The following is a 60,948-nucleotide window of genomic DNA, read 5'->3' as shown; positions in this document are numbered from 1 at the left end:
CCCATGCAAGTGCTTCTAAGAAGCCTGGGAAGCTGTTTATAGGAAGGATCATCCCCATTTTACAGAGGGGAAAAGTGAGTCTGGTAAACCTGAGAGTTTCCCATGGATGCTTCTCTCCATCCCTTTGTTTTCTCCTATAGAAGGTCTTTGGGGGGGCAGCCTGGTGGCTCAGTGGCCATGGACAGGAGGTCCTGGGTTCCAATCTGGCCTCAGACCCTTCCTAGCTGGGTGACCCTGGACAAGTCACTTGACCCCATTGCCTAGCCCTGACCACTCCTCTGCCCTGGAGTCAGCACATGGTGGAAGTTCAGGCAGTTTAATCAATGAAGGATGCTCCGCACACTGCTGCACCACCGACAGCTTCCAGGGGGTGGGGGGCAGGGGATCCCGGGGGCACAGCACCAGGGTTCCAGGAGCTGAACGGCACAGGCTCTGCTTCCCTTCCCGCAGAAGTGGGTCCGGCACCACCTGGAAGGCAGAATTCACCCAGGGATAATCTGAGCGACGGACCCCGATCACACGGGCTCTCAGGTACCCACGTAAGCTCCGGAGCCCAGGAATATCGGGAGAGCCCGTGAGATTAGCCCTCTGCCTCTGGCCTCTCAGAGGCTGCCAGGATGACTTCTCTCCCGTGGGCCCCCACAGCCTTGGGCGGCTGCCCGCTGCCCACGCGGCACCCCACGTCTTTCCTGGCCTCACGGCGCGTCTCCCTCACACACAGCGCTCCGGATGCCCCCCAAGTCTCTGGGCCTGTTAAAGCTCCTTCCTCTTCTCCGCTGCGTCCGATGCCTACTTCTTCCATGCAGTCCCGACACCCCGAGAGGGGATTCCTTCTCCCTGGGCCGGCCCGCCTTACGGCTCTCCTGCCTTCTTGCCCCGTGCTGCGCGGAAGTCTCCTGGCACCCGGCGGAGGACCCTCCCGGCGGCCAGGGACAAACAGGTTTTAGTTTGTCCAGCTTCGCCTCTGGAGAAGCGCCTTCCTCAGTTCAGCTGCACGAATCTGCCGGCAGTTCCGGGGACCCGAGGAGCGGCCGGCTGAGCTGTTGGTGGCAGACCAGGACGGAGGGCTCTCCAGCTTGGACCTAGGTGGCAGTAGAGGAAGCCTTTTTTTCTTGGGATGTTTTTCCAAGTCACAACCAACCATGATGAATAGAGAGGAAGGACCGTTTCCTCTTCAGGAGGAAAGGCCTCTGGGGCTGAGGCTGGGCTTCTCCGAGAAGGCAGCCTCCGCTTCTGGCACACAATCAAGTTCTGGGAGGCCTGGGATAGCTTGCCTGGTCTCCAAGCCTTGACCGCACTCAATGGATCCTTTGAGGCTCACTGACATCTCCAGGAGGTGGACGGTCCGTTTCCAGGAGGCCGTACTAAGCACACGGCCTGGCTACCCCTCGATGGCTGTCATCTCGGACAAATCACTTTAACCCCACTGGACCCATTTCCTTGCGGGTAAAATGGGGGGTTTTCAGTAATGCCTCTGGACCCACCAGTCTGTTAACGGAAGCTTGATCAGTTGAGATGAGGCAGGTGATGGAGCCAGGCCACAACCCGGGCCGGCCTTCCCCTTCACCCATCCTGATTTTCGGTCCTGGATGCAGAGTTTGGGGCTCAGCTGCCACTCTCTCCCTGGAAGGGCGAAGGCCAGAGCCTCAGGCCCAGAGCCTAGGCCCCCTTCTTCCCAGCCCCAGGAGGCGGAGGCGGGTAGAAGGCGGCAGGTAGCCCAGCTTCGTCCCCATTCTGAGGAGAAAGCGGGCCCTCTCAGAAGAGGGAACGCATCTGCCCGTGTTCCCCAAACACGGACGCTGGCAGATTTCAAACCCAACAACCGAGTGTGGTCGGGGTAGGGGGCATCGCAGTACTCGTCAGGCCGGGGCCAACTGAGGGCAGACGGTTTGCCATCAGGCGAGGCCGCCAAGAACCCCAACTGGAAAGAATGACGCCAGACACCGATTTAACGCGTTTATTTTCAAAACCAGGAGAGCACTATGGATAGATTTGGGAAAACTTCACTACCAGAAGCCAAGCATCCAAGACCGGAAAGTTCTGACCGAGGCAAGAGTGTAATCAAAGTTAAAATCAAACAAGTAACTTCTGTAACTGAATAATGGAAAACTGTCCTGTGCTACTTCCACCCCACGCCAGGCCGCCCAGAGGGCCACAGGAAGGGCGTGGGGGCCCGCGGGGCAGTGCCGTGACGTCCACTTCGTGACAGAGGGTTACTGACAACCAGGGACGAGGTTCACGGGCCTTCTGGCCACAGTAACGTGGGACTGCGAGGCAAGGACCTCTTGGCAGTGCCCAGTCAAACAGGGCGACCTTTCCTAACTGGTCTGGGAACACAGGATCCACAAGACCCAAGCATCTCCCCCCAGAATGAGAACAGTACAAATGAACCCCTGAGGACATCAGACACCCCCAGAACGAGGGAAGCCTAGGGTCCCCAACTCCAGAGGGAGGCAGCCCAGGGATCTTGCTGGGGGCACGGAAAGGGAGAAGGGCAGGGAAAGGATGCGGAGGCAGGACTGGCTGCCTCTATTTCTTCCTCCCGCCTCTTTCCTTGAGTGCCAGGTGGATCACAGCACCATTCGCCATGTTGTAATATGCCAGGGAGTTGGAGTCTTTGATGAAGATGCCCTGAAAGACACACAGCCCGTCTGAGCTCCTCACTGGAAGCTGGACACGCCTGGCCCTGACTTGGCTCCCCCTCCCCCAAGGCTCCACATGCTCGTACCCCCCAGGAAAGCCTCCCCTGCCCCCCACCTTTGCTCAGCCTGCCCTCAGCCCTTGGGGCCTGGGGAGAGGGGCAGGAGGCACCGGCTCACCTCATACTGCAGCTTTTGTTTGCCAGCAGGCATGCCGGTGGCCTCGTGGATCTTAACCTTGATGACGGAGACCTAGAGGACAGAGGGGGGCAGAGGTGACCCAGTGACCAGAGCCCCGAGGGGTCCCTCCCTCCCTGCAGTGGAGCAGGCCCCCAGCAGGCACGCACCTGGTCTGGCAGCGGGAGGGTGAAGACCAGCACCTGCCCGTTCAGTTTCCATTCAGTCTTGTCCTGCATGTTCGGGACCTGGACCTTGATGGTGACTGGACCCTGGGACCAACAGAACTGCCAGTTACTCCCTGAGAGGTAAACAAAAGCGGGGGGCCTCCAATCCCGGCTATTCCCATCACCTTCTTTCTCCATGTCTGCAGCATGGGAAGGTTTGCAAAGCACTTTTTTGGCTATTGTGCTGTTTTTCATTTGTGTCTGACTCTCCATTTGGGTTTTCTTGGCAGATACTGGACTGGTTTGCCATTTCCTTCTCCAGACCATTTTACAGATGAGGAAACCAAGGCAGAAAGGGAGGGGCCTTGCCGAGCGTCACACAGCCAGGAAGGGTCTGAGGCCAGACCTGAACACTGAACCTCCCAACTCCAGGCCCGGTGCTCCAGCCACGGCAGCACCCAGCTGCCCGTCATCTCACGGCCCTGGAGGGGTCAGGAGACCCCCTGTGGGACATGGAGCCAGTCCTGTCACTTCTCTGGTCTTCAGGCTTGTCTTTTGTGAAACGGGGACATCCCCACCCTACTGCCCGCCCATTCAGCGAGGAGCTGTGCCAGGCTCCGCCCTGCAGGAGGATACCTCTGCCCTTTCTACGTCGTTTGACTTGCTAAGGGTGGGCTGGCCGGGGGGAGGGCTCAGACAGGCTTTTGACCCTCTGTGAACAGATCCAAGAACTGAATCCCAGCGTCTACATGGGCTGCTATGAGTTTTTAGGATGGCCTCCTGTCTGGGGAAGCCCATCTGCCAGCCGGCAGCTTGGCCTCCCAGAGCAGAGGCCTCCGTGTTTAGTGTAAAGACCCGAGAGCCCTCCCAGTGGGGGCCACATGGAGCTTATCAAAGGAGGCCAGCAGGAGGCAGCGGCGCCAGGGCAGCCCTGTCACCGGGAGGCCTGCGGGCCTCTCCTCCTTGCTTACTCTAAGACAATAAACACTTCCCAGGCCAGAGGCCCTGGACGAGATTGGAAGCTGTCCAGGTTACTACATGCCTTGTTCCTCCGGAGAAACTCTTCCTCTGGCATGAGGCTGTCTTCTGTTTTCAGCTTCTTAGAAGCAGGCTCATCCTCCATGGGTGGTGGGGGGTGGACAGGAGGCATCGGGGTGGGTGCTGGGACCGGAGCCACAGGAGGGGCCGGTACAAATGCTGGAGGCAGAAAGACACAAGTGGCCGCTCAGCCGGGGTCTTCCCGGGGGAGCCACGAGAAGCCTGGACACCGCCCGAGCCAGAACAAATTTAGGGCATGTGCCCTGACTCATCTCAGGGCCTGGATCCACAGCTTGCTTTGGGGCCTCCCTAGCCTAAGGCTCTCATCCTCGGGCCCCTCTTCACAATTCTGATCACTGTGCTCTGGTAAGAGATGAGGCTACGGCACTGGGTCGCAAGTGCGTTTCACAAGGCAAGGGCAACAACCGAGCCTTCCCACTCTGTCGAATGGGCTCACACAGATAAACTGAAATAAGAGACTCTGTAAATAAGCTGGCACAGATGGGCTGGGATCAATCTCTTCTCCCTAAGAGGCTGCCAATCTCCAATGGCGTTGGTACGCCTAGGTCAGGCATTCCTGACACTCCTCTGGCATTCGCCTGCCCCTTGGCTTTTTACGCTTCTTCTGTGAGCTGTCTTCCCTGTTCGATTGTAAGCTCTGCGAGGGCCCATCTTTCCTTCTCCTTCAGTCAGTGCTTCGAGATCAGAGTGCAAGCAGGACACGTTTCAAGGATCTTGTCCTGAAAGGATCTGGGGGCCAAGGGGTCCTGCCAGTAGGGAGCCCATCTAATACCACCCTGGGGGAGCCACAGCTGCTTCCCAAAGGGGAGAGGGGCTGCTGGGCCGGCTTACTGACAGGGACGGGTAGGTTGGCAGCAATGGTAGGGGCAATCCCTGAAGGGGATGGTGAGAGGAGGAGGAAGAAGAGGAGAAGGGAGTGGGCAAATGACAGCTTACACTCAAATGGTCAAATGGAAAATGCACCTGCCATGTCCTAGGGTTAGGCCTGCACTCAGGGAAAATGAAGGAAAAGCCATTTCTTAAGCCCTAATTACATCCATGCAAGGCACTGGCCTAAGCCCTAGGACAAGAGCAAAGACAGTCCCTGCCCTCAATGGGGCTTCTGCTTGAATAGGGCTGAGCATAGGAGGGGGGTGGCCATGGAGAGGGAGTCCCAGAGATAGTCAATCCACTAATAGGAAAACCTTCTGCCTTTTCCAGAAGCCAAGGTCCTCCTGATGCCGCCGGAACCCCCAGGGTCAAAGGGTCTAGTGAAATGAGATGACTTCCAAGGGCCTTTCTAGCTCTAGGCCTGTGATCCCGACGTCTCCCCGGGACTCGAGGCCCATCAGATTCTCTGCCCAGGAGGTCGCAGAGAAACAGACATTTGCTTTTCCCCCTCAAAGCAAAGGATGCCTCCCTGTCATCTTGCCCCCAGTGGAAGAACTCGAATGTTCTGACTGTCCTAAGTTCTTGCACTGACCTGAACTCTGTTTCCCCACCTGCCCAGAGAAGTGGTTGAGGCCAAGAAGGCACTGACCTGTTGGCACAATCATGGGAGGTGGACGCGGTGCCATGATGGGTGGAGCAGAGGGTGGCATGGGCACCACATTGATGCGAGGAGCATGGATGATGGGAGGCATAGGGGCAATCACGGAGCCAGGAGGCAGGCGGACCACGGAGGCCATGGGGGGACGTGGCATGACGGGTACGGCAGAGACAACTGTGGTTCGGACCGGAGGTGGCATCTGGAAGACAAGAGGGGTCAGAGAACACTCATACCCAGCTGACTCCACACTCACAGACTCTGAAAAGTTTGTCTCTTCAGAAGCTGGAAGGCCCTCCCACTGCACTTAAGGCCCCAGGCAAGGCGGGCCACCTCGGAAGAGTCAAGCCTCGAGAGGCAGACACTTCTGGGAAGCTAAGTGGTCTGACCCCAAGCCATGAGCCTCCCTTTGAAGAAGCTGGACCCTGGCCATAACTCTACAGACCGTTTAACCCCTCCGGCCCCTTCTGCTCAGGATACTTCCTCTCTCCTTCTATGTTTGGGTTCCTCTGGGAAGTCCCCCAGGGCACCCTGGGGCTGCCTGGGAAGGTTCTGACACCACGGGGCCAGGTCCTCACTTGCTACTTCTTCTCCGCGAGCTCCCTGACAGGAAAGGGGTGCTTTGAGTAAAAGGGGGAGCACGGGCTGGTGGGAGGCACACTGGATTTAGGGTCACGAGATCTACTTCTCACTAGCCGGGGTCTCAGGCTCTCGGTTCTTCGAAGGGGCTTACCGAGGGTGGCCGGGGCACAGACGTGATGGGAGGGGCCGAGGTGGGGATGTTGGGGGCTGAGGACGGAGGGGGCGGCTGTGGGATCTCGTTGGGCTTGCTGGGGCCGATCTTCTCCTTGCTGTCGTCTTCTGGCACCAGCCCCTTGGCCTTGTGGATGGCTTCGATCTGCTCCTGGAGAGTGATGTTGGCCTGGGCTGCCTGCTGGGTCCGGGCCATGCTGCCAGAGTGGCCATCCCAGGTCACCTAGAAAAGGCAATGGTGTGGTCAGGGGTGGGAGCCCCAGTCTGGGGAGGGCGGGCGAGGCTGACGGCCCCGGGCATACCTTCTCCTCAGGCTTCTGGATCTCCTCCTCGCCGATCTTCTTGCCGATGGCCGTCTCCTCCACACCGAAGATGTCGGTACGCCGCTCGGCCAGCTGCTTCAGGCTGCTCTCGATATCCAGCCCTGAGACACAGAGGAGGAGAGGACTTCTAAGGGCCACCTCACTGCATGGCCAGGACTGTAGCCCCAGGGCTCCCCCAAGAGGCCAGTCCACCCCAGCTGCACACGTGACCAGCTCTTCCAAGGCACAACCTTGGCATACCAACAGCTCGCATTCAGATGGGCTTTGAGGTTTGCAAAGCTCTTGACAAATAGTTCATTTGATCTCAACAAGCCTGGGAGGTGGGTGCTCTGATTCCCATTTTACAGGTGAGGATACTGAGGAAGGCAAAGGTTAAGCGCAGGATCACCTAGGTGGGACATGGATTTGAACCCAGGGCTTCCTGGCTAGCTGCCCTGGTAGAGAAGAGCTGAAACAATAACCCTGCTTCACAGATGGATTTTTCTCTAGCCAAGGAGTCTTCTTCATGAGCTTCCATAAACCCCATGACAAATGCTCGCCATACCCAGCAGAGATGAAGGGTCTTTGGACAGAGAGGGGATCACGAAGCCCCCCACCCCCACCTCTGGGGAGGCCTCACCTGGGGCATAGACCTCGTCGTCACTCTGCTTCTCGCGGATTGAGCGATCCCGCTGCTCCAGCCAGCGCGGGTCCAGCAGGCCAATGCGCATGTGTTCTTGCATCTTGCTGGCTGGGATCTTCTCCCCGGTGATGGGGGACACGAGATACTCATCTGGAGCTGGGGCTGGGGGCAGGGGCTTGGAAGCTGGAAAGAAGGATACAATGTAAAGCTTCTCAGGCAAGGAATCCCCCAAACTCCCGAAACCCACGGGGCCTAGGGCCAGCCAATGGGCAGCAGCCAGAGCGTCCCTACCTTTGGGGTCATAGTCCTTGCGGACGATGACCTGATCGGGGGTGGGTGGCAGTGGTGGAGGCATGGGTGTCTCTGGAGGAGGAGGAACTTTCTGGCTCTCCTCTTCATCATCAGAACCCTAGGAAACAAAGATGGTTTACAATCCGCATTCCCCCCGGAAAATCTGGCCCGCTTGCCAGGGCCGGGGCCAAGCTGGGGTCACCAGCTGACCTCTCCTCTGGCCTTGGCCGTTCCCTGGGGCAGTGTGAGGCTCCGGCTCAAGGAGTTTCCAAGGGCTGAGCTTCCCTCCTCGGGCAGAGGCCAGTGGGCGCTGGGCCAAGCAACTTTCTCATTGAGTGAATGAGAACAGCGGGGCTCATGGTGCAAACGTTCTTGTGGGCATTTCCAGCAGCTGGCACTGGGCAGGCTTCAATGGGGCTTCTCACACTGAGCTCGGGGGCTGGGAGGCAGAGGAAAAGTCAATTCCCACAGACAGAGGGGCCTATTCTCTTCTTATGGCACACACATTCTTTCCGCTGGGCAGCTCAGTGTACAGGAGGGCCAAGAAGAGGAAGAGCCGCCATGGGAAAGCTCCAAGGAGACTCACAAGGTAAGCTCCTGGGCCAGAAGAGACTAAACCCCCACAGTGCTGTGGGAGAAGGGCCCCCACCTCCAGCACAGAGGGGGTGAGGACAGGTGGGGGGAAAAGGCCTCGAGAGTTCTAAACATCCTTACAGAGTTATGGGCAGGGATGCTGTGTCCTGTTGGGACCAAAGTCCAAGCCTTGGAGTTCTCTTTCTTTTTAAATCCTTATCTTTGGGTTCAGAATCAATACTAAATATGGGTTTCAAGGCAGAAGAGCAATAAGGGCTGGCAATGGGGGTTCAGTGACTTCCCCATAGTCACACGGACAGGAAGTATCTGAAGCCAGATTTGAACCTAGGACCTCATTTCCAGGCCTTGCTTTCCATCCACTGCCTCAAGCCTTGGATTGGATTTCAATGAAAAACACCAACACGTTGTAAACCTCAAAATTCCTTAGACTTATAAATGTTGGAAATTTCACCATTACTTGGAAAATTTCTTACTGATAGTCTATTGGAATGGGAACCCCATTGGCATGGGAGGTTCCTTCTCTTCCCTTCTTAAGATTACTTTAGGACAGAAACCTTTTGCTGAACAATGGAAAGGACTTTGACCTATGCTTAAGCATAGAACAGGAATTTCTTTGAGTCATGATTGATTTTAGAATTGATACAATGGAGATACTTGGAATCAATCTCCACCCTATTCAGTCCTAACAGGATTGAGTAAGGGCTGCAGCCTAGATCAAAATTTAATTATTCCAATCTCTACCCTACTCAGGTTAACAGGATTTAGAAAGGGCTGTAGCAAAGGATCAAAGATTTAATCATTTGAAAATATGACCTTCAACAGACATGTGCAAAGCCTCTGGGCGGTCCTGGGTTAAGCTAGAGCCTCCATTGGCACAGGGAAATTGATGGACAGTGATTGGTAGATGTGAGAACTGAGGGGAGGCAACTTGGATGGGTTCCTTAAAGATCAGGGGGGTCTGGAGACTCGGGGTGGTGGAGGAGTTGATCGGAGTGGTGGCAGTGTACTCTGAGAAGCTTGCTCTGAAGGAAGCTGAAGGTGGGGGCCTCTGAGACTGTTTCTCCATTTTGGTCACGTGAGTAATAGGGACTGATCTCCTTTCTTTGCCCCAGCTATCTAAGGGCTTGGGCCTTTTGGCCCAGCCTAAACAGAAGGGGTATTTAAGCCCTATTCCTTTCTCTCCCTTTTTCTCTCTCTCTATCTCTAATTCCTTTCTTCCTCCTATTATAATTAAACTCCATAAAAGATTGACTGCAAACTTGAGTTTTCATTTAGGAATTACATAGCTGAATTCCTTGGCGACCTTAAATTAATATATATCAGTCTTTTAAAGTGATTTCCTTGTAACAACGTCCAGCCTTCATGACTAAATCTGCACAAGGGCCCCAGGACTGGTCCACCCCCCGCCCCCCACTGGGGGTCACCTCGTCCATGTCCTGCACTTGGGTGTCCTGGTCCAGCTGGGATGGGGGTTCCTCGGTCTTCTCCTGCTTCTCGTCTTCATCATCCGACTCCACCTCCATTTCCACTTCCTCACTCTCCCCAAACTTCTCATAACGCTCCTGGATCAGGATTCGGGCGCCCAGCTCCTCCGGCGTGGTAGGTGGTGGGAAGTTTCCTGGGGGAAGGAAGCCATTAGCATTCATTCCTCTCAGACTGTGGCCTAGCACTCCCGGGTCTGCTTTTGTTGTCTTGCATGGTTTGGCCAATGGGGCCTGGGAAGCCAAGGTGGAAGAGACACTGACGGGCTTGAGATTCCAGGTCTTTGGACCAGAGGAAAGGGGGGGAGGGGCATCTACTGTGCTGAACAAATGGGGCAGGCAGAGCCGGGGCCTCACGCTGCCCCAGGGAACAGCCAAGGCCAGAGGAGAGGTCTGACTCCATCCATACCCTGAGCCCACCTTGTTCATTGGGCTGGAAGTCCACCGTCTCCACCACCACAAAGTCGTGCCAGTCAATCTGTGCGTAGGCCACCCGTTCCTTCTCTTTCTCCTCCTCCTCCTTCTTCCTCTCGCGCTCCTGGAACTTGGCCCACTCCACACGGTAACACACCTGGAGGGAGATAAGAGGTGGGATGACCAGGATGCAAAGTGGACCAGGTCCAGTCCCAGTCACCAGTGGCAGGTGGGCCCAGAGAGAAGCCTCAGACATTAGTGAAGGCCTAAAACTGTCCCCTACCCACAGAGGGAGGGCAGGCTGGAGCGCCTCGGGCCACAGCAGACAGCTGTTTGATGACATCTCACAAGTCTGAGTCTACAAATAGAATTTTCAGGATACAGTGAAATTCTCCAGGAGGTGAGAGAATTCAGAGAATTTTGAGCCTGTGAGAGGTGCCAGCCTGACAGCTCCAGAATCCAAATGCTCTCTTCAGGGGCTAAATAAAGCAGCTGCCAGGTGATCTTCCTTGTCCCCAAGTGCTTCTGCAAGCTTCTGAAGAGACTCATCTCCTACGGGTCTGCCTCTGACAGCTGACCTCTGAACTGAGAGGGCCCATGGGGTGGAAACAGGGAGGGTCCCCCTCTGCTCTGCAGACCCCATGGGGGCATGGGTGTGCGTGTGTAAGTGTGAGAGAGAGAAAGTCTCTCTTTGTGTCTCTCTCTCAATAAGAGTGCTCAGGTGATAATCTGGAAACTTTCTGAGGATCTCTGAATCTCTCTGCAAAAGTGATGAGAACAGCCTCCAAACATGTGAAGGGCTGGCACGGGGCAGAGGGGAGTGGGCTGAGAAGCTCCAAAGGGGCCAAAGTACCAGGACCGAAGGAGAGAGTTACACAGAGGCTGATTTCATCTCGCCTTTTCAGCCCAGTGGATCTTTTTTGGAGAAGATGCCATAAGGATACCTCCAGAAACTACACACTGAATCAAAAGATCCACAATGAACTTTGGGATATAATGAACTGAACTGAAGGGGGTGGAATCTATCATTTATTCTGAATGTAAACTTGTGCCAAAGGGGAGTGCCCCCAATTGGCATTTTGTCAATGCGTCTAGCAATCACTTTGTTTTCTTTCTTTTCTTTCTCTCTTATCCCCAAATTGTTGTCATTCCCCCTTTGTAAAGTGCAATATTTTATATACCTCTAGTAAGAGAATCTCTATCGGTATAGACTACATACGTGGAATGATTCTTTGGGGAGACCTGACATGTTAATCTCCTAGAAAATCCAGATGAAGAGAAGGGAACCCTCTCCCAGGATCATGCATGGGGTCCTACTGTGTCCCTGAGCTCCTAGAGCTGTGTCACATCACCAAGCGTGAGTCATGGGACTTTGGCCTATGTGCTTGATCCCAGATAGGACTCTGAACTTGATCCAGATGTAAAATAAGGAATAAAAGCAACGATCCAGAAAGTGTTCTCTCTATCTCAGGTGAGGCATTGGGGGATCTGCTGTGGTGGCCAGGATGAGACCACCCATGTGGCTAGCTAGAATAGGCTTTCCCCCTTTATCTCTAGCCAAGTAACTTAAAACTTTAAGAAAAATAAGGACCAGCATCCAAATTTAACTCTTACACCTTCCTCAGACCTCAGACCAGGAATGGAAGCTCCTGGAGGACAGACTGTTCTGGCTTTGTATTTTTCCCACACCCTTACCTTCTGTTTTAGGCTAGAGTCTAAGTATCAGTCCCAGGGTAGAAGAGTGGCATGGGCTAGGCAACTCCCTTAGTATTGATTCTAAAACGGAAGGTCTGGGTGTAAAAAGAAAATGAGCTTTAGAGGTTAGCTAGGCAAGTCCCAGGAACACTGTCAAAGACGGGTCCTGCCCATCCTTTCCTGATCCTGAACAAAACGAGAAAGGTGCTGCAGAAGGGGATCCAGCCTACAATAATGAAGCACACCAGCGATTTCTTTGTGGAATCATTTCTAACTCACCTGATCCAGAACTTCTCTGGGGTTCTCTGCCTCCTTCTTGAGTTTCGTAAATAAGCCTTTTGGTGGAATCAGGATCTGAAACAAAGAACAGTTCACACAGTCATTAACAGAGGGCCACTACTTTCCAGAGATGAGAGCTGGAGGCAGGGGGCTCGCTGACTTCTGGGGCCCATTCTAACCCTGAGAGCAACATCGGATTTAGACAAATTTAGCAAGCAAAAACTGATTAGATGGTGGTGATCCCTCCTCCTGGGAGATGTCCGGACAGAAACTGAATGACTGAGACAGGGCTATTTGGAGAGGGGATGCTCGGTCAGGCCTGACTGGCCTTTCACTCAGAATTGTGGATTTTGTTTGGGTGTAAGAGTAAACAGCCCATCTCTGTAGTCACAAAGAACATTATGTACAATGTCTCACTTAGTCCCTCATAGATGGGCAATTATCCCCATTTGCAGATGAAGAAACTGAGTTTCAGAAAGGTGAGCTGCCTAGCAGAGCTAGGTCTAGACCTTGGGTCTTCTGTCACTAAGCCCACAGGCTGGCTGAGTAAGGGTTGGTCAGTGGTGGGGCTACCCTAGGGGCCCTGACTTCATTAGAGTCTGGATTTTATTCATCCCTTTCTCACCTCTGCCCTCAGATAGCCTAGCCTCCAGGCTCTTGATTAGCTGCCTCTGACCTCCCTGGGCAGCCCTAGTCACACTCCTGCTGGTCCCCATCTTGACAAATTCTCTCCATACATGTGCTTCCTGTTCACCCTCTCTATTCTGTTTTGGGGACTCTCAGCCTCCCAGTTCTCCACTTTAGCAGTCTTTCCTACAGTACCAGTCATTCTCTGCTCCAAGTTAATTCCATAAGACCCAAGCTCCTCCGTGTGGCAGGTAAAGCCCTCACAAGCTGCCCCTCCTGCTCCCCCACTCCTTTTTGGCTTCATTCCAGATGGGTTTCCATTCCTCCTTTCCTCCCTTCCTACACTCCTCAGGGCAGCCCAGCTGGCCTCCCACAAGACACTGTTTTCTTCATTGACTGACCTGTATATGGCTGGAAAACTCTCTGTCCTCCTCTCAGGCAGGATCCCTCAGCTATACTCCAGAGATGCACCAGCGAAGGGATCCTCCCCACCAGGGCATCTCCTATCCCTCCCAAGACTACTAGCTTGTGTTTCTCTTGTCCAGGGTCTTGTGTCCTTTCCCTTGGACTATACCAGGGTACCGTGGAGGGAAGGAGTAGTTTCCTGTTTGTCCCTGCCCCTAGTCCAGGGTCAGCTGCACAAGAAGAAGGCCCTGGACCCAGGCTTGCTGAGTGGATGACTGACCCTCCTTTCCCTCCTCCCACAGTGCAAGGGTTCTCCCCGCCCATCCCTGCCCAGTTGAGTGGGCACCTTGGTATACTGTTCCACCAGCTTGGTGAAGTAGTTGAAGAGACTGTGCTGGGGACGTAGAAAGTCAAACTGGTAGTTCCGCTGCTCCTTCTGCATCAGCTGGGTCAGGAACTGGCGCCCATTGCGGGCCACAAACTGAGCAGTCAGCTTCACCACATCCAGGTCAAAGGCTGAGATGGAGGGGGGGTCGGCAATGAACTCAAACTCTGGAGGGGGCTCCTTGGGCACGATGGTCTCCTGGATCACCTGGGCTTGGACCTGCATGAGAGAGGGGGGAGTGCATGCTATGACTGGTCCCTCATTGCTTGGCACGGTGGCTGCAGCCCCCAAGACTGAGGCCCTCTCATGATGGCAGGGAACATTCTTACAAGCCACCCTGCACAAGGGCAGGATTGGACACATGGGAAAAGTAGGACACAGAATGGGAACATAAAAGGGGCTTCGAATGTCAAGGCTAGGAGGGAGGGACTTTTCCTGGCCCCTTATCCACCCTGAAATCACTCCTCTTTCCTAGACATGTAGCTTGCATTTATCTAGGAAGTGCCGTGGATGGAATGGAGTTCCCAGCAATGAGGGATTTGCCCCCAGTAGATGTGCAGGAAATACTTGCTGATGTGAAGTTGATGGCCCCAAGTGTCTCATGTGTCGGAGAGAAACTGAGGCTAAGGTGAAGAGTCTTGCCAGTCACTTAGGTGGTAGGATGTGACTCTCCCTTCCTCCCTGTGCTGCTTCTAACCCAATGGAGACGTCCCCAACAAGTCTCCCATCTCAGGGCCCCGTGGCAGAGGCCAGGGAAGCAGGTCATTTTTCAGACCCGTTACTGGCTGCCTACGTGTTGGCTGGGGACAGCATGGAGCTGGCCAAGCTGGAGGAATGAGGCCAGTGGCCGGCTCCAAAGGAACTCGGGTTTGCCTTTTGGCCGAGAGCATGACAAGCGGAATTCACATTGGATTTGCACTCTCTCCCGGCAGGGTACTTAGAGGACATCGATTAGAAGAGCAAACAGTAACTTCACTGAACAGTCTAAGCAAAATGACCCTGTGAGTGCATGCAATGTCACTGATCAACACATAGGCAGTCAGTAACAGGGCCCGGCCAAGGGATTAGGCTTGAGGAAAGATGGTGTCATGGCAGCAGGGGCCGTGGGGAGCTGAAACCTCTCCAGCCCCTGCCCAAATCCTAACAGGTGGCCCACATGCCCAGCAGGAACAGAGCCAGGGAAGCTCTCCCTTCCTGTGCCCCAGCTTCTACTGCCCAGTTTTCACATGTTGCTGCCCCCCCCACCCCATCCCTCTTCCTCCTGAGGGAGGTTACTCGGTCCCTGCCCCACTCGAACCCACATCTCCAACTGTGGGCAAAAACAGGGCTGCTCAGACTGCCCACGCAGACAGGGACTCACTCCCTACAAGTCTTCCAGAAGAGGGCAGAGCACCAGGCCTGATCTGAGCTTGGGCAAGCTTGTGCCCCTGTCTGGGTGGGATCTGGACACCCCTGGAAGCAGCCAGTGGGTAGATCCTTCTGACGTGTGTCTCCATGGGCATGAAGCCCAGCTGAGTTACACAGCAGATGCTGAAGAAATGTTTGGGAAAGAGAACACACCTGCTGTCTCATTCTTAGGAAGAAGCTTTAGGAGGACTTCCAGGGGTCCTGGCCAAGGGGCTGCCCTCTTCCTGAAAGGGTGTGCGGGTGGCTCCCTGCCCATCCATGACCCTTCCTATGAAGAGGCCCCTCCTTTCTGGTTCTGCTCGAGGAGACCTGGAAGACCTTGAATGTCTCTCTGGGGGACAGGACCCAGGGGCAGGCTTTCTAGGGGACACAGGTCTAGCAGGTGGTTCCCTTCCTGCTTAGCATGAGTTGAGAGTGGGTGGGAGCCAGGCCGTACCTTCTGGGGCAGCTGCTGCTGGGAGGCCTGTTGCTGCTGCTGCATGACCTTGGGGATGGCGGCCGAGGGCTCCTGTGCCTTCCCTTCCTTGAATTCACTAACTTTGTGCCGGTAGTAGGCATGGTACGGGTCATTAGGGTTGAGGAAGTTGAATTTGGGATTGTTGATTTCATTTTGTCGAATTCGAGCTTCAAATTCAGGGCCATTTCTGAAAGAGAGGGAAGAAGTTAGCACAAGAGCAGTCTTTTGCCTTTCAACGCTCCAAAATGCATTCACGGAATACCTCTACTTTGAAACTTCTCACTTGGTCATCCTCCATAATTCCTGCCCCTGAGGTGGAGTTAAGCCCGAGTTCCCCGAGGGGAGCAGCATAGCCCTGGCACTGCTGATTGGGGCTCGCAGGGTTGTTGGGAGGGTCAAATGAAAAAATAGTTGTAAAGAAAGCACTCAGCACAAGGGCCAGCACACAGCGGGTGCCATATAACAATAAGCCACTTGCTTCCCTCCTGCGCTCCTTTTGTCATTTCTCTGGGCCCCTGTGTCCTCACCTGTAGAATGAGGGGGCTGTCCCCAGATGGGCAGCTGAGGGTCCCTTCTAGCCCTCGGATCAGGAGTGCTAGAGCTGAATCCAATACCTCTACTTTACAGGGGATGCTGAGGCTGGTGATCAGTCAAAAACTGCGGGAGAGCTCCCAGGTCTTTAAACCCAACTCTGGCCTCTCTCTGTGACTCCATCATGGGCCCAGCTGCTCAGGTCTTGGCTGAGCAACCAGAGGCAGAAGAGGAAGGAGAAAGACTCCTAAACACAAGCTCTGGTGTTCTGTGGATCACTCTCTGAGCGAGCACTGCCTTAAAGGAGATTCATTTACACACGCTTCCTTCTCTGTTAAATGAAGCAGGCTGGCTGAGCTTCAGCTCTGAACCGAGGGTCTGCAAAGTAATTTGTTGTTTAATCCGGATGACTCTATTTCACTATTATTGGTTTCCTTTGTATTCCTCTGTATTTAATTTTGTACATTCACAAACAGGATTCTGCCAAGGAGTCCTGAGGGGGCCCAGAGGTAGCCAAGGGGAAGAACCCCAGGGCTAGAGGACTTTCCAGGTCCCTGCCAGCTCTCACTGATATGATCTCAGGTCATTGTCCCTTCCAGAGCACAGTCTCCTGAATCAGGGCAAGGACAGGTAAAGAGGTACTTGGATGTTTGGGGAAAGCCGAAGGCTCTGAGATCCTTTCATCACAGTTTGACCATACAGGCAGCTCATGTCTGGAGTTTACCTCAGTTCAGAGATTGTTTCTGGGACTGATAGTGAGGATCTGCCAGGTCATCAGATAGATGAGGGGAGGGGGAGGGAGAGGGAGAAGAAATGGCAGGAGTACCCTCTTGCTAAACTTCCTGGGGGAAGGTGTCAAGGCTTCAGGGAAATATAAATGAGCAGCTCTCTAGAAGAGGTTGGGAACCCTTCCAGTGTAGCCTGGGTTCTGTGTTGGGAGGAGAAGGGTCAGAATGACTTTAATGAACATGGGGAGGCAGCATTAGTCCAAGGGTCAAAATGCTCAAAGTTCCAATTGGTGTAGTATAATACAAAGAGCTCTGGATCCAGTCAGGAAAGGTCCTAGCCTTCTTGGGCCCCACAGCCCCTCGGGCTTTCAGAAAACCTTCTCAGATCTACCATGGGGTCCAGTCCTCATACAACCACTTTGTTTTTAAGTCAGTGAAAAGGCTCTCCTGCCCCACAACTTGTGCTCCCATACCTGACCACTAGGCTGTCCCAGTCCTCATTGGAAGGCAGGACTCGGCACTGCCTGGTTGTGGGGGGTCCCATCCCATCCTGCTACCTGAAGAACAGACTCAGGAAGCCTGGGATCTGCTTCTCCCCTCCTTCTGAGACAGCCCCATGACAGTGATCCCTGCGGAGCTGTAAGGGACTTAGGGCAGAGCTCTCCAGGAGCACAAAGCTGCACGTGTGGCTCCTTGGGGCTACTGAATGGCATGTGGGCACCATGACCTACCTGGCCACAAAGCTGGCGGTCTTATCCACTATATTCCTAACCTCAGGAGGCGGGTAGATGATTCCCACAACTGGCTTGGAAGGGGTTGAATCTTCCTTGGAAGCTTCTTCTTCTGAGGGCTGCAAGGACAGTGAAGAAGGATGAGCAAGGTAGGATCCATAGCTGAAGAGATGAACTGCCTGCAGACTTCAAAGCCAAAGAATCCCATCTCCTAGGGGGAGAGGCTAACTCCAGGCCTGGGGCCCAGCTGGTTGGGATAAGGCTGATTTGATCATAGACTCTCTCAGAGCTGAAAGAACCCTCTTGAGGCTTCTGAACCAGAGTCCCTTCTCCAAGGCTCTGCCTCTTGAGGCCATCTGTCCCTCCCACTCTTAGAAAGCTCTTATTAGGAAGTTATTCCAGACATTGAACCTAAACCTGATTCTCTGCTCCCACCGTCAACCTCCCAGTTAGGCCACCTGAGCCAAGCAGAGTAAAGCTAAGCCATCTTCCGTGGGACAATCCTTCAAGTACTCATACCCCCTGGTCTTTTCTTCTCTACATTAATTCCCCTCCCCATCCCACTGGCTCTACTCTAATTCAGCCTCCTGTCCCTTCCACATTCTAGATCTCCCAGAGATATCAGCCTGTAGTCACTTTATCTAATGCTTCTAGGATGTTCCTACATCCTTTGTTCTGGATACCACACCATTCCACAAGGTTTTTCTCTAAGAGACATTAATTCCAGATCTACTGGGCTCATTGTTATCATCAACACTGAGCACAATGCCTGATACACAACAGGCACCTAATAAATATTTCTCCTTGTTCTTCTGGCTTACATAAGGGGTACAAAAGCCTCTTCTTCCTTTAAAATAACTAAGAATCAATAGCATCAAAACAAAGCTCTTATTAGGGAAGGGAAAAGGTAACATCAAGCAAAAATAGGCAAAAAGCTTAAATGTGCTCCATTAGAGGGGTTAAAGCACCAAGTGGCTTGTTTAACATTTTAAATAACATTTTTATAACATCTACAGGTAGCAGCAACCCCTTCTACCCAGACTTCTTGTTATCCCAGTTCCTCCTCCCCCAGTCCTAAAGGCCAAAGAAGAGTGGGAGCAAACCCTATATCCCCACATTCACCCTGGAGATATACAAAAGGGGAATTACAAGGAATCAAGGGGAACATTATTAATACACTTAGTCCCTTGGTATCAAGGAGCAAAAAAGGGAATACACAATAACAAAAATCTCCTTTCTCTCTGCCCTTCCTGTACTTTTTGTCCTAGACATACTACTCTCCATCTCTTGCTCTTTCTCATATCTATGCCTTAGCAGACATGGCTCCTGCCTCCTCTACCCAACAAATCCCCTCTCCTCAATCTTTCTTTGTTGGAATTTCTTTGGTCTTCTCTGTCCCAGCAGGTAAAAGTGTCTCTACCCCCTTCTCCTCCTTCAAACTTGCCAATGCCCTGCTGGTGGTACTTTTTTTTTTTACCAGAACTGTGTGTCTTTTCCCCCCTAGTAAACTCTTCTTTTTGGGAAAGGTTGAATTTCTCAGGGGCAGAGTGCTCAGAAACAGTCTAGCTAGACTGAGACCATGTCACCAAACTTAAGGAAAGGGGATGAAACATCTGGACTGATGATCTGTTTTGCTTCCTTCGTCCCACCTCCCTGGCCTTGCTCCCATTCCCAGATGCCCTTTTGTTTCCTGGCCAGTGGTCACTAGGAGTCATCCTGTGGCAGTGGGTAAGGATGTCAAGCAAGGGGTGACTTCTGAATTGAACAGAAAGAATTCAACAGGTGAAGAAGAGGTGGCAGAAAAGACTTTCCCAGCAAGGAGGTCAGTGGAAACAAAGATGTCACTTAAGTGATGAGAGACCCAAGCTGCTCAGATTGGCTGGGGGATCTAAATGCTGAAAGAGAGGCTAAAGCTGAAGGACATGGTTGTGGGCTATTTCTGACCTTTTCCTTGTGCCTTGGAACTAATTTTTTTTTAAACCTTTACCTTTTGCCTTAGAATCAATATTGTGTATTGGTTCAAGACAGAAGAGCGGTCAGTAAGGGTTAAGCAATGGGGATTAAGTTACTTGTCTAGGATCACACAATCTTAGGTCAAATCTTTACAGCACCAATCATGGGAAACTCTTGTGTGAGAAAAGGAGAGATAAAAGAGCACCCGTCCCCAAAGTCTTGCTTATGAATGAGAAACAGAAGGATGCTCTTCTAATTTATCATTGCAGGAGCATTATTGGAGAAGTGGGGGGGGGGGAGATAGACCGTTTCATTAGGGTTCTCTTAAAACCTGAGTCTAAAAGGAGGTGCCCTGCAAAGAATTCTAATTTGCTAAACATTTATAATGGCCATGCAGTAGGGTGATACAAAGTTTGTGTAAAACAAAGGTCTCTGCTCTCTTGGAGCTTCTAATTTACAAGGATAAATCCTAATAGTGTGGTCTGTGCAAAGTGGACGGGTGAGAGGAGGCAGAGGCAGCTGCCAAGGAAGGGAGGGTGAACAGGAGAGTCCATTTCAGACAGAGGTCCAGGCAGCAAAGACAAGAAGGGGGAGGACTGAAGGAGAAAGGAGTCCCAGAGCAGCATGAGATGCCTCTGTAAAGTCTTCCTTCTCAGGAAGATGCTATCTACCTCCAAGAAAGAACTGATATATAGAAACATATACATAATTCCAGGTATCTGTATCAAACGCAGGCTTTCCCTAATGCAGGGTTGGGAGGGAGGTAGACAGCTTGGAACTCAAAATGTAACCAAAAAAACTTTTTTAAAGCAATTTAAAAAATACAAACCCTCCCAAAACAAACAAACAAGCCCCAAATCGAGTCTCCCTTCTTTCATCCCCTTATCCCAGGAGTCCAAGTGTTTTATTGTTTTGATATGTAGTGTTATCGTCACCAGAGGCATTCCCAAGCCTTCGTGCCCCCCCCCCCATTGCACTGCCTGCTGGTTGATGGAGGGTACCATGCTAACTAAGCAGACAGCTTGGGTCTGCCAGCCCTTCCAGGCACCAGGGCAAAGACACAAAGGACCACCACAATATAAAAACAACAGTAAGAGGCAGAATTCGGATCCCTGCAATGACTAAGCTTGACTCCAGAGGATTCCTGGGGGAAACAGAATTCCCTCCAGCCGGCTGATTAGCTGGGGGTTGGAGATGTGAAAGTAACTGGCACACTTTGTCAGACCTCGTCAACAAGCTTTGTCAATGTTTGACCGATGAAGTGTAATTCAATTCAATAAACATTTCCTGTGTATTCTGGGCCAACTAGTGGGGCCAGGAGGAGAAAACCAAAGCGTCTGCCCTCAAGAAGCTTCCACGGGGATGGGTTTGAACAAGCCCGGCAGGCAATGGCCAGGCTTATGGGGAAGGGTCTGTCCAATGCAGGATCGACGAGGGGTAAGTCAGATCAAGGAAGCGATGCGATTACTACGACGCTTTAAAAATGGCGCAAGTACAAGGAGCTACGTTCGCTCCAGTACGCGCCTAGCCAGGAGGGCAAGCACAGGGAAAGTCTGTCCAAACACTACTGTAAATGCTCTCCAGTGGCTCCGGCGGGCGCGTTGGGGGTAGCAGCCACTGTGCTACAGAGTAGCAGGCCCTCCCCTTGCCTAGAGCGTCTTCGCCCAGCTCCCAGGTTGTAGTGCGGCGCGGCCCAGGGGCGCGATGCCTCCTGGGACCTGTAGGCTATTTCCCTCTCGGCCACAGCGGATCCAAAACCTCCCGCTCCTCTCCCCTCCCCTTTCCTCCTATCAGCTGATAGGGCCCAGGGCGACACAAGGAACTTCCCGCCCGCCGACCGCCTACCTGCTTGGGTTCTGTGGCGACTGGCGGCGGCGGTGGCACCGCCTGCACCGGTCCTGCCGGCATGTCTGCGGCGCTGAGGGATACGACTCTAACGGCAATCTAGGCACGGACCACACTGCGTCAGTGCAGAGCCGGGCATTCACAAGATGGCGGCGAGCGAGCGGCGGACCGCCTTCAGGGAGACGGGGTGACGCGTTTCCTGTCCCGCCCCTCGCTTTCCGGCGGGCTCCCTCCCCCGTGCGCGAGCGGACGTGGAGACACCGTTGCCATGGAGAAAGCGGGGCGGGAGGTTTCAGGCACTCGGCTGGGAACTGCAGTGGATCCAAGGAGCCCAGGCCTCGGCTCCAGGGGCGGGAACTGCGGGGACAGTTCCAAGAACTGCAGCGGCATTGCCGGAGGCGGGTGAGCTCGGAGTGGTGGCCTGGGGTCCCCTGTCTCCACTTTCTGCCCCAGAATCTCCAGCCCAGTTGCCCCTCCCCTTCACTCATGCCCGCCCTTTATCCCTGGGAGGAGGGCACCACCTCTCCCACATCCCGAAATCTACCCCGCCCCCATCCCCGGGAGTGCCCTCCCCATTTCAGGGGGCCCCCGCCTTCATCTGAGGGCCCCCGCCCATCCCCTGCCCTCCTGGAGGAGCCCACCCGTTTGTTCCTATCCCTGGGAACACCAGCCCTCCCTTAGAAAGACCGTCCCATTCAAAGCCCTGCCCAGCTGGAGAAGTCCCCCACCCCTCGAAACCATGACCCTATCCTGCTGTCACCTCAGGAGCCCCACTCTCCTGGAGGGAGCCCTTCCCAACAAAAGCCCCCCCTTACTCCTCTTCCCATATTAACCTGCCCCCCTTTTCAGCCAGCCTATATTATGTGTGCCAGGCACCAAGCTACAAGTAGGGATACAGGAATAAAGATGAGGCCATGAGTAAGCTAGTTTAGCTCCATCAAGGAAAACTGAAATATGAAATGACAGGCAATTCTGCTGGGCTCTTTTAAATCCCTCTCTCTGGCCCCTTTTCAGCTTTCAAAGAAAGGCTGGCCTTAAATCCCCAGTTTGGCCTCCTGTCTCAGTTTTGCTTCTAGTGGACTCTGTGAAGCTGGGCAGGTCTCTGATTCTGTCAGCAGGAGGAATTCCCAGGAAAACCCTCCACCAGATCAGATCTCTGAAGGAGCAGCTTTTAGAACCATTTGAGGTCATGGACTCCTTTGACAGTGGGATGAAACCTATGGCCTGACTCCTCAGAATAAGACACCAAGCAGAGTTTGTCAGCTCACAAGCATTTACAAAGACAATAGTCATTCTCAATTGCGGAGAGACTACCACTATACTATACTATATATGCCAATAATATATTTCAACTATATTGAGATACAGTTAATAACTTGTTAAAAAAAAAGTTCACAGATCCTAGGTTAAAAACCCTGAGTAGTCCTTGGGAGAAACCTGAGGTCCAGAGAGGTCTGTGCTCTAGGTCACATGGCTCTGGGATTTGAATCAAGTCTAGACTCCTATCCATTGAACCATAGGGTCTCATTGTCTCTGTTTTTCAGGATCACAACTCTGTCCATCAGTAAGCATTGGGGTTAAATGACTTGCCCAGAGTCATACAGCTAAGAAGTATCTGAGGCCAGATTTGAATCTAAGACCTCCTGTCTCTGGGCCTGGCTATAGTCCCCCGAGCCATCTAACTGCCAGCAAGCATTCATTAAAGACTTACCATGTTTGAGGCAGTGTGCTAAGTGCTGGGGATATAAATGCAAGCCAAAAGGCAATCCCTACTCTCTAGAAGTGTAGGGGGGGGGGGGAGAGGAGGTTCCTGTTCAGAGGAGTTTAGCTGGCAGAAGACGAAGAGATGGCTGGCCCTGGTACCCTCCTTAGGTGGAGGTTCTTAATTATAATTAGGGGGAGCCTGAGAGGCCATCTCTTTTAGCCCCCTTGGTTTTCAGTTGAAGAAACTGAGCGTAGGGAGGTGGGAAGAAGCTTGTCTCTGGTTGCCCAAGGGAGGCAACCCACAGAGCCAGCTTGTTCTCCTCTCCTTAGGGCATCTTCTGGTCTTCAGGATGGCCCATCTCCTGGGGAACCCAAGCTGTATGGACAGCCTGAGGAAAGACATCACAGACCTACAAGGAGCCATTGTGGATGTGTTCTCCAGAGCTGGGGCAGTGCGCTTCCCCTCTTGGAAGTTCCCTGACAAAGTGTCCTGTGACCTGGACTTGGTTTCTCTCTTGGAGCACTATGACCATGTAGAAGGAAACCCCGAGTTCACTCAGCTTTCCCATGTGGTGCTCCTGGAGTTGGTGATCGACAGGTAAGGGAGGGAAAAGCCACCTGACTGTCCTTGGCTGCCCTAGAATCTCTGGTGGTTGGGGAGGGGCATACCCCAAAGGGCAGGACCAGGGGCAGTAGGGGAAAGGACATAGAGGCAGAGTTCAGCTTGACTTCCCGACTGTGGGAGTCTTCCCAAACTGAAATGATAGTGAAGGTGTTTGAATGAGATAATAAGAGCAACAATAGCATTTCAATAGCACTTTAGGGTTTGCAAATATTATCTCATTGGATCCTAAATAACTCTGGGAGGTAAGTACAATTATATTTCCATTTTACAGATGAAGAAACTGAGGCTGGGAGGGGGGTGAGTCCAGGATTCACACTCAGGTCTTACACATATACACTATTTATTTTGTTTTTGTTTTTTGAATATAATTTTTATTTTTAAAAAATATTTTCCATGGTAACATGCTTCATGTTCTCTCCCTCCCCTCTTCCCTTCCTCCTCCTGGAGCTGACAAGTAATTCCATTGGGTTATACTTGGATTATCAGCTAAATCCTATTTTCATATTATTCATTTTTATAATAAATAATCTTTTAAAATTAAAACCCTTGAGGGGGATTTATGCTGGACTACACTGGTTAGATGCCTCTGGCAGCTTGGCTGCTCCTGAAAAGAGGCAGGGTACTGGGCTGGCCATATGAGTAGTAAGTTTCTGGGCTCCAAGTCTGACTTTGCTGCTCATAAGCAGTGAGACCCTGGGCAAGACACTACCCCTCTGGGGGCCTCAGCTACTTAAGTCTGTCAAGATGCACAAAAAGCCAAAGTCTTTGGAAGGCAAGAAAACTCAGCTGCTGGCTCCTGTCACCACTTCCAGTCACAGGGAATTCCTGTAGGGCCTTGATTTTAGCCAATAAAAACCTGTCAAAGTGTAAAGTGACCCTCATCTTTTATGTTGGGTCTCTTAAGAGTTCTAGGACAAGCAGCTAGGTGGCCATTGGACAGAGCACCATGCCTGGAGTTGGGAGGACTTGTGTTCAAATCTGGCCTCAGATACGTCCTAGCTGTGTGACCTTGGGCAAGTCACTTAACCCTAAATGCCTCACCTTTACTGCTCGTCTGCCTTAGAACTGATACTAAGATGGAAAGGAAGGGTTTAAAAAAGAGTCCTTGGCAGTTACATGGTGTGAGGACTCCACTGGGGAAAGACTGGTGGTGTGTGTAAATGCTTTCAGCAAATACTTCAGAACCAAATAATCCAAGGGGTTTAGACAGGCTTCCTGAAGGTTCCTTTCAAGGGACCCTGCTAAGAACCTGAAAGCAAAGTGTAAAATTCTGGAGAGCAGGAAGCCCAGTGCATGTAGGAGAGAGCCCTGGGGTTTGCCCTCCATCCCAAAAGACACATAGCTCTAGGGGCAGGTACTGTGCAGGATAGTAGAAACCCCAGATTCCTTGTCCTGGTTGGCTCCTCACTCCCATGGGTACATGAGAAAGTCATCTCCCCTGGCTGGGCCTCAGTTTCTCCAAATAGCAAATGAGGGGTTGACTTCTAAGGCTCCTCCCAGCTCTGACACCCCTGTCCTGAGCCCCCACCCAGGATGTCAGAATTTCAGGGATGATCTCTGAGGCTCCATGCCGAGAAGAACCTTCCTATAATAAAGCTTTGGAACAGGCTCTCCAAGTGACCTATCAGGGCCTGCCTCTCAGGCTTCTGGTCATGTTCGGGATAGTTCAGAGCTTCCTTTTAGGGTATTTCCCAGCTCCTCCCTGAACCCTGGGCCACGTCTCCATCCCAGGCCCAAAACCTTTACCCAAGGCTCTTGTCTAGACGCTGTCTTTCTTTTCCCAAATTTCTGGATCTTGCTGTGATGCACCCACTGTGCGCCATACATTACACTCAGACTTGGGGATACAAAGAAAGATAAAGCAGGGTTTCTGCCCTCTAATGGTGGGGGAGAACACGTCCAGGTACCTAGAGAATAAACACAAAAGGAGCCCCCAGGGCCTTGTGGGGAGGTAGAGAGGGGGTTCCTGTGGGAGAAAGGCCTTTTGTAGAGCCCTGAAGGAAAGCAGGGATTCCCAGAGTTGTTTAGACTTGTGGGCTGGCTGTTGCAAAGCCCAGAGACAGGAGCTGGGGCTTCATGGACAGGACCCAGAGTGGGTGGCAATGACTGGATCTCCTCTGTAGAAAAGACCAAGAGGCAGTAAGTACAGTTAAAGCCACAGGCCAGCCTCTGCCTTGGCCTTTAGAGGACTCTCCAGAGAGTGGGTGGATGAGCCCAGACCACCGAACAACTGATGAGACAAATGTGCCAGAGGCGATGGATGCTGGGCCTGGCCAATGGGGGGTTTCCTTGGGTCAGTTCATCCATAGTTGTCACTGGCTTTCTCCATTGGGGAGAGGTGAAGGGAGGGATGTGGATCTGAAAAAAGAATGACATTGAATTAAGAGAAAACATGGGCGTTGGAGAGCTCTGCCGAGGTTCTCAAGCACAGGTGAACCTCAGACCCCAGGGGAGTGGGGTGAGTGGCAGGGGTGGATCGAGTCCATTTGGGTCACTGGCTCGGATCTTTTGGCAAAGGGAGAGGGACAAGGGCTAGAGGTTGGGGAAATTGAGGTGAGTTCTTATTCTGGAGAGCAGCAAGAAGCGAATGGGAATGCCTTCCCAGCTGCCCGTCTCTGGCTTCTTTGCCCAGAGTTGTTTGAATGGGGTCTCCCTCATTAAGCCAGGAGCACCTGGAGAACAGGGATCAATTTTACCTTTCATTTTCTCCCTGTGCCTGGCACATAATGGGTGCTTAGTGAACGCCTGTGAACTTTTCAGACACCAGGTGTAACCCTGAGAGAGTCTCTGTTCTTGATCTTAAACCAGGATTCCAAGCATGTCAGAGTGGGAAGTGCCCTAGGAACCTAGAACGTAGCAGAAGCCTTAGAACGGGGAATGTGTCAGTGCTGGGAAAGACCTCAGAAATCAATTCACTCACAGATGGGGACATTTAGACTCATTTAGTATGTGGGATGTGCTAAGATGTGAAGAAATAACTGGGGGAGTGGGGGGTGGGGTCGGAGAGACCAGGCAGATCAAGGCCTTGGGTGGCTCCCCTCTCTGGGCCCCAGGAGCCCCAGACAGGATTATCTCTAAAGCCCCACAGAGCCAGAACTCCCTGTGGTCACTCTCACTGAGTTTCTGGCCTAGAGTGAGCCCACAAAGCGAAGCCAGCTCCCCACTGGGTCTTTGTCTCCCAAGGCAGCGACAAGCTGGAGTGTGTGCTGAGCACACCCGGTCACTGGGGAATTGGCTGAACACGTGGGGAGATTTAGTCTGGTTCCTAGAGGAGCCGTCGGGCTCATTCTGCTTCGTCCCCAGCATAGGACTAGGAGCAAATCTACAGAGAGATTTCTGGAAATGAGAGCTGCCATCCCAAAGGGATGGTGGGCAGAGATGGTCTGGCTTCAGGGATACCCTAGCGAGGATGCCTCTGCAGGCCAGTCCAGTGTGAGACCGGATGACCCTCTGAGTGTCCACGCAGGCCCTCTCCAGCCTGGCTCTGAGCCCTCAGCCTGTATGTTATGTCTCTCTTTTCCCCCCAAAGGCTCCTTTTGCTTCTCCAGAGCTTTACCAGCTACACGGACAACATCACCAGCAACGAGATGGTCCCCATACCCCGGGAGGTGGGGCCCTGCATGTCTGTTGGGCTCACAGTCCGCAAGTACTGGACCAGTATGCTGAGGCTAGGAGAACTCTACCGGCAATCAGTGACTGAGGTAGGGACGGCCTGAGCCCATCCCTCCTCTGGCTCTGGGGGCCCCCATGGAATCCAGCAGGAGCCCAGGATCACCCTGCCCCTGGGGGTCCTTGAGAAAGTGGTTTCCTCCCTGGAGGCCTATCCTGGGACATAACACAGGGGCTGTACCAGATGAGTACCAGTAGACCTTCAGGCCTTCATCACACTGATCTTCCCGAAAGCCTGTTTGTGGGTCACTTCCTCCTCGCTTAGCACCTTTCTTTTTAATAAACAAATATGTTTTCATTGGGCCATTGAGAAAATATATTTTTAATCCTCACCTTTTGTCTTAGAATAGATAGTGAGGATCAGTTCTAAGCTAAAAGAATGGTAAGGACTAGGCAGTTAGGGCAAGGTGACTTGCCCAGGGTTATACATCTAGGAAGTGTCTGGGGTCAAATTTGAACCAGAGTCCTTCTGACTCCAGGCCTGGCTCTTTATCTTTATCTGAGCCATGTAGCTGTCCCTCGAGCTATTTCTCTTCTAGTTTTTTTCATAGTACAATCTTTAATATTAAGATTATGTATCCATTTGTAAAGTATTGTGAAGTATGGTGTGATGTGTTGGTCTAAGCCTTATTTCTGCCAGATTGCTTTCTGTTTTTTCTAGATTTTTTTTATAAAATAAGGAGTTTTTGCTGTTGTTCATTTGTTAGATTTGTTTCTGACTCTTTCCTTGTTACCCTATTTGGTATTTTCTTGGTGAGATACTGGAGGAGTTAGCCATTTCCTTCTCCAGTTCTTTTTATATTAACTGAGGCCAACATGGTTAAGTGACTTGCCCATGGTCACATAGCTAGTAAGTGCCTGAGGTTAGAATTAAACTACGGAAGATGAGTCTTCCTGAATCCAGGCTTGGCACACCCTCTACTATGCTACCTTATGTTTTTTTTTTAATTTTGTTGTTTCTGATTCTCCCTTGTCTGTTCCACTGATGTACCGTGTATTTTTTAAAACTGGTTAGAGATGCTTTGATGTCTGCTGCTTTTATCACCTGCTATATTATAAATATAGTTTCAGGTCTGGAAGTGGTATTCTTCCTTCCTCCCTATTTCTTTTCATCATTTCCTTTGATATTCTAGATCTTTTGTTTTTCCAATTTGTTACAATTTAATCAAGTTCCTTAAAGTGTTATCTCAATCATTACAGTAGCATAGCTTTAAAAGTGTAAATTAAGGGGGCAGCTGGGTAGCTCAGTGGATTGAGAGCCAGGCCTAGAGATGGGAGGTCCTAGGTTCAAATCTGACCTCAGCTGTGTGTGACCCTGGGCAAGTCACTTGACCCCCATTGCCTAAAAAAAAAAAAGTGTAAATTAACTTTGGTGGTACTGTCATTTTATTATGTTGGCACAGTCTAGCCATGAGCATTAAATGTTTATCCACCTAGTTAAGTTGTTCTTTGTTCTAAAAGAGCTTTTGGTAGTTAAATACATATAAGTCTTTTGTGTGCTTCCATCCACTGATTCCCAAGTTCTTTAGGCCTTTTAGACTTCCTTGGAATGGGATTTCCCTTTCTATTGTTGCCTCTTAGATTTTGTTATTATTCAATAGAAACAAGTTAATTTTTGAGGGTTCATTTTGAGGCCCACAACTTTATTGAACCTATTGTCTCAATTAGTATCTGATAGTTCCTTAAGATTTTCCAAGTAAGCTCTGATATCATCAAATCTCCTCTTCGCTTTTTTACACCTTTCAATCCTTTTTGCTAGCATTCCTAGAATTATATCAAATAATAATGGAGAAAGTGGACATCTTTGCTTTCCTACAAATTTATTGGATAAAGTTCCTGTTTATTTCCTGTCTTTGATTCCTGTGTTGGTTTTAGATGGCTGTTTATTTTCAAAAGGTTCCTTTGTGCCTAAATTTATAGGTTGGAGTTTTTGTTTATTTGTTGACTTTGTTTAGCATAAATGAGTGTTGTACTTTGTCAAAGGCTTTCCCCCCATCCATTGAGATCATCATGTGGTTTGGATGTTTTTCTTTCTAGAATGCTTGTGCTGATTGTTCCTAGTGTTGGACCAGCTTTGCATCCCTGGTAGAAATCTAAATTGGTCATGATGAATGGCCTTGGATAAATGACTACAGTCTGTTTGATAGAATTTCCTTTAAAATTTTTAAATCCTTATTCATTAATGATATTGGTCTTTAGTTCTACTTCTCTGGTGAGGTATTAAGACTATATTTGATATATTAAGAGCCAGGCCTAGAGACAGGAGGTTCTGGGTTCAAATATGATCTTCGGTACTACCTTGCTGTGTGACCCTGGATAAGTCACTTGACCCACATTGCCTAGTCCTAAACACTCTTCTGCCTTCAATACACAGTTGATTCTAAGATGGAAAGTAAGGGATTTTTAAAAAAGACTATATTTGTCTCATAAAAGAATTCTGGCAGGATACTTTATTAATCTTTGAGAATGATTTGTATAGTATATATATAAATTCTATAAAGGTTTGATGGAATTTTTCCATGAATATAATACAGCAGGGCTGGAAGTTTTTTTCTTTGGTAATTCTTTTTTTTTTTAAACCCTTACCTTCTGTCTTGGAGTCAATACTGTGTATTGGCTCCAAGGCAGAAGAGTGGTAAGGGCTAGGCAATGGAGGTCAAGTGACTTGCCCAGGGTCACACAGCTGGGAAGTGTCTTAGGCCAGATTTGAACCTAGGACCTCCCGTCTCTAAGTCTGGCTCTCAATCCACTGAGCTACCCAGCTGCCCCCTGGTAATTCTTTTAAAGGGATATTGAGTTCCTTTTCTGAGAGACTAGATTATTTAAGATCTCTATTTTGTCTTCTCTTAGTTTCTATGCTTTTGTATCTTTGAAATTATTGGTCTATTTCTTTTATATTTTGTTTTTTATTATAATTTTATTTTACATAATCACTAATTATTTCTGTGATTTGTTCTTTGACTCACTCCTTATTTGAGTTAGTTGTATTTTTTTTTAAACCCTTACCTTCCATCTTGGAGTCAATACTGTGTGTTGGCTCCAAGGCAGAAGAGTGGTAAGGGCTAGGCAATGGGGGTCAAGTGACTTGCCCAGGGTCACACAGCTGGGAAGTGTCTGAGGCAAGATTTGAACCTAGGACCTCCAGTCTCTAGGCCTGGCTCTCAATCCACTGAGCTACCCAGCTGCCCCCAGTTGTATTTTTTTTTGAAAATTTTATTTAATTATTTTAGAATATTTTTCCATGGTTACAAGATTTGTGTTTTTTCCCTGCTTCCCCACTGTACCCCCCCCCAGACCCCCATAGCTGATGTGCAATTCCTCTGGGTTTTACATGTGGCATTGATCAAGACCCATTTCTATACCATTAATATTTGCACTAGGGTGATCATTTAGAGTCTATGTCCCCAATCATATCTCCACCATTCCTTGTGATCAAGCAGTTTTTCTTCTGTGTTTCCACCCCCACAGTTCTTTCTCTGGAGGTAGATAACATCTTTTTCATAAGTCCCTCAGAATTGTCCTGGATCATTGCATTGCTGCTAGTAGAGAAGTCCATTACATTCAATTGTGCCACAGTGTATCAGTCTCTGTGTACAATGTTCTCCTGGTTCTGCTCCTTTTATTCTGCATCACTTCCTGGAGGTTGTTCCAGTTCACATGGAATCCCTCCAGTTCATCATTCCTTACAGCACAATAGTATTCCATCACCAACAGATACCACAGTTTGTTCAGCAATTCCCCAATTGTAGGGCATCCCCTCATTTTCTAATTTTTTTACCATCACAAAGAGCACAGCTATGAATATTCTTGTACAAGTCTTTTTTCCTTTTGATCTCTTTCGGGTACAAACCCAGCAGGGCTATGGCTGGATCAAAGGGCAGTCAATCTTTTAGTGCCCTTTGGCCATAGTTCCAAATTGCCTTCCAGAATGGCTGGATCAATTCACAACTCCACCAGTAATGTATTAATGTCCCAATTTTGCCACATCCCCTCTAACATTTATTACTTTCCTTTGCTATCATGTTAGGCAATCTGCTAGGTGTGAGGTGGTACCTCTAGTTGTTTTGAATTGCATTTCTCTGATTATAAAAGATTTAGAACACTTTTTCATGTGTTTATTGATAGTTTTGATTTCTTTATCTGAAAATTGTCTATTCATGTCCCTTGCCCATTTATCAATTGGGAAATGGCTTGATTTTTTGTATAATTGATTTAGCTCTTTATAAATTTGAGTAATTAGACCTTTGTCAGAATTTTTTGTTATAAAGATTTTTTCCCAATTTGTTGGTTCCCTTCTAATTTTGGTTGCATTGGTTTTGTCTGTACAAAACCTTTTTAATTTAATGTAATCAAAATTATAGATTTTACATTTTGTCATTTTTTCTAACTTTTGCTTGGTCTTAAAATCTTTCCTTTCCCAAAGATCTGACAAGTATACTTTTCTATGTTCACCTTATTTACTTACAGTTTCCTTCTTTATATTTAAGTCATTGACCCATTCTGAGTTTATCTTGGTATAGAGTATGAGACGTTAATCTAAACCAAATCTCTCCCATTCTGTCTTCCAATTTTCCCAGCAGTTTTTGTCAAATAGTGTATTTTTGTCCCAAAAGTTGGGATCTTTGGGTTTATCATAGACTGTCTTGCTGAGGTCACTTACCCCAAGTCTATTCTACTGATCCTCGTCAGTTGTGTTTTTGTTTGCTTGGGACAGAAGGCAGCACAGTGGATACAGTGCCACAGGCTTGGAGTAAGGAAGACTCAGCTTCATGAGTTCAAATCCAGTCTCAGACACTCATTAGCTTTATCCAGAATACCACCTGGCTACCCCAAAGACAGTACTATATCTCTTCCATTATTTGAGCTTAATTTACTTTAAAACAACTATATTCCATCCACTGCTTTCCCTAATTCTTAAGCATGCCCTCTTTCTCTTGTTTGTTATCCCTTTCTTTGCTTTTGAAGTTTTGCCCATTAGTTCCTTTTTCTTTCTCTTTTTTTTTCCCTAACCCTTACCTTCTATCTTAGAATCAATACTGTATATTGGTTCTAAGGCAAAAGAGTGCTAAGGGTTAGGCAATGGGGATCAATTAACTTGCCCAGGGTCACACAGCTAGGAAGTGTCTGAAGCTAGATTGAACCCTAACCCTCCCATCTCTGGGCCTGCCTCTCAGTCCACTGAACCACTCAGCTTCCACTTGTGAACTTTAGATTACTCCACCCTACTTATACTTAGTCTAACAAAATCAGGAATGCCTACACCCATACTTAAGGATTAAGTATCTAGGAGGATGGCCTATGATAGACATATGCTAGCAAATGACAAATCAGAAACAGCTGACAGATCCCTGGGCTGTCCTAAGTCAAGCTTAAGCTACCATTGGTATAGATGAGATGCAAGAAAGTGATGTAAAACTGTCTATATATTTCGCATCACTTCCTCTCTCGGGCCTCTTTTGTGGTGGAGAGGTCCTGGCAGCAGCTTGCTGAGCATCTTGGCATCTTGGCGTGGTGGCAGCTATTGTCTGTTTTAGTGGTGAGTTTCCCTTGATACCATACTGGAGGAAGCCTAGTAACTTAGTTCAGGTGAGGTGGCTTCTCTGAGCTCTCTCAGAGTTTAGGTTGATTTTTCCTCCTTTACATTCCAAACACTATCCACTTAGAAGCCTCTAATCTTCCTCAGAAACCTTGTGTCAGAGGACTTTGAACTTCCCCTGGCATAGGCCAGACGGGTGAAATCCTATACCCTTTCCCTCTCTCTTCTTGAGTTCTTCCCTCTATATTGATTAAACCACCGTAGTAGATTTCCAAACTGACTTGGGTATTTTATTTGGGATATCCCCTGGCGACCAAAAATCAAACTTAGATTAGGTCATGACCCTAAATTATCCTTACAGTATGGCTAATCCATGAAGGGTGTGACGAGGACCCTCAAATTTCTGTGAGATCTCTTTCCTTTCTCTCTTTATTACTTTCTCAAATCAGGCAGTCTTTTAAACAGCTAACTTAGCTTCAAAACACAGCTGCTAAAGCAGGTTAGTATAAAACATTTTCTCTCTCTCTCTCTCTCTCTCTCTCTCTCTCTCTCTCTCTCTCTCTCTCTCTCTTCCTTAATATGAATTGAACAGAGCCGTGTTTTTTTACAAACCTAAAAGCAGCAGGACTGGGGAAGCTGTTTACCTATGAATCTCCTTTCCCTTGGGGAACAAACAACCCAATTAGGCAATTTCTTGCTTTTATCTGGTTTTAAGTTTTATTTCCTTTTCTTCCCTCTCAGTTGTCAATAAAAATCCCCCTTCCTCTACTCCCCACTTTGATTTGTTTTGTTCATTGCTTTTTAAAAAAATATAAATCCTTATCTTCTTTCTTAGAAAGTGTTGACTTAGAAAAACACAATACTATTAAATAGTCAGAAAAATCACTCTTTAGGGGGAAGCTAGGTAGCTCAGTGGATTGAGAGCCAAGCCTAGAGATGGGAGGTTCTCGGTTCAAATCTGGCCTCAGACACTTCACAGCTGTGTGACCCTGGGCAAGTCACTTGACCCCCATTGCCTAGCCCTTACCTTCTGCCAATACACAGTATTGACTTCAAGACAGAAGATAAGGGTTTAAATAAAAAAAAAGAAAAAAAGAAAAATCACTCTTTAATCAAGGAAAAAGGGTTCAGTGTGTGAATCTTAAAATTTCTCAGACTTGTGAATGTTAAAAATTCTCAGACTCTACTTAGAACATTTGTTAAGACCATTCCCCATGTGAACCTTAAAAATTTCCCAGACCCTACTTCATAAAGCTGGGTTAAGACCATTCCCCATTTGGGCAGTGAAGGTACTTGATCAGGAATGTGAGAACTCTACTTCACCATACTTGAGCATGCCCTAGGGGAAGATAAAGTTGTAAACTCTTTGCTGAACAATGAAAAGTACTTAAACCCATACTTATAGTAAGACAAAAATGTTCTTAAGCCATGCCTATTTTTGGATATAATATAAATGTCAGGCAACTTGTGAATTTACAAGGAACAAAGAGCTGAGAAACTTACTCAGAGCTTTCCTGGTGTGAATTACTCAAAAATTTACACCTTCATAGGTGTGAACTAAGAATGGTCTGTCCTTTGAAAAACGTCTACTGTGATTGGTAGATATAAGGACTTAGGGGAGGTGACATAGGAGAAAATGCCCTTTAAATAGGAGCTCAGATACATTCAGATGGAGAATTGAGCTGCTGGAGGCAGCTGAGATGATGCTGGCCTGGTGTCACTAGAATCCTTGCTTGGACAGTGATTAAGGACTGACTGATCTCTCTATTAAGACTCAGGTCTAGGCCATATTGGCTTAAGGCCCTTCATACTTATTCCTTTCTTTCTCTTTCTTTAATTCCTCATTGTATTATTAATTAAAATCTCTATAAAACCCAGTTGACTTGGGTATATTCATTATTGGGAATATTTCCCTGGCGACCACCTTATATATTGATTTGAAACAAGACACTGTAGTGAAAACATATTTTCTGCAGTCACAATTTATTCATCCACTCTTTTATCTATCACAATTTTATATCTTCCACTATTTTAATCACTACAGTTTATGACACCCAACCATTTTAACTCTTACAGTTTATGGCTCCCACTCTTTTAAATCTCACACCCATTTTAAACAATGAAGGTAGTTGATCAGGAATGTGAGAACTCTAACCTTACTCCATCCCTACTTAAGCATACTTTAGGGGAAGATAAAGTTGTAAACTCCTTACTGAACAATGAAAAAGTACTTAACTCATACTTATAGTGAGGCAAAAGCCTTAAGCTAAGTCTATTTTTAGATCTAATACAAAAAGTTGCTAAGTACCTATAAAGGTCAGGCAACTTGCAAACTTGCAAGGGGCATAGAGGTGTGAACTTACTCAGAAGTTTTAGTCTACTCAGAGAAGTTGAGAACTAAAGAGGGTGTGAATTAAGAATGGTCAGTCCTTTGGAAAACATCTACTGTGATTGGTAGATGTGAAAACTTAGGGGAGGGGACATAGGAGAAAATTCTCTTTAAAAGGAGGTCAGAAAAGGCCTCTAGGAGGAGTTCAGCTTGCCAAAGCTGAATTGGAGGGCTCAATGGCTGAACTTAGTTGAGCTGAGGAGCTAAACTGGTGGGTCTCTCTGAACACTAGAATCTTGCTTGACAAATCTTGTGGTGAGTGGATAAAAGACTGATAAGCTGGCCTAGCCCTTTTCTCATTATTTCCTCTTACTCTCTCTCTCTCCCCCTTTATTAATTCCTTAATTTGTATTAATTAAAATCTCTATAAAACCCAGCTGACTTGGGTATATTTAATATTTGGGAATTTTCCCATGGCGACCATTATATTTTTGATTTGAAACCATATTTTCGCGGTCACAGTTTAAGGCAACATTCTTTTATCTGTAACAAGTGTGACAATAGGCCTCTACACAGAGCTGCACACCACATGCCTATGCAGAAGGTTGAACTCTTTTCACTCTAGACACTGACCCCTGGGAAAGCCAATTGCTCTAGATTGGACAATTTTAAGGAACCATTAAAGTTGGGAAACTTAAATACTTTTCTAGATGAAACATGGGGGCTGAGGATGAGAGGGGCAGTTGATTGACTATACAATGGTGACAAAGGAAAATGAGGAGGTGCATATGATAAGAGCATATTTTCCCAGGAAGGGATTTTTTCCTATGCCTTGATTGTGCAGGTCATTATTATTTTTAATATTTTATTTTCCCAGTTATATGTGATAACAATTTTTAAGAGAATTTCCAAAATTATAAGATGCAGATTGTGTCCCTCTTTCCCTTCCCTCCTTCATGTGTTATACCAGTATGACCCTGCAAAACATTTACATATTGGTCAAGTTGTGAAAAATACTCATACAAAACCAAAACCCCAAAGTAAAAACCCAGATGAACTAAAGTGAAAAATAGACTGCTCTGATCTGTAAACTTCAGCAGTTCTTTCTCTGGAGATGGATAGTATTCTTTGTCCTAAATCCTTTAGAATTGTCCTGGATCATTGCATTGCTGAGAGTAGCTAAGTTTCACAGCTGATCATCCCACAATATTGCTGTTTCTGTGTACAATGTTCTCCTGGTTCTGTTTATTTCACCCTTCATCAGTTCATGGAGGTCTTTCCAACTCTTTCTGAAATCATCATGTTCATCATTCCTCATAGCACAATAGTATTCCATCATCATCACATATCAAAATTTGTTTAGTCATTCTGCAATTGATGGATGTCCTCTCAATTTCCAATTATTCACAGCAATATTTGTGTAAATATTTATATAAATATTTATATTTATATATTTATATAAAGAGCAGCCATAAATATTTTTATACAAGTAGGTCCTTTCCCCTTTTTTATTTCTTTGGGATATAAATGTAGTCTTTATATTACTGGATCAAAGGGTATGTACTGTTTATAGCCCTTTGGGCATAGGTCCAAATTACCCTCTAGAATTTACTGGATCAGTTCATAACTCCACCAACAATGCATTAATTCTTCAATTTTGTCATATCCCCTTCAACATTTACCATTCTCCTTTACTATCACATTGGGCAATCTGCTTGGTGTGAGGTGGTACTTCAGAGTTGTTTGATTTGTGTTTCTCTTAATTAAAAGTAATTTAGAACATTTTAAAATTTGATTATTGATAGCTTTGATTTCTTCATCTGAAATAAATTGACCATTTATCAAGTGGGGAATAACTTGTATTCTTATAAATCTGACTCAATTCTCTACATATTTGAGAAATAAAGCTTTTATCAGAGAAATTTTCTGTATCTCCCCCTCCCCCCACATTTGTTGTTTCCCTTCTAATCTTGGTTGCATTGCCATTGTATAAGACCTTTTAAATTTAATATAATAATTATTCATTTTACATATTGTAATGTTCTCTCTCTTGTTTGGTCCTAAATTCTTCCCTTATCCATAGATCTGACAGGTAAACTATTCCATGCTCCCCTAATTTGCTTGTGGTATCACCCTTTATGTCTAAACTATGTTCCCATTTTGACTTTATCTTGGTGTATGGTGTGATATAATGGTCTGTACCAAGTTTCTGCCATACTCTTTTCCAGTTTTCCCAGGAGTTTTGGTCAAATAGTGAGTTCTTGTCCCAAAAGCTTGGATCCTTGGGTTTATGAAATACTGGATTGCTAGAATGCATGCACAATTGTGTGCTATATTCTAATCTATGCCACTGATCCACCCTTCTGTTTCTTAGCCAGGAACAGATTGTGCAGGTCATTATTGCCCTTGGTCTTCCCTTTGGCTATTTCCAGCCCCCATTTGCCTGGAAATCTCCTCCTAGGGTCTGTGCCCTCCCATTCCTCTGGGTGTCAGTCACTCCTAGCACTCCTTTCTCCTTAGGCAGGATGTGTGGGTGATCTCTAAGCACCAAATCCATGCAGATCATACCCATTGTGAGGTCCTCACCTCCCTTTATAGAATGTCTCTCTTCTCCCATAGGAGCATTCATCAGTGGTGATGATGACCCTCCACCACTGGACCAGGTTTTCCCCTTTCTTTCCCCTTTTTCCAATTCCTTGTTTTCCCTTCTCACCCATTCTCCTGTAGGTTCTCTTCCTGAAAGATTACAGGTGTTATTTCTCCCTTATTGTTAGCTTTTGACTAGATTAGGACACATCCCCATATCTCCTCTGTCTGGCTCCCCTCCCCTCTTTTATGTGCCTACCAATTCTGTATTTTGGTTCCACAAAAAAGCATTGATTTACCTTTGGGCAGTGTGTTGTGAGTCTAGATCAAGATGTTTCAGATCTTATATTTGATTCCTGCGTTCATCCTTGTCTTCTGGTAAACCTTCAGAAAGAAATCTCTGAATGACTTCTCTTTGGGTAATTTGTTGTTGGCAGTGGTTAATATATCTTTTCACCCTTCTTGTATCTCTGTTGTCAGGACTGTTAAGAAGCAAATGATTCCTTTGACTTTAGTTTTCTTTTCCAGAATGTTTTGAAAAGTTCCTTTTTCCTGAACATCCATCTTTTTTTTCATATATAGTTAGGCTCAGATGTGAAGATAGGTCCCCCTTAGGCTGTATCTTGCTTGCCTTAGGTCTTCAGAACACATTATTCCATTCCCTCTTATGGTTTCTGTTGCATGCAGAATAGTCTTGTGTTATTCAGATTTTCTTTCTTTTATATGTAAGGGTCTTTCTCCTGAGCTTTTGCAGAATTTTTTGTCAGTAAAATTATTCAACTTAAATTGGAGTTTGAGGCCTAGGGCTTTTTTCATTAAGGCATCTGTGGATTCTTTCAATTGGCAATTTATGTGCTGTGTTCAGAGGTTCCAGGCAGTTTTTGATGTGGTTAAGATGAATGGGTCTTGTCCAAAGAATTGATTGGTGGCTCAAACTGACTCCATTGTGAAGAAACAAGCTTTATTATAAGAGAATATAGTAACAGTAGCTAGTATAGTAAGTAAGTCATTGAGGTAAGGAGGTGTGGTAAGTCAAGGGAGAGAGTGAGAAAGAGTCAAAGTGGGTCCATGTTTTCAGGAAGAGATCATTTGTTTGGGCAGTTGTTGTTCAGTGTCTCCAGAGAACTGATGCCACTTTACCCATGGTCCACTTTGGTCTGCTTGACATTACCGCTGTTTGCCCACGGCAACTTTAGGTCAAATTTTGCTCTTTTCTGTGCAGAGGCTAAGGAAGGCAGTGAATGTGGAAATTGAGCACTATTTGAACCTCATCCTGGGTGACTGGAGATGTGAGACCCCGGCCAAGGGCCTAGGCTATGTCTAAAGACTGACGGGAGGAGTTTTCTCATAATTGTGAATCTAAGCAGCTCCACATATGGCTTATCTGAAAGGTGGCCCCATTCTAGTCAACTAGTTATTGTTTCCATATTCTTTGGATTGTTCACAGCTACATGGCAGTGTTTGGAGGACATTTCAGCCCCCATCAGTTTTCTTGTAGTATTTCTTGTATTATGACACTCGGGTGTTTCTGACGTGTTTTCCTGTGCTTAGGCAGTCTCTATGCAGCCTTTCTTCAAGCTTGATATGCTTTACTGGCATGGAGACCATTCTTCTTATATTACTGCTTTTTGCTTGTCTTCTTCCAGATTATCCTTTACTTCTGTACGTTTGCTTTCTCAAAGAGTCTCTCTTTTGTTTCTTGGGTGAGCTCGCTGCTGTGGATTTGGGTTTTTCTGTTCTCCCCATTATTTCTACCACCCATGTCACAAATTCTGGCGTCACATTTCTTATTTCTGTTTTAAGCCATTTAGGAACATCCTCCTGCTCATGTTTAACACTCTTGGGAGTCCACAGGGTCATCAGCCTTGTCAAATGGAGATTCGTTTCCCTTGTAGTGCTTTGTCCCAGATGTCTGAACTCTCTTCCTTGATCTAGAGGCCATTTTCCCTTGTGATTTTAGTGTTTTTCCTGTCAGTGCTCAAGGTTATTGACTGAATTTTCTTTCTCCTGAGGTCTTTGGTAATTTCAGCCTTTTTTCCTTTATTTTTCCCTTTTGCTTACATTTTTTTTTAACCCTTATCTTCTGCCTTAGAATTAATATTGTGCGTCACTTCCAAAGCAGAAGAGCAGTAAGGGCTAAGCAATGGGGGTTAAGTGACTTGCCCAGGATCACGCATCTAGAAAGTGTCTAAGGCCAAATTTGAACCCAGGACCTCCTGTCTCTAGGCCTGGTACTCTATCCACTGAGCCACCCAGCTGCCCACTTTTGCTTACTTTCTGAATCCTTCTCCTTTGATGGCAGTTTCCCTGGGGCTGGACCTCAAATCCATTTCAGCCTTTTCCCATGCTGGGCCATTCATGCCTCACCAGTGTAGGTATCTCCCCCAAGGACTTCTGAAGGCACAGAACTGGCTCCAGGTGGGTGCTGGGTTCTTGCCTGCCCCAAAGATGTTCTTTCTGTTCCTCAGTTCTCTGGCTGAGCTCTGTGGCTACTCAGGCATGAATGACTACGTCTTCCTGCCACTATCATAGCCTGAGCAGACTTCTGCAGCTGGGAGAGCAGAATATGCCAGGGGGTTGGGGGCGAGGGGGTGTGGGGTGGAGAGCTGAATTCTGTTGCAAGCCCATGGGAGAGACTGTACAACTTTGACGCCAAAAGTGTGTTGGGAGGTGGGAGGGACCTTGGGAATCCTTGGCCTTCCTTGCTATTTATTTATTGGGTTTTGACTTTGTTTGGGTTTGTTTTAAAAAAAAATGTCTTTAAACCCTCACTTTCCATCTTGGGATCAATACTGTGTATTGGCTCCAAGGCAGAAGAGTGGTAAGGGCTAGGCAGTGGGGGTTAAGTGACTTGCCCAGGGTCACACAGCTAGGAAATCCTTACCTTCCATTCTAGTATCAGTTCTAAGGTAAAAGTGGCAAGGGCTAGGCAACTGGGGATAAGTGACTTGCCCAGGGTCACACAGCTAGGAAGAGTCTGAGGCTACATTTGAACGCAGGGCCTCCTTGTCTCTAGGCGTGGCTCTTAATCCACTGAGCCACCCAGCTGCCCCTGTTTGGTTTTTTGAGAAGCCACTGAGCTTGCTTTGTTTTGGGAGGTTAATTCCTATTTTGGAGGGGTCAGTCATGAACATCAGAAGAAAGGTCTAGTTCTTTATCTTGTAGGTCACTTGACTGAGAAGTCTGCTCAACCCCTTTTATCAACTCCCAAGTCAAGTCTAAACTGCTTATCCTGGCATTCAAGGCTCCCCCCAGTTTGGGGTTGTCCATCCTTTTTGGAATTGTGTTTGATGTTCAGGCAAACTGGTTTCATGGGCTCAGGACCTAGAACTAGAAGGGATTTAGGGACCCCTGAGTCCAAGCCTTCCTTTACAGAACAGGGAAGACCTTTGCCCCACATGGGCCTTAATCAGGATAACATCTGGGCAGGGATTAGAAACTATCTTCTGAGCCCAAAGAAAGGCCCCATTCATCAGGGTCTGAAGTGAGGCCCTTTCCTAAATGAGGTACACACCCCAGAGGGAAGAGATGACTTTCCCCATTCTCTGGATGGGGATGCTGAAGCTCTGAGAGGGGAAGCAGCTCCATCACTTTTGTTACCCTGTGGGGCATGACCCACCCAGCATGGCTTCTTCCCAGAAGCCTCGTCATTGTTCCTTGGCTCTACAGTGGGTGGGTTCCCACACTGCTCAAGCCACAGATCCTGGACAGGTGGAAGCCCTGATCTTTGGGGGCCCCCAGATCAGCTTATGCATTGGACCTGTTGCCTCTCTGTCCAACTAAGCTGCTCCCCCACTCCCTGCCAGCCCCCTCAGCAACAACCACAGCCCCCTGAGGCCAGGGCAGGACTCACTGCCTGGCAGCTTTGGTGGGACTGGCAGTCAGTCAGTTAACAAACATCGATTAAGCACCTACTGTGTGCCAGGCCCTATGCTGAGTGCTGGGGATACAGAGAGAGGTTAGAGACAGGCCCTGCCCTCGAGGAGCTCCCAGGCTGTGGGGGGAGACCATATGCAAACAACTAAGCACAAACAAGCTATAGATATAGAATAGATAGGAAATAAAGAGCAGGGGGATTGGGGAAGGCTTCCTGGAGGAGGCAGGGCTTTAGGGAGGTCAGTAGTCAGAGGGGAAGAAGAAGAGCATTCTGTGCTTGGTGGGGGTGGGGGGCAGCCAGAGGAAATGCCTGGATTTGGGAGAGGGAAGCTCTTGTTCATGGAGCAGCCAGGAGGCCAAGGTCCCTGAATAATGGGTAGGCCTAAGAACCTTCCTCCCTGTGGATGCAGTTATGGAACAGCAGACAGAGGAGTTGGTAGTTGAACCTGGAGCCACAGCGAGCCAGTGGAGGTGGGGGCAGGTGCCATGCTCAAATCTTTTTTAGGGGCAGCTGGGTGACTCAGTGGATGGAGAGCCAGGCCCTGAGATAGGATCCTGGTCCTGGGTTCAAATGTGGCCTCAGATATTTTTTGGCTGGGTGACCCTGGGCAAGTCACTTAACTCCCAATACCCAGCCCTTACTGCTCTTCTGCCTGGAACCCAATACACACTATTGACTCCAGGACAGAAGGTAGGTTTCTGAATACAGGGTAGACTATAGTGGGGAGATATTTGAGGCAGGCAGACCCAGCAGCAGCTCCTGCCATAGTCCCAGCATGATGGGGTGAGGGTCTGCACCAGGGCGGTGACTCCAGTGTCAAAGGGGAGAAGCAGGCACCACCCCAGTTCTGGGAAAGGAGCTTTTTGTGGGAGAACAACAGTGTTCCCTGACCACTATGCCTCCTGCTGATGGGGGGAGGGAACCTGTGAGGGGTTTTGGGGGCTCCAGGCCTCTCACTGTATTAAGGGAGGGATCTCCTGAGTGGGCAAGTTCCTTGTAGTGTAGAGGAACAATTCATCTCTAACTTCTCTGGAAGCAAGTGACCTGCCCAGGGTCACCCAGCTACATGGTTCCAAGACAGGTCTTTCTGCCTCCCAAGCCAGTCTCTCAGTGCAGGATTCTCTCTCCCTTTCTGGTTTGTCCGTTCATGGACTCCTAGGAAGCTAACTCCTTCCTCACTTTATTACCAGCTCAGCAGCTCAGAGGCCTAGGAAACTGGTTCCACTGAAGAAGGAGGACCCCAGCCCAGGGGGCTTTTGGGAACAAGGGCCCAAGTCCAGCCCCTGCTTGGTTCTGGCCCACTTTGATGCTCTTGGAGCTCCAGGGCTCCTGTGCAAAAAGGGTTCAGAGCAGTGAAGGCTGGGGGCACTCAGCTAGTCGGGATTTGAACCCTGGCCTTCTTGCCTCCAAGCCCAATACTCTTTCCCCTTGCCACAACTATGGGATGGGATGGTCCTAGGGCCATGGTGGTGAGCCTATGGCATGCATGCCAAAGATGGCACAACTGCGCCATTGCCTGTCACCTGCCAGGTAGTTAGGAAGGCAGAGGGACTCTGTCTGAACTGCTCCCCTCCCCTTCTCTACTGCGCCTCCTCGCCCCTCTGCCCAGCAGCCCAATGTAAGCACTTTCCCCCATCAGAGGTAAGGTGGGAGGCAGGGAGGGCACAGCACAGGTATCTAAAAGGTTTGCCATCCCTGTCCGAGGGCATCCCCCCCTTAGCCCTGGGCAGAGGCGAGAGCAGAATAAAAGTATTGGCCTGAGGCAGGTTCAGACTGGACAACATCCCAGTTCTGTGCCCCAGAACACTGGCCCCCACAACATCATTTTCTCCCTCTCTGTTCTCCCTCTAACAGAAGAAGACAAAGCAGGATGACTCCCCCAACCACCCTGACCAGAGTGAGGCAGCTGAGAGCAAACACCCCATCATTCCCGAGTTCGAGGCCTTTGAAGGGAGCAAGATCCAGACCACCAGAGCCCTGACACCCAGACTCCTGGCCTCCTGCTCTTTGATACCTGACTTCCCTGCCCTGCGCCAGGCTCAGGCCACCAGCCCTCCTGGGCACTCGGTGCTCCCCGCTGCCCCCACCTACACCCGCAGCGTCCACACCCAGACCATTGATACGGCCCTCATACCCTGTGATGCGTGCGGCCGAGTCCAATGGAGCTTGCGGGAGGTCAGCAAGGCCATCATCAGCCTGTGCGCCAACCAGAACCTGCCCTCGTCCCTGGACAAGTTTCAGCATCTGGTGCAGGAGACCATGGGCCAGCAGCCCATGTCGGCCGTGGACCTGAGCTACTGGGCCGCTGAACAGAGCAAAGACCTGGGCCGCATCAGCAAGCATCTGGGCACCCTGATGCAGGTGATCAGCCCCCTGCGGGCACAGCTGGAGGAGGCCGAGCGGCAGAAGCAGCAGCTACAGCAGCAGCTGGAGGAGCTGGGCCAGGAGATGCAGAAGGAGAAGGCTGAGCAGCAGCAGCAGCAGGCCAACAAGGAGCGGGAGCAGGAGCTGATCCTGGCCCAGCTGCAGGAAGAGAAGCAGGAGATGCTCTCAGGTTCTATGCCTGGCCCTCTCTCTGGTCCCTCCTCCAGGCCTCCCTCCTCTATTCTCTCCTCTCTAGGCCTCCCTTCAGTCCTCCCTCCAGCCCTCTCTCTGGCCTCCCTCTAGCCACGGGTCTCTCGCTGGCCAGGCTAGCTTTGGCCAGCCACCTGCCCAGGGTGGCCGCCTTTGAGTTGCTCCTTTTCTTGCCTGTAAAGTGAGGGGGAATCGGGAAGGGTGTTGTGCCCAATGGCCCCGGCTCCCTTCCAGCCCAAGGTCTGGGCTCTTGGGGTTCTGGGGAGTGGAAGGGCTGACACAAGCTAGAGGACCTGGGATTGTTCTGTTTGGCTCCGGAGGGCCTGCTGTAAGAGGAACTGCCAAGAGCCCCGGGTAGGGAGGCCAGTTCAGAGCTGCCCAGAAGGAAGGTGCTTGTTGGGAATGTCACCAAGAATGGGTCCTTCCAGAATAGGATCTCGGAGAGGTGGAAGGGCCCTTGGAGATGACTGAAGCTGTCTGGGCCTCCTCCTTCCAGGGGAGGAAGTAGGAGGGTCCCATCCCAGGACAGCCACTTCAGCTGGGGTGTCCTCCTTTGACCGGCTAACCTGCCTGTCCCAGGCAGCCCAGACACTCCCTGGGTTCCTGGGGACTCCTAACAAGGTGGGCTGGCATGGATGGGCCCTAGGGGCCTCAGGAGCAGCCCAGGTCCCCTGGAAGCTAACCCAAAGAGATGCCTTGTCCCTGCAGGGTCCTTGCACCATTGAGGGAAGCCCTTTCATCCCTGACAGGTTTCTAAGCACCAGGGAGTCTTAATTTATTCTATAAAGCCAGAGGACGGCGGCGTCCCAGCTGACAGGGCCTTAGAAGGGGGTGTCAGGGTTGGGAGGGACCTTAGAACAGGGCCTGTTAGAGTTAGAAGAGTCCCGAGAGCATCATCATCATCATCATCACGATCCCTAACCCTAACAGCTGCCACTTCTCCACTCTCACTCTCCTGTACACATTTCTGCACCCTTAATGTTCCACGTGACAGTTCAGTCTTATTTGATCCTCACCCCCTCCCCGGGAGAGGTTTCAGAGACCATTTGGTTGAACTTGCCCCCATTTTCCAGATGGGGAAACAGACCGAAAGAAGAGAACTTAGGACCTTGGCTCAGAGGTGTTTGTTTTGATCCTTAGAAATAAGCTTCCTGAAGAAGACCCTGGACACCTTGACTGGGGAGCTGAAGCAGAACCAGGACACCATCCAGGAGCTGGGTAAGCCTGCCCCTTTGGGCCCCATCCTGAGGTGCAGCTGCATCCAGAACCGAAATGGGTCGGTGTCCGGTCCATCCTCCAGACCTTTGCCTAGCTCCATACCACTGGCTCCTGGCCCTCTTGGTTTCTCAGGTCACCTTATTGGCCTATTCACTGGGGCAGGTAGGCAGTCCTGCCATTCGCAGAACTTAGCAGCCAGGCAGTCTGCAAACACTGGGGAACCCAGGGGAGCCAGGCCCTGGGGATAGAAAGGCCACAAGGAAACAGTTGCTAAGCGGGGCTGTTTGGAAGGGGATCAGGAGAGGTTGGAGCTGAAAGAGAGGGTCTCTGGGGTGAGGGGCTGACGCTGCAGCGATTGGCGGGAGGGCCCCTTTGGGTGTAGGAGGGAGGAGAAAAGCAAACCCACAGGCGCAAAGGAGGCTTCTTTCGGAGCTGGAGGGAGATGGGGCGCTCACGGCCACGTTGGAATGATTTCCCCAATGGCAGCCCAGCCTCACCCGCCTCCCTGCTGCTGGTTAGATGCAGCTTTTCCCTGGGATCCCAGGCATTCTTTGCAGCTCTGTTCCCAGGACTAAAGCTGGGAATCTAAGCCATGAAACTGGAGAGAGCAAGATGAGAGGAGGGGGACGGGGAGGGCGAATGTCCTCTGGCTGCCCCAGGCAAGGGGCCCAGAGCCGGTAACAAGGGTCTCTGCCGAGCTTCAGGAGGAAGAGTAGCTTTGGGGGCATTCGCAGAAGGAGGCAGGGGTTGTGGGGCTCGTCCCCTGAGACTCAGGCTTAGATTCCATGGGCGGGGGGGGGGGGGGGGGAGGGTCCCAAAGGTCCTCCCGGGGCCAGGTCTGTGGGCACATCTGCCGGGGTGTGTGTGGTCCATTGAGGACTGTGGATTCATCAGGAAGATCAGAGGGAAGGGACATGGATGGGTAGAGCCCAGCTCCAGGGAAGCTTTGCCTGGACAAACCAGAGCACACGGCCATTGCCAAGGCCTGGCGATGGAGAGATGCAGGGAGAAGGCTAGCCAAGGGGAGTGCCAGAGGGTGAAAAAGGGGAGCAACGTCCAACCGGGCTAGATGGGGAGGCCGGGGCCCTGCTTTGGACTCTCCAGACCAACAGAGGTCTGTGGGAGCCACAGGAGTTACTGAGGGAAAGCCATTGGCCCCCAGTGGGGAGAGAGCACGTGGGGGCATGATGGGGCCTGAGCCAGAGCAGTGGCCCTGGCGATGGAGGCGGGATTGGCAGACCTGGGGGGAATGGGAGGTTTGGAGGCTGACACCCCAAGAAAGGTGGTGGGAAAGTTGACCATCAAGGAGGATTTGGGGAAAAGAGAATGAGCTGTTTGGGGCACATGGAGTCTGAGCTGCCCGAGACATGCTGCTGATGCTGGGCTGGCTGGCAGGACCTGGGGGTCAGTGGCATAGGGGTGAGGATGGAGCCCCCGGGAGTGCTACTGAGGCAGGAGGGAATGGAGGGAGAGCCGAATAGGCCCACAGTGGGCCGTGGGAAGGGCACGGGGAGAAGCGAGAGCCCAGAAGGGCAGGTGGATGGAGAATGGAGCCCTCCTGCCCCCCAGGCCTCCATGAGCAGGACTGGGCAGAAGCCGCTGCCCTCCTGCCCTGTGCCACCATTCTCCAGCTGCCTCCTTGATGGTCCACCTTCACCCGTCTGAGGTCAGCGTGCCCCATGTTAGGTACTTGTGGTCCCAGCTCATGGGGTCAAAGGTCATCTAGGGGAGCACCCTGCCCCTCCCCCCATGGTGAGCTCGTGCATCTCACAATGTGGGGGGGTGGGGGGTGTCTCCCAGAGTCGAAGAAACAGCAGATGCTAGACGACATGAGCAACATGGTGAAAAAGAGTGAAGCCAAACAGCTGGAGGCCCGAGTGCAGCTGCTGACCGGGCGCCTGGAGAACGCCAGTCAGCAGTTTGGCTGGGCCAGCACAGAGCTGGACAAGGAGAAGGCCAAAGTGGACAGCATGATCCGGCACCAGGAGGTGAGGCTGGGCACCCCCGACGGTGGCAGGCCAGCTCCAGCCTGCTCTGCCTGATGTAGTGCCCCCAGGAAGCGCCAACTGCAGGCCTCCCCCGTGCCCAGTGTGATGCTGGGTGCTGAGCAGAGATGGCTGCTGCCCTCGGGTAGCTGGCCTTTTGTGGGCATGGGGCCAGGGGAGGGAGTGAGGTCGAGTGCCAGGATGCCACCGAGTAGGGTCCAGCTCCTGCTGCCAGGAAAACCTGTCTCTAGGCCGGAGGTGGCTTCCTCCCTGCACTGGGCAGGAAAGCGGGCTCTTCACAGGGGTCTTTCTCCTTCCTTGTTTGGTTTTGGAACCCCAGGGTTTGAGAGAAGCCCAAGACCAGGCTCCCCCTAGCCTGCAACTCTGGCCAAGCTTGGGAAGGAAGAGGCCCCAGAGGGAAGTGTCACAACTGGGGCTACAGAAGGGTAGAGAGGGGGTGGGTGGAGGGGGCTGGCCTGGCCCCCGGGAGAGGCATGCTGGCATCCGGGCCAAAGGTTCCGGGCTGACAGTGCCCGGCTCCTGGATCAGGACTGGGGTCAGTTATGGGGCTGGGCTGAACTGGCAAAGGGGGGATGGGAGTGAGGAGGAGCCTGCAGGGCCAGACCTAGGGGTTTGGGAGACGCGCAGCCTGGTGAACGGGCCGGCTGCCTGCTTCAGCAAGGCCTAGATCCCTTTCTGCTGGGCCGGAGAGGATCTGGCATATGCCAGAGCAGTCCAGGCTGGGGGCTGGACCCTGGCTTCCTCCACAGAGCCGCCTCCTCACCTGGGCCCTGCTCCCAAGTGCCCCACTCTCTCTGGACTTCAGACAAGCTAAGGAAAATGGGGCCTTCCTTGGCCAAGGGGGTGAGATGCCAGCTGGACCCCTGCCCTGTCCCCCTCAGTCCCTGCAGGCCAAGCAGAGGGCCCTGCTCCAGCAGCTGGACAGCCTCGACCAAGAGCGGGAAGAGCTCCGGGCCAGCTTGGAGGAATCTGAGACGCAGCAAGCTAACCTCGAAGGGCAGCTACAGGCTGCAAATGATGCCAAGAACCAGGTGGACGTCCAGCTGCAAGCCCAGCAGGTGGGCACAGAGACGAGAGTGGGGAGGGCAGTCACATGCACCCCAGACTCCCCTGCTGCCAGGATACAGTGAGGGCTGGAAGGAGGCAGAAGGGCTGGGCTTGGAGTCTCAAGGCCTCATGCTCTTCCTGCCCCAGCTCTCCAGTGACCCTGGGCAAGGCACTTCCATTTCTGGGCCTCAGTTTATCCTTCTGCAGAAATGGGGGTAGGTTCAGTGGCAGCTCCCCTGAGGGGCTGTGGTGAGGCCAGCCCTTTGTGAACCTTCGGGCACATGGACATAGACTCCTTCCAGGGGGACACAGGAAGGGGGAAGGAACAGTGATTGGAGGTCAGGGACAAGGTGCGCCCTGGGCAGACTGCTGGGCAAGAGCCTTGAGCAGGGATGGGGGCAAGCCCCTCCGGCCAAGGTTCTTGTAAGGGAGAGGGCTGTGTCCAGGACTTCACCGGCCCAAGGAGCCCTGCGGGAGGAAACTCCACCCACATCCAGCAGCACCGCAGCAGCTTAGAGCCTCCTGGCACCCCTGAAGCCCAGCTCAATGCCCACCTCGTCTCTGGTGGTCACGTCCAGCTTCTGCCCTGAGCCGCTGGGGGACTGGGTGCTCCTAGCAGGCAGGGACGGCCGCTTTTGTCTTTCTGTCCCCAGCGCTTAGCACAGGGCCTGGCGCACAGCAAGCCCTTAAAAAACTAGCTCAGTGATTCTAGTCTTAGCCCCCCTCGGCACCCAGAGGGCAGGAACAGCCCACCGCCCGCCTGGGGCTTCCTGGATGGGAGGCTGCCTCTCTCCCGTTTCTCCGACTCACCCAGGTGGGCATCCCTCAGGCAAGGGTGTCCCAGGGAGGATGGCCTGAGCCCGGCGGGGCCTCACCATTCCCCCGTGTTCCCCTGCTCCAGGAGCTGCTCCAAAGTCTCCAGCAGGAGAAACAGGCCATGGAACAAGCCACAGAAGAGCTCCAGATGACCGTCTACAAACTGGACAAGTCGATCCTTGAGATGAAAGAGCGGGAGCGGCTGCTGGTGGCCTTCCCTGACCTTCATGTTCCCAGTGAGGCCCAGTTTGAGAGTAAGCTCTGGGTGCAAGGAGGAGGGGAGGGGCGGGGTGGGGGGCACAGGAGAACGAGGGAGCCAGGGCCGTGGCAGCCCACCCTCTTACCAAGGGCCCTTGAGCTACAGGGAGGCCTGGGGGGCTGCAGGTGACCCCAAGGACAGCGGGGACTCAGCAGGCCTAACACATGGCCAAGGAAACCTTTCCTGACCTGCCAGGATTCCAGAGTCTTCCCTGGGGATTCTCTCCCATTTATTCCAGAACTGCCGTGTCCAGAGTGGTTTGTGTGGCCTGAGCACCTGGGCGCAAGGACTGGATTTTAGGGTCTTTCTATCCCTGATGCCTAGTGCTGTGCTGCCTGGCACACAGGAGGGCTTTAATAAGTGCTCGTTGGCCCAGCTTGGTAAAGGACATCATGGACAGTAGGAGGGGGCAGTGGGCCAGCCTGGGCTGGAGGCGATGGGAGAATAGTCAGCCCGAGGACCCCGCCTGGAGCCACTGAGAAGGGAAGGGTCTGAGGGGACGGTCAGAGCCAGTGAGGCCAACCCCCTCATTTCACAGAGGGGGAAACCGAGGCCCAAGAGGGGAAGAGACCTGGTCAAGGTCTCAGATGTGGTGGTTATGGCCCAAGACAGGTTTTGACTCTGGGCCATCAAACTGAAGCAGGGAGACCTCTGGGGCTTATTTCCTCATCTGGAAAATGGGGACAAAAAGCATCGACTTGCATCTGAGTCAGAGTTGCTTGTATGCCCCCTGCTAGGGGGCCCCATTCAGGCTCTGCTGGAGCATCACCTCCCTCCCCCCAATGCCTAGTTCTGGGTCAGGATGACAGCAGAGCCAGCCAGGCATTCTGGGCTGCTGCTTGTGAGGTCCAGGAGATGCCCTGGGCCCTCAGGGGATCGTCCTCACTCCTTAGGTGCCTTGACCTGGCACGGCTACGTGAATGGTCGGTTCTGCTAAAGGCTGCCCCACGTCGAATCCTGCCTCGGGCGGTGGGTGTGTGCGCAGGTGCAAGCGAGGGCGAGGGTCTGTGGCCCAGGCTGCTCTCTGCTCACTGTGCCTCAGAGCTGGCCCTGGGCACCTCCCGTGCCCATCCCCACAGGCTCTGGGAATGTTGCGGAGGACATGGAGAGGCAGGTGCAGGCCAACGTCATCCGTATGCAAGTCCTGGAGGAGGAGAACAGCCGGCTCCGAGCCACTCTGGCCAAGCTGCAGGAGGTGGCCCGGCAAGGAGGCCTCAAGGTGAAGGGCCGAGGGCTGCTGGGACCTCCGGAGCAGCCCCCTGCGGCCTGGGGCCAGGGAGGAGGGAGGGCGGGGGCCTGGAGAAGCCTGGCCATGTCTGAGGCTGGACAGGCCAGAGCCTGGTGCCCCAAAGGTGCGCTGAGGCCCTCAAGATGGGGTCATTCTATGGAACTATGGGTTCTCGGGGTCTCAGGCGTGGCCAGTGAGGACTGTGAGCATGGGTTGGTCAGAATGACGAGAGCCTGAGAGGGCTGGAGGTCCGGGTTCCAGGCTCTCCTTGGCTAGGGCAGGCTGGGGAGGTTTTCTGAGGAGAGCCCTGCACCCCTCTTTCTTAGAAGAAAACCCCAAGTACAGCCCATGAAATGGAAGAGAATGAATGAGGGAATGAGGAGGAGGGGCCTGGAGGCAACTGAACTGGGCCAACCCCCTTCACTTTACAGTTAAGGAAACTGAGGCCCAGGGATGGGGTGGTGGTGGTGGAAGGGACTCCTGAAACAGCAGCCTTTCCACTGCCTCCAACACAGCCAAGCCCTGCCCTGGGCAGAAAGATGAGGAGGCGCCTGGCCCTGACTCCGGGAACCCCAGAGCCCTTCCTTCCCCTCCCCAGGCCTCCAGGGTGGGCAGCTGGGGGCTGGAAGCAGGGAGGGTTGGGGGATGTCCCTCTCGGGAGCACCCTCCCAGCTGGGCCCCTCTGCTTCTCTCAGCTCGTCCCAGAGGCCCAGATTTGGTCTGCACCTTCCAAAGGGACCCAAACAGGCTCCTGCTGCCATCCCCGAAGAACTTCTCCAGGGTGAGTGTGACAAGAACGAGGGGGGCTGGCGGGGGCCGGAGAGAGGTCGGGGAGGGCACCGGGCCTCGGTGCCCATGCCCTCTGTCCCTCCTACAGTCATCTCGGCGTGCCCGCTGGCCACCGCGACCGTCCTGCCAGCAGTCGACTCAGCAATGAAAGCAGCCCCCCGGGCCGGCCCTTCCGGCCTCAGCCCGCCCGCCCCAACACCCCTGTGAGCTACAGGTCCTCCCGGCCTCCCCTAACAGTCACAGGCTCCTCCAAGACCACAGGCAGCACCAACATTGCCTACATGGAACTCAGAGGGAAGGGCAGTGGGAAGCGTCACTTGGGTGGCTCGGCCCAGCAGCTGAGGTAGCCGGAGGCCTCTGTGGTTGTCCTGGCCAGCCTGGCCCACAAATCAAATAAAGCCACCAGCCTCTGCCTTCCCACCGGAACCCTGGTCACAGCGTCTACCTGGCACGATGGGGGCTGGGGTGGGCACACACAGGGCATTGCCGCCTGGGGGTCTCCCTGGGCTCCAGGAGGAGCAGGCGCTGGCCTCGGACAGTGCCCTCCTGGCCCCCGGCGGCCCTTCCTTCTCCCTCATACAGCCCCAGCCGGGGGTGGGGGGGTGACTCAGCGGCTTCGTTGAAAGGTGGGCCTGGCCCAGAGCGGCCCCCTTGTGAGGCTGCTCTGGGTGCCCAGGAGGGTCACATGGGACAGCGGCTGCAAGTGTGTCTGAGTTTAATGCTGCACTTGTACAAGATGTGCCCGGCTGGGCCCAGCAGTGTTAACCCAAATAAATTAGTGTGAAAGGCAGCCCCCGACCCCCCGGAGGGGCACAGGAGCGGCTGGCATCTGCCCAGATGGCGGCCTGCATCGGGCCGGCCTCGCTCCTCAACAGCGGCAGGACCCCGCCGTCCCTCGGGAAGGAGACACGGGCTGGATGGCAGCCCCCGATGAGAGCCCCCGCGGCCCTGCTGGTCCCCAGCCTTCTGCTCCAGGGAGGTGGGAGTCGAGGCCAGGGAGGTCTGCATCTCAGTTGTGTATGCGCTAGGCACCGGGTTCCTCGGCTCGGGGAGCTTCTGGGATGGAGTGCTTGGCCCCCGCGATCCCCCCCGGGGCTGGGCCGCCGCTAGCTCTCAGCCCAAGAGCTCCCTGCCAGGAAAGACGAGGAAGCCTGACCCTCGGGACCCTGCCCACCCCAGCCCTCCTCCGACCTCCCCGGGGACAGCCCGGAGCGGCCTGGCGAGCAGCGCTGGGCCGGGAGGGTGCCGGGGCAGGGAACACCAGGGGCTGCTCACCCAGGATGTTGTGTTTGCAGAGGGGGCAGGTCTGTTGCAGGAGCAGCCAGGGGTCTATGCATTCGCGGTGAAATTCGTGGAGGCAGGGCAGCACCCGCAGACACTGGACAGGAGGGAAGGGCGAGCCGGGGATGAACCCGGTGTCTGGGCAGCCCCCACCCCCTCCCTCCCGGGAGCCACTGGGGCAAACTGAGGCCTAGAGAGGAGAGGTGCCGCCCTCCGTGTGCACACTCTGGGATGCCACCTGATTTTTGTGAAACTGGTCCAGGCAGATGGCACAGGTCTGGATGTCGGGCACGTTCGCTCGGTGCTGGCGGCCCGGGTGGTAGCGCCGGGTTTTTAGGGTCGAGAGCGTCCTCGAGATGTGCTGCCTGAGGTCCAGCTGGGGAGAGAAGGAGCCCCGGCTAGCAGTGAGGAGCTGAGGGGGAGGGGAGGGGGGATGGAAGGGGGGCTCACCTGGGGGTCAGGCTCTGGGGGGCCCTGCAGGGCCTGCCGCCTCGCCTGAATGATGAGGCCCAAACACAGCAACAAGGCCACCAGCAGGATGGTGTTCCACAGCTTCTGCAGACACTTCTGGGGAGGAGAGTCGAGGTCAGGGGCTCAACCCTGCACCTGGGGGGCGGGGGGCCTAAGAACAGGGGGTGCCAGGCCTGGGAGGGGCCTTAGGAAGCACCCAATGGGGGTCTTTTCAAAACTGAACACGATTTGCCGCTGCCCTTGGCTTTGTGTCACAATCACTTCTAGGTACACAACTCCTCCCGGTCGCCCCAGTGCCCAAAGCCAAGTCTGCGCCCTCATTTCAGAGCAGGGCCCAGCCAAGCCCTGAGCTCCACTCCCAGGCAGGCCTTCAGCAGCAGAATGTCCTCGGGCCGGCTGGGAGATCTTGGATGCCCTCCACAGCTGCTCAACCCAGTTCTGCTCTTGGCCCTTTCCTGCTGAAAGAGCCTCCTTGGCTCTGGCCTCTCCCTTGCCCCTGTGCATGCACACATGCCACTGTAATGATCTGTCTCCCAGGCCCTCCCCTTGCTCCAAAGCCTCCTGTGGCTCCCTAGGACCCTTTCCTGCAACAAACATGTGGCTGACCACTCACTCCCTGCTGTCTTCCTCCTCCAAGCTGGCTCCAATGCTTTTTGGCCCCTCCAGTGAAACCAAGTTTGCTGCCCCTGGAGGGAGCTGGACTTGTCCAAGAAGCCACCTCTATTGCCCAGCTGTAGTCATGGAAACAGTCCCCACTGACCAAGCACCTTCTGAAAACCCTCACTACAGCCTTTGGGATGTGGTGGGGGCACCTTAGAGACAGAGAAACTGAGGCGGTGTCCAGGGGCATAGAGCTAGAAAGTACAATGGCAGACGGGCACCGTACTTGCCACACCACCAGGATCCTCCCCCAGGACTTGACTTGCCCTTCTCTGATTCGCCACCAGGTAGCATTTGGGGTTACACTGATTTACACAGGGCATGCTATGCTGTACCCCCTTTCTGCTGGCAGGCTTCTGGAAGGGAGGGGCTGTTCAATTCCTTCTTTCCTCCCTGCCTTACCTCCCTCCCTTCCTTTCTTCCTTCCTTCCTTCCTTCCTCTCTTAACCCCTCACTGTGTCCTGCACAGCACATGGATGGGTAGTACCATTTCAATGATCACGTGCTTACCTTCAGGAAGCTTCCAGGCCAGAATAGGAACTAAGACACAAAAAGTGATGGCCGTGCTATACCACAGGGCAGAGAGAGGGCCCAGAAAGGGGGAGAGCAGAGCTTTGGGAGATGAAGGCTCCCCAGAGAAGGTGACTTGCCCCTGGGGAGGTGGCCCCAAAGACCCACACATACCTGGACCCTGGAGCTGCTTTCTCCGGGGCAGATCACACCCTGCCACTCCCCATAGAGGCCGCCCCGAGATAGGCCGCAGGTGGACCACAGGGTCAGCGTCAGGCCCACGTTCTCCAGAAGCATGGCCTGAGAGGTGATCTTAGCCGTGGCCTGCAGGCCCCTGCCGGGGAAGAGCCACAGATGACCCTGGCTGGGGGACCTGGAGGCTGTGCCCAAGTGCCAGCCTGAGCCCCCCAAAGACCCATAGGCACAGCCATCGTATCGGCAAACCCCACATCCTGCGGGCAGGGCGACCCCCACTCTAAACGTGGACTCTCAGTCTGGCCTTTCCACCAGAGCTTGGCTGAGCGGGCACTGGACCCCCAGCCCCTTCCTCTCCCTGAGCCCAGTCTTCAGGCCTGCGTGATGGGAGCGTGGACGGGGTCCCGGGGCCCCCACTCACCCCAGCAAGGCACTCAGGAGTTTAGTGACATTGTCGGACATCTGCACCACAATGATGGGCTTGGAGAGGACTTGGGACACGTCCAGCTTCTCGGTGCGTGGGAACAGAGGGGTCAGTGGTGTGGGCTGGGGCTCCCTCCAGGCAGCTCCCCAGCCTCCCCCAACGCTCTGGCCTGGCCCAGCCCGCCCTGAGCCTGCCTACCTCGTGGACAGCATTCTGGTTCAGGGCCAGGATGAGCAAGGCCGAGGCGCCCAGGACCAGAGCTCTTTTCATCTGTGGGGGCGGGAGAGGCAGAGAAGTGGGCACGGTGGAACACCTGGTGTCCCCCCCAAAGCCTGCCTCCTCCAGGAAGTCCTCCCAGAGGGCACCAGCAGGAGCTCTTCTGGACCCCTCCTCCTCAGGCCCCCGTCCCAGGGGCGTCACCTTGTTGACCACAGCAGCGGTGAAGGACTCCTCAGGGCTGGTTCCCTGGGCTTCTGCCTGCTCCTCGCCTACTGGGACCACTCCAATCCAGTCATCGCCGGCCTGGACCTGGGGCTCCTCGTCCCCCACCTAGGGCCAGGGAGGACTGTGAGGGGGGGTCCTGGAGTGTCAGAGCTGGGGGGGCTTGGAAACTGCAGAGACCGACGTTTCCTGCCCCGGACACTAGCCATTTGGCCCCCATTCAGTGCCCCGAGTACTCTGCAAACGCTCGGGACCCTGTGCTTACTGGTGCCTCTGCGGGACCCCATTTGGGGTTTCCTGGCTCGCCATCGCCTGCCTTCTCCAGCGTGTTTTCTTTAACCTCCCACCTTCCATCTTGGAGGGGCCCCTTGTAGGACTGTCATTTTACAGATGAGGAAGTGGAGGCCCCGGGAGGGTCCGAGGCCACACGGAGCCCACCACAGCTTGTGGGTGCCAGTCTGGATGCCAGCCCAGGGCGCTGGGCACCTGCTCTACAAGAGCGCTTTGGGGCAGAATCGGGGCCGCCCAGGGTTGGGGGAGAGGGAGGCTGGGCCCGGGCCCTAGAGGGGCGTCCTCGCCTGAGAATCTGGCGCAGAAGCCTGAAGCTCAGATTTAGGGTCTGCAGGGACCCCGGGGGGCTCGAGGTCAAGCCTTCAGGGCGGGGGCAGGAAGCGGAGAATTCCAGGCCAATCCCATGTTTAGGGTCTATTGGGGCCAGGGGCACCAGACAGTGAAATGAATACTTGATCTGGGGTAGACGCGGGTTCAAATCCTGGCCCAGCCCCATTTCCCTGGGGACCTGAACCCAAATTGGTCCAGGAAGGTGAGGACTGCTGGGGTTGGGTTCTAGGGGAGGGGCCTGGAGTTTAAGCAGATCTTCCTCTGGGGGCGGTTGGATGGTGCTGTTTGGAATCAGGAAAGACTTCTTCAGAGTTCAAATCCTGACTCAGATATTTACTAGTTGTGTGACCCTGGGCAAGTCATATCACCCTGTCTGCCTCAATTTCCTCATCTGTCAAATGAACTGGAGAAGGAAGTGGTAAACCTCCAGTAACTCTGCCAAGAAAACTCCCGATGGGATCCCGAGGAGTCAGCTGCACAGCAACAATGACTGGTTTAAGGCCATCAGTCCCAGGTGGGGAGCTGGTAGGGTGGCCCTTGGAGTAGCTCCCAGGGAGTGAGGGGCTACTTGGGGGTGGGGGGCTTAGGATGAAGGCACCCAAAGTGGCCTGGTCTGGTGGGGTGGGGGAAGAAGCGATCCGGGGAGCCATGTGGGGAGGGGCCCGGAAGCTGAAAGGGCTGCCTGGGGGGGGGGTGTCCCCTCTCCACCTCCTTAAGTTAAGAGGGGGGGGGTCCGGCCCGATCGCCCGCCCCCGCCCCGGCCCGGGCCCCAGCCGGCTCGCTCACCAGCACCAGGCGGCCCTGCAGTCTGGCTCCGGGCGCGGCCAGCAGGGCGCCCTGCAGGGTGTAGCTGGCTTGGGGCCGCCGCAGCCGCACGTCCACCCGCGCCCCGCAGCCGGGGCCGCCCGGGCCCAGGCCCAGGCCCAGGCCGAGGGGCAGCAGCGCGGCCAGCAGCAGCAGCAGCGGCGGCGGCGGCGGCGGGGGAGGCCCGAGCCACAGGAGCGCGGGGCCCGCCATGGACGCCCGGAACGCGGCAGCGGCGGCGGCGGCGGCGCAGCGCGCCAGGGGGGCCCCGGGCTCAGCTCGAAAGTCGCGAGAACGGCCCGCGCCCGCCGGGATGCACAAGCAAACAAGCCGCCCGGCGGCCCGGGGGCGCCCTCTGCAGGCGGCCGGGGGCGGGGCCGGGGGCGGGGCGAGAGTCCCCTCTCGGGAGACCAGGAGCAGAGATGAGGCACTCGCGGCAGCAGCAGCCGAGAGAGGGGCGGGGGGAGGCGCGAGAGCGAGGGAGACGGGGCGGGGACTGAGCCCTGGAATGGCGCCTCCCAGCTGAGTGGGAAGGCCATTCCCGGCCGAGGGCTCACCGAGGGAAGCCGCGGGGTGGAGCTGGGGGACCGAGAGCGCACCTGTTGGGCTGGAATGACGAGGCCCGGAAAGGACGGCCGAGATAGGCCATCCGAGCGCCCAGGGCCTCGAATGCCGAGCCAGGGCTCCAGACTTTACCCTGGTGGCAGCAGGGAGCCACTGAGAGTTTCAGAGCTCGGGAGAGTTAGGGCCAGGGCTGCTCCAGAGCAGTCTGCCAGTGGCGTGAAGGTGAGTGGAGGGAGGAGACACCGTTGCCAGGCAGCTAGGTGGCTCGCTGGCTAGACCCCAGACCCGGAGATAGGAGCTTAGGGACCCAATTGCCTAGCCCTTACCTCTCTTCTGCCTTCTAAGACTTGAAGGTAAGCACAGTCAGTGCCTGGCACACAGTAGGAGCTTAATAAATGCTTATCGATTGGGGACAGCTAGGTGGTACAGCAGTCAGGCCTAGAGATGGGAGGTCCTGGGTTCAAATCTGGTTTCAGACACTTCTTGGCTGTGTGACCCTGGGCAAGTCATTTGACTAATATGCCTCAGTTTCCTTATTTGTAAAAATGAGCTAGAAGGGGCAACTAGGTGACTTAGTTGATTGAGAATCAGGCTTAGAGACAGGAAGGAGTTCCTGGGTTCAATTCTAGCCTCAAATATTTCCCAGCTGTGTGACCCTGGACAAGTCACTTAACCCCCATTGCCTAGCCCTGACTACTCTTCTGCTTTGGAAGCAATAGGTAGTACTGATTCTAAGATGGAAGGTGGGAGGTTAAAGAAAACATGCTGGAAAAACACCAGGAAACCCCAAATGGGGTCACGCAGAGGCACCAATAAGCACAGGGGCCTGAGTGTTTGCAGAGTACTCGACCTCAGAGCGCTGGGAGGAGGGGCACTGAATGGGGGATCCACTCTACAAGGGCCAGAGGGGCCAAATAGCTAGTAAGTGTCAGGGGCAGGATTTGAACTCGGGGGCAGCCTGACTCCAAGGCCTTCTTCCTGGGTGAGTCACTGGAGATCAGGGAGGTAGGAGGAATCCACTTGCTGCCTTCAGGTATTTAAGGGGCCGTCTAGGAGAGGAGGGAATGGCTTGTGCTTGGCCGCAGAGGGCAAGACCAGGAGAAACGGAGGACCCAGAGAGGAGGCAAGCCTGCCTGGGGGGGTACTTTGGAGGGGAGCAGAGCTTATAAGATATTTACTAGAGATGACCATACAGCCCTACCCTTGGGTGGGTAGACAGCAATGTGGCACAGTGGCTAGAGCTCCAGGCCCAGAGTCTGGAAGACCCGAGTTCAAATGTGAGCCCAGCTACTTAGAAACTGAGTGACTCTGGGGAAGATTCTGGAGCCGTCTGCTATTTCCTTCTCCTGCTCATTTGACAGATGAGAAAACTGTGAATTTTAAAAGTCTCCATCTTGGTCTAGCACCCAAAAATTGTGCACACCCACCTACACGGGCATGTGCTAGTCAATGACAAATCAGAAATAACTAACTGCCCACCTGGGCTGTCCTAAGCCAAGCTAGAGCCAACCATTGGATTTTGTGAGACACAGGAAGTGAGGTAGGGAACAGCCTCTGGAATTCGCGCACTTCCTGTGGAGAGAGCTAGACGCCAGTTGGTGTTAGGAGCTTGGAGAGGGAGGACGCCCGCAGACAGCTTTCCTTCAGATCGGTCACGTGAGTCAAGGACTGGTTCTTTCCACCTGGGCCTTTGGGCCTAAAACTCCCCCTGCCTTGGTCAGAGGTTGAGTAGCCTCTTTCCCTTTTCTCTTCTCTCCTTCTCTCCCTAACCTTTTCCCTACTCCCAGTGTGATTAAACCTCCATAAACCTCATTCTGACTTGAGTGTTTCATTTTAGGAATTTCATAAGTAAATTCCTTGGCGGCCATTGTTCAATATTATATAAATCTTGTAGCCACATTTGTAACCATTACTATATTATAACCTTCTCCCAGAAGCCTTAAATTTCCCCATTACAGTTTTTGGCAAACCACTGCGGGAAATAGAACCTTATCAGTCTTCTGATCTCCTTACTATCACCTGGGAGAAATCCCACCCCGGCTACCCCCTCTGGCTCTTGGCCCTGCCTTAGTGCTTGGAAGGTTTCTAGAACCTCAATAAATTTCCTGAATTTTCTTGCCCTTTCACCCCACTTATTACTCACTCCGTCAGTCCTTTTACCAAATACCTTGGCTTAAAGACACAGCTGCCAGAACAGGTGAGTATAAAATACTTTTTTTCTCTTTTCCCTTTACCCCTTAAGTTAAATTGGGGTCAACAGGATTTTTTTCTTCTCTCTTTTTTTTTTTTGTCTCTCATTTCCGTCTCCTTTTACTTTAAGGAGGTGGCTCAGTAGATTATAAGGCAGGCCAGACTTAGCTAATCAACTGATCAACAACGAGGAACCTCAGGAGAGGAAGCTCTTAGGAGCTCCTAGCCCGCAAAAATCAGCTGAATACAGCTAGGGAGCTAACTTAAAAACCATTTTTTTTTCTGTTTCCTGGCCTTTCTAGTCTTAAAAATTTAAGTGGGCTTTGCTGAAGGAAGATAGCACATGATCCTAGCAGTTTTAGCCTGAGGTCTAAAGAAGATTGCTGAGACCCACCCATATACAATTTACAATACAATAGGCCCTTAGCTTGTATAGGGCTTGTAGACTAGGGAGCCACCTACTGTAAAAAAAAAAAAAAAGCCTGTGGAAAGTTTGCTGCTTTGCCCTGCTCCCCACGTGTTTTGTGAAATTACAAAATATACATATAAAAATGAGTACTACATTCTTTGACAATTATATGGCAGCTGAAGAAGTAGGGGCATTGAGGAATGAAGGATACCTCCAAATTTTTATATTAATAGGTACTGTCATTTTTGTACTCCTCAATACTATATTTAGAGATGAAAAAATAAAAAAAATTGAGGATAAAATAAAACAAAATGAGGAGAAAATAAAACAAAATGAGGAGAAAATAAAACAAAATGAGGAGGAAATAAAGCAAAATGAGGATAAAATAGAAAAAATTGAGGATAAAATAGGAAATATTGAGAATAAAATAGAAAAAATTGAGGATAAAATAGGAAATATTGAGAATAAAATAGGAAATATTGAGGATAAAATGGGAAATATGGAAGATAAAATAGGAAAAATTGAGGATAAAATGCAAGCCCAATTAGAAGATCTAAAAAGTCTCTTACAAGATCAAGTGGAAAACAACCACTCTACCAGAAATAGACCTGTTTCTGAACCTTTGAATGAGGAAATTTCCTTCCCTGAAATAGAGATGGAAAACACCTTCCCTATAGCCAAGTTAACAGACTGCTTCTCTCGTCTAGTGCAAATCTTGTCTGAATTTAATCCCCAAAACCCTTCCCCTGCAATCCCAGCTTCTCATGTTCCTTCTCCTACAGAAAACCAAATTCCAATGCAAGGGAGATCTTGTCCTCCTAGAGAAACCTGTCCTTGTCAAACTGACCCACAGGTGCAAAATCCAACTAGAGGCCTGTTTCCTCTAAGAGAAGTACCTGAAATAGGACGAAATGGGGATGTGGTGACTTTAAGACATAGGATACCGTTTACTCCCCAAGAAATAAATGAATTTACACGAAATATCCCCACATATGAACAAGATCCTTTTCTAGTAACAAAAAAGATG

General features: G+C 51.8%; 3 protein-coding genes across 7 annotated transcripts; 1 reads left to right on the top strand and 2 right to left on the bottom strand.

The window, feature by feature from the left end:
- Positions 1–1,943: 1,943 nt before the first annotated feature.
- Positions 1,944–21,227, bottom strand: SF3A1 (splicing factor 3a subunit 1). Its single transcript, XM_001365228.4, has 16 exons — positions 21,089–21,227; positions 17,291–17,409; positions 15,280–15,487; positions 13,398–13,655; positions 12,020–12,094; positions 10,052–10,202; positions 9,575–9,768; positions 7,557–7,674; positions 7,263–7,448; positions 6,623–6,744; positions 6,301–6,543; positions 5,562–5,769; positions 4,026–4,180; positions 2,987–3,088; positions 2,820–2,891; positions 1,944–2,631 (listed from the first exon to the last, which is right to left on the bottom strand). The coding sequence occupies exons 1-16, from the start codon at positions 21,149–21,151 to the stop codon at positions 2,530–2,532; spliced, it is 2,376 nt and encodes a 791-aa protein (XP_001365265.1). The 5' UTR covers positions 21,152–21,227; the 3' UTR covers positions 1,944–2,529.
- Positions 21,228–21,316: 89 nt separating this feature from the next.
- CCDC157 (coiled-coil domain containing 157) lies at positions 21,317–51,777 on the top strand. 4 transcript variants are annotated; one of them, XM_016432550.2, is made up of 11 exons: positions 21,317–21,490; positions 23,123–23,390; positions 26,947–27,118; positions 43,269–43,968; positions 45,129–45,206; positions 47,007–47,194; positions 48,094–48,270; positions 49,161–49,329; positions 50,414–50,553; positions 51,258–51,343; positions 51,440–51,777. In XM_016432550.2, exons 2-11 carry the CDS (start codon positions 23,143–23,145, stop codon positions 51,696–51,698), a joined length of 2,217 nt encoding a protein of 738 aa, XP_016288036.1. In that variant the 5' UTR covers positions 21,317–21,490; positions 23,123–23,142; the 3' UTR covers positions 51,699–51,777. The 4 variants fall into 4 exon arrangements, with proteins under 4 accessions (XP_016288036.1, XP_016288035.1, XP_016288040.1 ...); XM_016432549.2 differs by having other exon boundaries at positions 21,335–21,490; positions 23,142–23,390; XM_016432553.2 differs by lacking the exons at positions 21,317–21,490; positions 23,123–23,390; positions 26,947–27,118 and adding an exon at positions 39,842–39,955.
- Positions 51,778–52,049: 272 nt separating this feature from the next.
- Positions 52,050–57,199, bottom strand: RNF215 (ring finger protein 215). Of its 2 annotated transcripts, none has more exons than XM_056821499.1 (9): positions 56,741–57,199; positions 55,313–55,441; positions 55,091–55,162; positions 54,890–54,975; positions 54,448–54,607; positions 53,083–53,199; positions 52,871–53,008; positions 52,627–52,729; positions 52,050–52,480 (listed from the first exon to the last, which is right to left on the bottom strand). In XM_056821499.1, the coding sequence occupies exons 1-9, from the start codon at positions 56,969–56,971 to the stop codon at positions 52,458–52,460; spliced, it is 1,059 nt and encodes a 352-aa protein (XP_056677477.1). In that variant the 5' UTR covers positions 56,972–57,199; the 3' UTR covers positions 52,050–52,457. The 2 variants fall into 2 exon arrangements, with proteins under 2 accessions (XP_056677477.1, XP_056677478.1); XM_056821500.1 differs by having other exon boundaries at positions 53,083–53,196.
- Between the last annotated feature and the right edge of the window lie 3,749 nt (positions 57,200–60,948).

This window comes from Monodelphis domestica, chromosome 3 (assembly GCF_027887165.1).
Source record: "Monodelphis domestica isolate mMonDom1 chromosome 3, mMonDom1.pri, whole genome shotgun sequence".
Classification (NCBI taxonomy): Eukaryota; Metazoa; Chordata; class Mammalia; order Didelphimorphia; family Didelphidae; genus Monodelphis; species Monodelphis domestica.
The sequence above is the reverse complement of the archived record's forward strand: the minus strand, read 5'-3'. Positions and strand labels throughout refer to the sequence as shown.

Excerpts from the sequence above, each read along its gene's own strand:
- CCDC157 (XM_016432549.2), top strand. The coding sequence starts at position 21,357 with ATGGAGAAAGCGGGGCGGGAGGTTTCAGGCACTCGGCTGGGAACTGCA. Across the intron at positions 27,119-43,268 it reads ACCGGCAATCAGTGACTGAG|AAGAAGACAAAGCAGGATGA; the intron begins GTAGGGACGGCC and ends TCCCTCTAACAG. Across the intron at positions 50,554-51,257 it reads CCCGGCAAGGAGGCCTCAAG|CTCGTCCCAGAGGCCCAGAT; the intron begins GTGAAGGGCCGA and ends TGCTTCTCTCAG.
- RNF215 (XM_056821499.1), bottom strand. The coding sequence starts at position 56,971 with ATGGCGGGCCCCGCGCTCCTGTGGCTCGGGCCTCCCCCGCCGCCGCCG. Across the intron at positions 55,163-55,312 it reads CCGCTGCTGTGGTCAACAAG|ATGAAAAGAGCTCTGGTCCT; the intron begins GTGACGCCCCTG and ends CCGCCCCCACAG. Across the intron at positions 52,730-52,870 it reads ACCAGTTTCACAAAAATCAG|TGTCTGCGGGTGCTGCCCTG; the intron begins GTGGCATCCCAG and ends CCTCCTGTCCAG.
- SF3A1 (XM_001365228.4), bottom strand. The coding sequence starts at position 21,151 with ATGCCGGCAGGACCGGTGCAGGCGGTGCCACCGCCGCCGCCAGTCGCC. Across the intron at positions 12,095-13,397 it reads TGGTGGAACAGTATACCAAG|ATCCTGATTCCACCAAAAGG; the intron begins GTGCCCACTCAA and ends TCTTTGTTTCAG. Across the intron at positions 7,449-7,556 it reads CAAGGACTATGACCCCAAAG|CTTCCAAGCCCCTGCCCCCA; the intron begins GTAGGGACGCTC and ends CCTTCTTTCCAG.